Below are 72089 nucleotides of genomic sequence, written 5' to 3' on the forward strand. Positions count from 1 at the left end.
TACTTCCATCAGCCAGTTTAGACTTTTTAAATGTTAAAAAACAAAGTGTAGGAATTTGCACTATTATTTGTCCTTGGGACAATACCAAGGACAAATAATTGATTGCTATGTCTTTTACAGACCAAAAGTAAAAGCCCTGGCCCTACCTCTCACTGAAAGTTTCAACCCAAGTATTCTAAATCAAACAGTCTCCTTTCCCAAGTTGTAAAAGCATAACCGCTTCTTCCTGTGAAAAATTTTCAGCGTATTTGTTCAACATATATACTTATGGCTTACATATTTATTCATCCTGCTGCAATTCCATTAATCAAAAAAGTTACATAAAACCCAGAATACTGATTTAGGCAGTATTAGGTAAAACATGCTAGAAAACTTAAAAGATATGGCAACCCCATTCCTTCAGAGAATGAACACATGTGAGGGGGGAAAATCAGTGGCAGGGAAAATTATCCTATATCACAGTATTCTAACTTGCTATCATGGTTATGTCTTGATATTACAATAGCAGTGAGGACCAAAACCAATTTCATTTGTAACGTCCCTACCCAGGAATCTGAACATGTAGCAGGCAATCAAATATTTATTTATGGTCAGTAACATCTTAAACCTTGAGTCCCTTAAAAAAAGGAAAATAAAAACATTCAGTAGGGGGCTTCCCTGGTGGCGCAGTGGTTGGGAGTCCGCCCGCCGATGCAGGGGACGCGGGTTTATGCCCCGGTCTGGGAGGATCCCACATGCCACCCGTGGGCCGTGGCCGCTGGGCCTGCGTGTCCAGAGCCTGTGCTCCGCGGCTGGAGAGGCCACAGCGGTGAGAGGCCCGTGTACCGCAAAAAAAAAAAAAAAAAAAAAAAAACATTCAGTAGGGCTTCCCTGGTGGCGCAGTGGTTGAGAGTCCGCCTGCCGATGCAGGGGACACGGGTTCATGCCCTGGTCCGGGAAGATCCCACATGCCGCGGAGCGGCTAGGCCCGTGAGCCACGGCCACTGAGCCTGCGCGTCCGGAGCCTGTGCTCCGCAACGGGAGAGGCCACAACAGTGAGAGGCCCACGTACCGCAAAAAAAAAAAAAAAAATTCAGTAAAACTTTCAACATTCCATCTATGTTGTATGAGAAAAATTAAACATTTAAGAAATGTCATCAACTTCTAGTTCTCAACTTGAACAGAGCTGTTCCATCTATAATAGATTCATAACCAATACTAAAATTTTCTAATCAATTACTAATTACAATTAGAGAAGCTGCCTTACTAACTTTGATTTATGTACTAACACACAAAAGGGAAAATATAATAAAGTGTGCTGATGTTCTCATATACAAAGGCAAACATTTTGAAAGGGAGTGTTAATTTATAGAGAACGTTGAAGTACTGCTCTACTAGCCTATTTTTTTAAAAGATCAGTTATATATGCAAACACCTTTTTTTCTAACTTAAATCTACTGGGTTGTCCCTTTTAACTCAAAAATAGCTCTGGTTTAATAAACACAGCTCTAAATAACTTAAAGGAATAAAACACTTTATTTTAAAAATTCAAATACGCTTCAGATGAAAGCTGCCCCTTTACTGAACACCCACAAGTTCCAAGCATTGTACAAAACATTAAAGCGCTTGTTCATACTCTTTTAGAACAAAATTGCCTGTTCTGCCACACTTGTTTTTGCATGACGTTGACATTTTAGCTCCACTGTCATAAAATGACCAGCTCTTCAAGATTTGATCATGAAACGAGTTTCTGATCCATAGATGTAGATCATGAGGTTAATGCCGAAGTCAACTGGTGAAGTTTCTCTGTCAACTGTTACACTTAACGTCCTCTTCCTGATTAAGAGAAAATGAAAGTATTAAGGGTACAGAAAAATGAATATTTAGTAATACTATTACCCAAAACTCAAGTTTAAAATCAGCATTAGTTCTTGTAAGGTTTAGCAAAAGTATTTTACCAAATTTAACTGTCATTTGTATTACACTTTTTTGTTTTTCAAATTAATAATACAGCAAAGTAAAGTAGAAGTAGGTGAAAAAACTCAAAGGGAAAAGTGATATAAAATGAAACTATCTATTAGGCTAAAGCAAAGAACACCATGGTGTTCTATGTACTTGCTGGCAAACAGAAATAAAAGTTGGTAGACATTACCATTTCTAGAAATTCAGCCATTTAAAGTTTTTTTTCCACTCACCTCTAAAACCACCACCCCCTCTTCCTCCTCTGAAACCTCCACCTCCACTTCCTCTTCCACCTCTAAAACCACCTAAAAATAAAGGAAACATTCATTAACTGTAACCTATCATATTTTGATAAGCCTGTAAATATCAATATAATTCTTGCAGTTGTAATGAATATATATTCACATATTTTACCTTACAGAATTTTTTAAGATAAAAATGGAGAAACTGTCCAGCAGCAGGCTAAAATCCTAGGTTACAACTTTTTAAACAAGTTTTTTGTTTTTTGTTTTTTTTTTAAGTTTTCTGTTTTAATAAATTAGAAAAGCTTGTTACTTTAAAGGTCAACTTAGCCCTACCATTAAATGCATGAGTACCTCAACTTTTGCTTATTATATATACTTTTTAAATTGTTTTTATCCTAAGAACAAAGGGTAGCAGGTATGGGTGGTTTAGCTCTGGGGATACTACCATAAATACAATGTTTAAGGTCAATGGAGCTGCAAACAGATCAACACTGATGGTCACATGCTGATGAGCCTTGAAATTTAAAATTTTTAAAGCATTTTTTTCTATTATCCAACATGTTTGGCTTCCTATTGCAGTTTTACTCATTTTGGGGGCTAGCTTTGTAAAGAATGATGAAATATAAAAAGAAAAATTATAAAATGAGGAAACAAACACATAATTCCAAAATACTGATATAAAAAAATTAAGATTTTAAGAAAATATAGTTGTGAGTGCTTTAAAATGTCATATACGAGACTGAATATAGAATGGAAATGAGGGGATCTCCATTCATCAAATTCTTAGAGGGGTACTCCCAAAAATACTTAAAGATATATGTTAATATCTCTTAAGAGATTATCTCCAAGCTATTTGGACCCCAAAAAGGTATATTTAAGGAGTGAAGTGATAATTACATTGAGAGGCAAAAGTGAAAACAGAATTCTCTCTTTTCTGATCCTGTACCAGAAGCTGTCCAACCCCACTGTGCAGCTCCTCTTCCTCATCTCTTTGGCTCTGCCCATCACCCAGTCACCCACCCACCACACCATTTGCAGATCTAAGCATAGCCAATGCTGTATCCCACCTAATCCCCAGCCCTGCTCATTATCCAGCTGCCCAGAATGATGAATGTACCCAAGCTGTGGGGAAATACATATATCAAAATACTGAAATCAAAGCAATGAACTTATTGTAATACTCTTTGGCATGACATCAGAAGATATGGGTTTTATTTCTGAGCTGCCAATTGTTTGATTAGAGCAAATTAACTTTTGTAAGCCTGCATTTCCTCATGCATAAAAAAAGGATATCACCCACCTTCATAAGGTTTTGCTAAATATTAAAAGAATATACTTGGATGTTAAAAGAATATATGACCAGCTCTTGGCATATAATCACCACTCAATGATATTAACTAAAAATGTAAAATTCAATTAAGATAATACTATACTTTACAGAAACTAAGCATTACTACTATGGTAATGTGCCAAGATTGGAAGCAGCTTTATTAAAAAAGACAAATAACCATAAGGGAGGTCCGCCTCTATACAAAACTAAATTGTGCTATACAAGTTGGCTGCGGCTTTGAAATCTCATTAGAAATCTCCCCCACAGGTAACTTACCACCCCTAGCACCTCTGCCACCTCCGCCTCTTCCTCCTCCTCGACCTCCCCTGCCACCGCCTCTGGGAGGCCCCTTCTCACCCGGAGGTCGAGGGAGAAACCTCTGCAATGGCAGCAGCTTATATGGGTCTATATAAAACTGGAAGTATAACAGAAATAATTAGTGTGATGTGCTTCTCACTCATTATGTCCAAAACTGAATTCATTATCTTCCCCTAATTCCCTTCTTCTCCAGTAATGCCCATTTCAGTGAATAGTGACACCATCCACAAAGCTGTTGCAATCAGACATCTGAAAGATGGTGATATTTTTTACTTCAACTTCAACAGCTAACCAATTACCAAGACCTATCGATTCTACTTCCTGTATCTCTCATAAAACCATCCACTTTTCTCCATTTCCACTCTTTCAGGACTAAAGCAACAGCATCCAACCTGGCCCCTTCACACACAGTACTGACCTCTTTCCAGGGTGCTCTTTTATTTTTCTAACACTCTCTTTTAAGTATAAATTTAACCGTATATATCCTGATAGTTAAAAACAAAATGAAGACTAAAGTCTAAATTCTTTCCCATGACCTGAAGTCCTTAAGTAATCTAGCCCCTGCCTACCTTGCTAGTCATTACTTCACAACTTTCCCCACCCCTCCTAAATGTTCTGTGTCCAAGCTCTACCTCTGCCTTTTTCAGATCCTTAAGGTGGCTTTACTGTCAGACTTGCACATGCTGTTTTCCTTACTTGAAATGCACTTCCTCCTCCTCTGTGACTAGAGCAGTGGTTCCCAAGTGCTAGCCTAAACTTCATCAAAGTCATCCAGAAGTTTCCTTTTAAAACCTGAATCCTCGTCCCTACCTAACACCTACTCAGTCAAACTTCTAGGAGTGGGACCTAGAAATACATCTTCTTAAAAGCTCCCCGAGGTAATTCTCACGTGCAACCAGGTTTGGGAGTCACCTGTGGTCAACTTTCAGGTCTCCGCTTCAAACTCACATTCTCAGAAAGCCAATGCACTAAATTTGGTCTCACTACTAACATTCTCATACCAAAATGTATTACTCCTTTACAGCATATATCAAAATGTTATTGAAATATCTGTGAAATCATTTAATATCTGATTTCTCCCAAATAATATAAGCTTTATAATTTAATATTATACTTAGAATGAAAGCTTTTCAATAGGATTTGTACATAAAATAAAAAATGTACTCCAGCAGTTACAGAATTGCTAATACGACCACAGATTACTTTCTGAAAACCTGAATTAAACACATTACTTTTAAAGATTAGTAAGTTCAATGTCTAAAGTACAGAACATCTCAGTTTAAGAGCCTCACTAGTGATACACTGGGGAAGTCTCAAGTGCCTTAAGTAAAACTGTCCTAAGGTAGGTCATTCGTTTACAAAACCAAGGATCTGGGTATCATAAACTTGACTCACCTTCTGCAGTTTTTTAAAGGAAGATGCCTTCATGTTCTCTGACAATTTAACTGAAAAATACTATTAATTTTATTAAGGAATAAGCAATTAATATCAAAGATAATCTTCTGAATTCACATGTAATTTTTTAAATAACAAGGTTAGAATATACAGAAATATTTAGGAAAAGTAAGAAATGAGTTTCCAAACAGAAGTGAAATTTTAATTTTTGTTTTAAAACTTCCAATTCCACCATCCTATTGCAGTGGCATCATCATATCCATAGCAAAGTACCTCCACCCTGTGGCACTGATCCAAGTGGCAATCATTTCTAAAACCTTCCAAAAAGGAAGTCACATTTATAAGGGCTATCTTTTCAATATATGTGAAAATACATCCCCCCTCTTGATTCTCCTTATGGTCCAATCTTAGCAATACTCCAACCACTTTAATGAAGCAGCAAGTTTAGTTTAATCAATACTTAACCCCAGAAAAAACAAACAGTAACCTTTTAATGAGATAGCTACATTTTCCAATTAAAAAGGATACAAAATCTCTAAGTTGTCCAAATATTTCATCTACTTTTCCAATTTGTTCTTTGTTTTCTAAATAAACTGGAGCATTGAAATAAGGCACCTTATTTTCATCTGTGGTACATTTACAAACTATGTCATCCTCACAGGGGTGCAGGAACTCTCCTAATACTGAAATAGGACATGAAAATGTTAAAATATAAAACAATTTCAAATGATATTGACCAACTTCTTCTGGAAGCTTTCCTCTTGGCTGCCTGGGATTTCACCATATCTGTTCTGAGGCAGAAAAGCTTTCCTGGGTTAGTGTACCAACTCCACAAAATACTAGCTATGTGACCTGGGGTACGGGTCTCAGCTTCTCTGTGCTTCAGTGTCTTCATCTTTAATGTAGGGCTAACAACAGTACTGACACCTAACATATAGTATTGTGAAGATTAAGTGCAATAATAAATGTCAAGTGCTTAGAAAATGCCTGGCATACTGAGACCACTCAATCTACAATAACAGTTATTTTACATAATAACTATTATTATTTGATTAAACAACACTATGCCTCATTCTATTGTCTCTTCCTTCTCCCCATCCCTAAGTCTAAGTCAGTCTTTGTTGTTCTCTGGTCCTTTCTTTTTTTCTCCCCTTTCCTAAGTTCCTACTACCACCTCTTCACCAATGACTCTTTGATCTTTTCCAAGGAAGTCTGGAATCTCAAAATAACTACCTATATATCACAGTCACCCCAAACTAAAATACTCAGCATATTCCTGCAAAACCGACTCTCAATTCCTATCACCCAAGCTCAAAACCTGGAGCCTTTTATACCTAGTATTAGCCAAGTTCTACTGAGTCTGTTTCCACTGAAATATCTCTCCCATTGAGCCCTTCTTTTTTTCCTCACTTTCACCATGCTCTGATGTGTCATGCATGGACCATTATGGGGCTAGGACCTTTGACTCTAGCCGTTGGCCTCTTCAAACCATTTTGCATACTGATCCATCCTACTCTTTATAGTAGACTCTGTTCATCCTTTATCTTCTTTGATGTAGACTTCTACTGTCAAATCTCTGTCTCACTTTCCATGACTTCCATCTTACTTCTTTGGTAATTACTCCAAAACTCCTCTAATTAGGTCTTTTTCTTGACTCCCCCTCCCCCGTAGTTTCCCTTCTGAGCAAGTTTTTTTTACTCACTTCACTTAGTTATGAGTAGCAATTAAAAGCATGGGCTTTGGAGTCAGGAAACTTGGCTTTGTATCTCAAATACATCACTTACTGATCACTTCTCACTATGACCCTAGCAAAGAAACTTAACGCTGAATCAGTTTTCTTATCTGTAAAATGGGGACAGTAGGGGTAAATGCACAATATTACGCAGTTGTATCTCCCTTTCAGCCCAAACCCAAGTTCCATCTCCACGATGCATTCTGACTGTCCTTCAGCTTTTCTTATATCCCCCTTACTTCTACAGCACGATTATACGTCACTTTACAGCCTCTCCGGAGGCTTGACTCCCCAATCAAGCAGCAACCTCCGTAGGAGAGAGAGCTGCTGGATCTATCTTTCAGCACCCGACTCCCAGTCAAACTTACTAATAACACAAACCCACAACCTCCGTCCCTCGACCCCACTCCACCCTCGATCCCCGGTGGGCCAAGCTTTGAAGCCTACTTACAAACTACTTGCTCTGGAGGTCCTTGGTCCTGGCCTTTGTTAAAACCTCCGCGGCCGCCCCCTCGTCCAAATCCTCCTCTGCCGCCGCCTCTGAAATTGCCGCCGCCTCCACCTCGGAAGTGGTGGTTGCTGCTGCCGCCACCGCCGCGACCGAAGCCGCCACCTCGACTAAAGCCTCCGCGACCTCGGCCTCGAAAAGACATGCTCGCTCCCACCTGGTTAGAAAAACAGGGAGTGCCTTTCAGTCACTGTGGCCTCTGGGGGGCACCACCGAACCCCTCTGAGCCTCAGTCAGAATCCATAAAAGTAGACAACAATAATAATAGCAACCCTGCCACCTCACCCATGGCCAGGCGGCCAGCGACGAGCCCGAAGAGTGAGCGTCCCCTCCCCATAGCCCTGTGAGCGCCGACCATCCACTGACCAGCCCCGTCACCCCCGGTGAGTACTTCCTCCCCCAGCTGGCAGCAAGGTCTTCAGCCGCATTCCCCCACTCCCTCCGCTGGGTTCCACCTCCAGCATCCTCAGACCGCCCGGCCCCCTCCCGCCACTCACCGGCGCCACGTGCACCTCAGGCCCGGAGGCTCACACCCTCCCGTCCGGTACTTCCGCCGCACACGAGCCTCTTCGGCCACCGTACCGGCACAAAACGGAGGTGGGGAAGGAACCAACTAGGAACTCGAATAACTGGTTCAGAAAGCCAGCCAGTCACCCGCGGAATCAGGGACGCTGGCACCTGCCCGAAAAAGCCTTCAGCGATGGAAGGGTATCAATAATATCTAACGTCAACCGCTACTTTACGACAGTTACGACTATTTGCCTACGGAGAGCGGAGGAAGTGACGTACAATAGCGGCGTCCTTTGCAGCGTGACGTTGCAGGAAGTGCCGCCCCGCGGCGTTGCCCTTGGCGATGGCTGGCGTCAGGGACCGCCCATCTCCTAGCGGATCGGCTTGTTCCTGGTGGCAGCTGAGTGGCCGTGCACCCTGTTCTCTCAGGCTGCGCTGCAGTCCCCTCTCTCGTCAGTTGGTTGCGGCTCCAGCAACTGTGCTGCCCGCGGCTCTGAGGACGTTTGAGCCGCGCTCTGCCGGGAGATGGATCTGGCCGCGTCGGCACTTAGTGGAAGGGCTTGTCTGCGTTCTTTTGAGTCGCTTGTTTCTTCCGGATCTTTCGAAGTACGCGAGATTGTGGGCAGTACTGCGCCCGTCGTTTTGTACTATGGTTTCACGAAAGGAAGAAAAAAAAGTGTGTGTGTGCGTGTGTGTGTGTCCTTTTAAAGAAACTGTTACCTGACAGAAGGCCAGACCATGTTTTTGTCTTTTGTACCAGATAGTTTATTCCTTTGTCAAGTACGTTTTCAGCCCCTCACGACACTGTCTATACCATAAGCCCCTCTCCCCTTCTGTCTTTAAGTCCTTGATATTTGACTTCAACTTCCGCTAAAACTTCTCTCCCAAAGAAGGCTAGCAACCCTCTACTTGTTAAATTTGGTTGGTCTCTTTTCACTCGAATCTTCTGAGACCTTACCTTGATATTTAACGCAGTCAACCGCCTCTTTGAAAGAGGGTGGGGATTGGTACCTTTTTTAGAGGGTTATTTTCATATTGGAAGAACTTCGTAAACTTAACGATGGAAATATTAGGAATCACAGTATGTCTTCTACACTAAAGTGTAAGCTTCTTGAAAAAGCATCAGTCATATAGATTAAAAAATTTTGGTAAATGAACTTTTATTCAGATTTGATAAATGTACTTTAAATTCTATACATCATACAGAGGTAGAATTATTCATAACTCTATTTTACTCTGTTTACGTTCAATGTTTTATCTCCATTTGGTGTCCCAGTATTATCCTCAACTCAGTGTGATGAAACCATTGAACTTTTATGGGACCTTCAAGATTACGTGGTGCCCCTTTATCTTACATGTAAGGAACTGACACAGAGAAGTGAAGTAACTTCCCCAGCTAGTTAGAGGGACAAAGTGGAACCATGGATTCTCACAGCCCTCAGTCCTTTTCTGTACCACCACCCCCAGTCTCACTCCTTGCTCTCTCCAAATTATTCATCATTCCAGTTCCCTGTTTGTCCTCATGGTAGCATCATACTCTTGGTTTCTGCATCTTTGGACTCAAGCCTTTGAGCACTCTCCATCATCTTTGTCACCATCCCTACCCAACCTTGGCTGCAGTCTCTTTTATCTAAAGTGCTCAATTTCTGTTCATTCCATCTAAAGCTTGTATTGTTGTTACAGGCCTTCTGTTGCCACTACCACACTTTCCTCTGTTATTCCTAACCGAAATCACCCAGTATAATCTACGGCAACTCAAAAGTTGAGAAATAATTACAGTGAACTATAACATCCTCACGTTCTGAGCATCTTTGTTGTCTCAAATTAAATGCTTCCAGGCTTTTCTTCCTCCCATTTGTACTGCATGTGATGACATACTGAACTTATTAAAAGTTTCCTCGTACCATAGCCATCCTCAGGATCACAAATAGTTCTCCATTTCCTTTAACAACAAGTCTAAAGTAAAATCTCTACATTGACTAGGCCTTCTATATAATTAATTTTATTTCCCTCCAGTGCTGTTCACCATTTCTCTGCCCCATCAGGCCAGCATCATTGCCTTGCTTCTTTTTTCCTGCCATTGGCAATCACTTCCTTCTTGGAAAAGCTCCGTTTGCCATCCATTAGACCAGGCCTTTTTCTATCTTTTTACCCTGGAAGAACCATTGAAGTAATTTTTATGTCTCAGAAAACCCTGCATAATATAAATATGTAGGTAATATAAACATATATATATATCCATACATATATATATATCCATCCTAGTACATTAACATGATCAGCAGCTTATAGACACGTAGACATGGTAGTCCAATAATAATTGTCAATGCTCTTTTTTTCAATTGTAGTAAAATACACATAACATAAACTACCACATTAATCATTTTGAAGTGTATAGTTCAGTGGTTCACATGGTGTAACTTGGTACTCTTTTGAGTAGAGAATGGTGTTTTTCTATGAATCTGTTTATTTTTGTCCAACTTACTAGCCTACTCTGTGTAGTTTCCCCCCTCTCACAAAGGATCTCAATTCTTTTTTTAAATTTTCTTATCGAAGTAGAGTTGCTGTACAATATTATATAAGTTACAGGTGTACAATATAGTTATTCATAATTTTTAAAGGTTACACTCCATTTATAGTTATTTTAAAATAGGATATCAATTCTGATGCAAATTAAATGGGAGAGGAAACTTCAATTTTTCATTTAATTTATTAGATTGCAAAAATTGATTTTAATGAATATTAATCATTTTATAGGCCTATATGTGCATAAAAGTGTTATTTTTGAAACTAAAGAAAATAATGTGAAATCTTTGCTTGTCTCTTGCTACGTATATGGTCAATTCTGAGTCGATTTTGAGACTCACATACACAGATCTCATTTTCAGCTGAAATAAGATTATTTCAGTCACTGTTTTTAAGCTCAAAGAAAAAGCTTGCTCACACAAGTAAGAAGTTTGAAAGTACAGTGAAATGTTTATTTCGTATGAATGGCAGGATACTCTTTCACAAAAATCCAGAACTTGTAGAAAGGCAAATCAGTTAAGTTTCATCTTCTGTTTATAATCATAATTTTACAAACTCTCCCTCTTCTCTCAAAGTCAGGTGCACAGGTTGAGGAGCAGATTCAGAGAAAGGAGCCCTCATTCAGTCATTTACTTGTGTTAGGGGAGGGAAAATACGGTTCAGTTTTGTTCTGCAGTTCCCTCAGGTGGTTTGGTCTTAACTTGAGACTTCCTCACTCTAAAGTGCAAGCAACAGTAGAAACATTTCAAGATTTTTTTTTGCCGTATGATTTTTCCAGAGTTTCAGTTTCCATTTAAAACCAAGAATCTTGTCACTTGAAATCAAGATATTTTCTCCAGACCCTAGTATTCCCACAGTTCACTTTTCAGCTGAAGCATCCTGTTAAGAACCAAAATCAATATTAGTTTCTCTTACTGTATAACAAATTACCCCAAAACTTAATGGCTCAATGTAATAAACATTATCTTGAATAATCTCCGTAAGTCAGAAATTCAGGAGCAGCTTAGCTAGGTGGTCTGGCTCTGGGTCTCATGACGTAGCAGTCATGGTTGACTGGGGCTGCAGTCATCTGAAGGCATGACTGGGAGTGGAGGATCAATCTCTCTGAGGTGCCCTCAGTTCCTTGCCACGTGGGCTTCTTTACAGAGGGCTTAAGCATTCTCATGACATGGCAGCTGTCTTCCCCCAGAACAAATCTGATCCCCCAGAACAAATATGATCTCTTAAGTCATAAGATTTTATGCATGTGGCAGATTTATGCGGCCTCTGTCCAGATTTTTACACAGTTTTTTAAATGTTCTCAGGTAAACTGGTCTTTGATAAGGTTAATCATTTTTGTATCATCCAGAATTTTTTTCATTTCAGCTCCAAAAGTTTCTGACACCAGCAACTCTCCTGGAGGAAAGAAAGGTGTTGTGAATTCATTAGAATTTTCTCTTTTATGAAAGTGAAACATCTCAGGGAACAATGCTCAAATCATTGACAGGGCACCATCAGTCAGTTGCCAACACATTTCTTCCAATATGTACCTTTTGTTTCCAATATGAAGACAAAACAGTAAATGTATCTTGGCCTTTTCTTGTTTTGGGCAGCATTTTATAGCAGAAAAATTTTCTCAAATTTCACCACAATTTACATCTTACAAGTGCTATCATATGACATTTGTTGTTGAAATCTGTTGATCCATCAATCTGGATAAAAGGTTGTTTTTTGGTTTATTATACAAAATCTCTTTCGCATCATGTGACATGTCATCAATTTATCAAACTTTGAGAGTGAAACCTTTCTAGTTTCTCATATAATGTCTTATCCTGACATTTTGCTCTCTCTAAATTTATGTACTAAAATTGTGAGGTCCTTCCCAACTGTGGGGTTTTTTTTCCTTTTTTAGTCAAAAAGTTCTGCCACTTGATAACTGCCTTTCTAAAAAGTGACTTTTTTTAAACAAGTTTTTTACTCTGGGATTCCAAAGGCCATTTGAAATTATTTGCTCTCTTACTGTGATTTGAGTGTCTTTTCAATTTTTCTGGAGCCATTGCTGCACTTATAAGTTGTGATTCTTTATTACTATCAGAATTACCTAGGCCTAGAATTCTCTTTCATCTCCCACTTTGTTTTCAAAAATCACCACATTGAACTCTAAGTCATGTTTGTAAAACAGGTGTTAATAAAGTGTAAAACAATCAAACTAAAAAAGGAAATCAGAAAAGAAAAATGAAATCTTTATAACAACAATTCACTATTAACATGCAAGCTCTATCCACGCGTTACATTTGATTGATATGTCTCTTAAGTCTCTTTTATTCTTTATCAGTTTTCTCTCCTTATTTTCTTTCATGGCATCTACTTGTTGTAGAAACTGAGTTTTTTATCTTGTAGAATTTCCCATCTTCTTGGTCATATAAACCATGGTTCTCTGTCCTCTGTGTTTCCTGGAAACTGGTAGTTGCCTGGTAGTGAGATCTGGAGCATTGATTATGTTCAGGTTCAATTTTTTTTTTCCAAGAACACTTCTTACAGCATCACACGAGGAGGCACATGACATCTGGTTGTTTCTCTTTTGATGTTGTTAAGATTGATCAGTGGGATCAGTATACCACCCTGATCCATCTGTGAGACAGTTCCCTGCCAGCTCTTCACCTGACGGCTTTAGCAGCTATCAATGATCCTCATCTAGATTCGTCTATTCATGAGGGATTGCAAAATGGTGATATGCTAATTTTATCATTCCTTTAGCAATTATTAGCTGAAATAAAGAACTTTTCTTCATTATTTTTTAATATTTATTTTTACTTAAATCCTTTGTTATCATTGTCCTTTTTAATGTTTAAATTGTTTCATGTTCGGCTGTGAGAAACCCTTCAAGTTTGGTCCTCTGTCTGTTAATACCACTTACTAGCCTCTGATAGCTTCCTTGCTCTCACCAGATGTCTCTATCTAACATATCTTATACATTTCCTGCCCCAGCCCTTTCTTTAGGGAGCCCTTGTTCCTTTTAGTAGGAAAAGGTATGCAAAGAACACAATCTGGCACTAAGGGGTGGTCATTGCTTCTGGATTTTCACGACTTCTATGCCTTATCATTGGACAGAGATAGGAGATATCTTTAGTACATATTTTTAGAAAGAAAGAAAAAAGAAAACATGGTTTGTACTGACATGTCCAAAGTTAAGACTAAAGGGTTTTTGCTTCTTTTGAATTTAAACGTGTGCCTCTCCTACCCTGAAATTATGACATTAACATAATTACTTATTTACTTGAGCCTATATACATATGTATGTGTGTGTGCATAAAAAGTTGTCAAGTGTTAATGTTATTATTAACAGACTGCTGAATCCTATTTAAGATTTTGTTTGTACCAGTTTGCTGATATTTTGTTTAGGATTTTTGCACCTATAGTCATAGATGAGGTTGGTCTTCCTTTTCATTGTGCCATACATACTGGTTGTGTAGCTTCTGACTACAGAGCACTGTGTGGATGATTGTGTAGGAGAAGGTGGGGTGGGATGTGAGGCCTTGGGAGATTGCCTATAACTTGCTTTTTAAGTGCAGAGATACCCTGAACCCCATGAAGTTGTACCTGGAATGGTTCTCTGCTTCTCCTGCCCCACTGTTCACTCCAGGGAAACTAGGTTAGAACATGCACTGCAGAGAGCCTTTTGTAGGCTTTATCCTGGAGCAAATGCTGAAGTAAGTTTCCTGAAGAATGGAGTACTGGCTCAACTGTTTTGCTCTTTATTTAATTGATTACCTAGTCTATCACTTCTCACAGATTCCACTGTCTTTATTTACTTTGTGGTCTCCCTTATTCTGGATACAATTGTTGTCACTTACATCCGTTTAACATTTCAAAACCTCCTTTAAGTTTTGCAGTTAATCTCTTCCTCTCTGTTTTATGTCTTCCAGTAAATCTTCACTGTTTGTATCCTGTTGATGGACTCCCTCTTCATTTTTCAATGGTGCAATGGAATTATTTTTATATTTATTTTTACCGAGATGTTGGAAGGGAAGAGATGTAAACTATATAGAATGTCAGTCATTGTGAGCCATTTATTACATTTTCTAATTGTTAATTGCTGACAAATAGGAAAAGTCATTTTCTTATGTTGATTGTGTATCCAGTTGCTTTAATAAACTTTGACTTTAGGTCTAATAGTTTTCAATTAATTTTATCTAAGTAGACAGTCATTTCATCTACAAATAATGGCAATTTTGTCTCTTCTACTCCAATATTTATAAATTTTTTCATGTTTATTCCCTCCAATAACAGCAATATTGAAATATTGCATCCTTGCTTTTATTCCCAATTCTAATGGGTTTGGCTCTAGTGTTTCACCAGTGTATATGGTGTTTACTGTTTGTTTCTACCCTTTATCAGTTTAATGATATTTGTTCTTTTCCTAGATTGCTCACTTTTTTTAAAATTAAGAATTGGTGTTAAACTCATATCAAATACCTTTTCCATATCATGTGATATAATTATACAGACTCTCTTATTTAATCTATTATTTTAATTAAAGATTTTAATATACTGAATTACTCTGATATCCTAATGTTGAACACCCCCGTATTTCTGAAATGGTCCCCACTTGGTCATGGTATGTTATTCTTTTACTATATTGTGGTTTATGGTATATGGTTTGCTAACATTTTATTTAGAGTCCTTGCATGTATATTAATAATTAAGAGTAGCTTATAGATTTCTTTCAGAGGCTTGTCTTATCCAGTTTTGGATAAGTATATTAGAGTATTGTTAATAAGTTGGAGAGCTTTTTATCTTTTTTCATGTTCTGGAAAAGTTTAAATAACAGAAGAAGGATCTTTCCTAAAAGAGTTGGTAAAACTTAGTATCTTTGGGGGTTTAAAATCTTTAACTTTTCCATGTCTTCTTAGCTATTAATTTATTTGAATTTTCTATGTCTTCCTGAGTCAATTCCAATAATTCTATTTTCCTGGAAATTTTCTTCCAGATCTTCAGATTATTTCATAAATTGCACATGATTTTATCACTTAAGGTTCTAAGTGACAAGGCACCAAACCAACTCTGGCTAACTTTAGTAAAAGAAAATTCACTTGGAAGATAATAGGATGTTTACAGTACTGACAGGTGACTAAGCACCTAGGCTTAAGAACTAAAGATACTTAACGAGGCCAAAAGGAATCAAAAGAAGCTTATCTTATAGCTGAAGCAGTCTAACTAGTGTGCTGCTGCTGCTGCTGCTGCCTCAATAAATAATCCACAACTGTTTCTTTGTTCTCTTATCACTTAACTCAAGACTCAAACACCAGAGAGAGAGACTCTTTGATCAGTCCCTGGGCTATAAAAAGGAATGGAAAGAGGCTGGATATGGATTTCTCAACTTCCATTTGGAAAGCAGGTGGCTGGAATTACTCTCCCACCAAAACAACTCATAATAGAAGAAAGATAATTCCACACAGAAAATTGGGAACCTATTATAAAGGATAATGGATGTTGGCAGCCCCCTAAAAATGTCCACTTAAATAGCTTTCCTCTAAAATTGTTTTACTCTCTCTTTTCAAAAATTATTTCTCAAAATGACTCGTGTTATTTATCAAGTCCACTGCTTTTTTACTTTTTGGTTTATTTACTATTGCTTATGTCTTTATTAGTTCCTTTCTATCATTTTGATTCTTTTTGTTATTTTTTTAATGGTATCCTGAGTTGCATGCTTAGTTCATTTTTTTCAGTGCTTTTTTTGTTATAAAATTTTTAACATAACTTGGATATATAGATGTATTTTTGTTTTCTTCTTTCTAAGCTTAGAAATTTCACCCCCTACCTAAGGTTTAATATTTGTTTCAATAAAATTTCTTTTAGAGATAAGAACCTTGATTCTAGTTTTAGCAATATTATAAAGTATATCAATAAGAATTTGGTCAGGAAAACCAAAACCACTATAAGTATTTTAAGCAGAAAAGAATATTGGAAACAGTTTGCATTCTTGTGGGATGAACAACAGTACACATTTAGAATTTTTTCATAGGTCTTATATCCCAACTTCTGCCATAATAAAGTCTGAAGAAATCTGGGTACCACCTGGACTTCTTATAAAACATTACATTGTTTTATTACATTAATGGCATTACCTTAATCAGAGCAGATAAGCAAGAGGTGGCTAACATACTGAATGCCTTGATTAGACACACATGCTCCAGAGGTGATAAATCCTGGTACATCAGTAAAATTTTAGGAAAACAGTGCTCAGAAACCTTCCAGAACATCTTCTCTAAATTAAAAGATAAATTATTATGTCTTGTACTTCTTTTCACAAAGAAGGAAACACAAAATTTAATGAGCCTTTTTGGGGATATTCCCTTTGGGGAATATTTGACTTCTGGGCAAATATTTCACACTGAAGAATAGTTCATTGGCTACCAGAACAGGAAAGAGTTTTGCACTAATCCAGAAGACCCTGCAGTGTTGGAGGTATCAATGGTGGGAGAAAACATTGTGGAGTGTTTGAGGAAGACTCTGGGAGAACTACAATACAGGACCCTGGGGTTCTGGAGCAAGGCCATGCCATTTGTAGCAGAGAATTATATTCTTTTTGAGAAACAACCTAGGCACTACTGAACCCTGGTAAATGTGGAACAACCGAACATGACACTGTGTCACCTTGTGGCAGAGATGCCCATTATGAGCTGGGTCCTAACAGACCCATGAAGTACAAAGCTGAGGAGGCCTAGCAAAAACGTAAGATGAAAATGTTATATCTGGAACCAAATATAAACAGCAAAAAAGGGCACAAGCAAAGTACATGAGCAGGTGGCCCCAATTCCCCCCTTTCCCCCAAATCTAAACTGTTGCACCTGTGTTCCTCCCTCAGCTCACACCTGTGGCTCTGCGGAGACTCTGGTAATGACCAGCTAAAGGAGGAGGGAAAAATTTGGGTTTGGTTCACAGATGGGCTCAGTATGAAGGTACAACCTGAAAATAGCAGCTGCATTACAGCCATACTTAGTAATGGTTCTGAAAGACAGTGGTGAAAGAAAGTCGTCCCCATGGGCAGGGCTTCAGGTGGCACACCTGGCTCTCCACTTTGTGTGGAAAAATAAGTGGCCTAAGGTTAGACTATATACGGAATCACAGTTTCTAGAAGGGGAGAAATGTGGATGTACATATAGGAGTAGGGCTGAAGTGTAAAAGTCTTTTCATCACATGTTAACGCCCACCAGAGAACATCCACCAAAGAAAAGTAATAAATAATCAACAAAATGACTCAGCCAATTGATAATCAGCCAATCTCAGTCATCAACCACCTCAGTACTAGCACAATGGGCACAAGAATAAAGTAGCCATGGTGGCAGAGATGGAAGATACCCATGAGGCCAATAGCATGGACCCTGAAGGTTTCTTTAGCTACTGCCATCAACAAATGTCCAATCTGACAGCAACAGAGACCAATGCTGAGCCCCCAAGATGGCACAACTCATCAAGGATACCAAGCCCCCAAGATGGCACAACTGAGCTCCCAAGACGGCACAATTCATCAAGGATACCAGCTAGCTACTTGCTGGTAAATTGACACATTCGGTTCTTTCAATTTTAAAAGGGCCAGTGGTACATTCTCACAGGAGTAGACATAAATTGTGGGTAAGGATGTACCTTTTCTGTCTGCAGGGCCTCAGGATCATGAGCCAAAGGATTACAGAGTATTTAATCCTCCAACAGGGGATCCCGTATAACATCCTGCCAGACAAGGGAATTCCCCACTTTATAGCAAAGGAGATGTGAGCGTGGGCCTATGACCATGCAATCCACTGGTCATATCACATACTATAACACTGTGAAGCTGGCAGCCTTATGGAGCATTAGAGTAGCCTGGTGAATGCCAAGCTGAGGTGCTACTTAAAGGCAATACTCTGTGAGCACTGGGTGCTATCCTCCAGGAAGCAGTATATGCATTGTTTCCCCAACAGAGAGAAGACAGGTCTGGGAGCCATGGAACAGAAGCAGGAATAACCACACTTACCATCACTTCTGATGACCACCTGGAGGCCGTGTGCTCTTGTCACCACACTTTGTACTCTGAGGTCTGTTCCTCACAGGAAGCACACTTTTGTCCTTTGGCACAACAGGAATCCCACTGAATTATAAGGTGAGCCTTCTGCCTGGTGCACACTGAGCTGCTTGTGTCTGGGGACCAACAGGAAAGAGGAGGCGTCACCATCTTGACAGGAGTAACTGACCCTGATCCTTCAGAGGAAGTTAGGCTGCTATTATACAATGAGGGTAGAGAGAAATGTGTATGGAACCATATGAGCTGCTCAGGTGTCTCTTGTGACAGTAAAGGGATAGAAACAGCAACTATGGTCTGAGAAGTGAATGGTAATCAGGGGCTGGATAACTCCTGGAAGAGGTTGTGGGTCATCCCACCAGGTAAGTCACTGAGGTCAGCAGAGGTGGAAACTCAGGGTGAAGGGAATCTAGAATGGATAGGAAGGAGGCAGGGGGTGAGTATCAACTGCAGCCCCAAGGTCAACTGCAAGGGCAGGGGCTACAGTTCCCTCCCCTCCACCTCTCCGCAACCTCCCTCTCCTAAATAATCTCTCAGGAAGAAAGGTCCACTGCAGTTTTGAAGGAGCTGCCCTTGAAGCATATATGGAAAGTAGGTCTAAAAGGTGCAAATGGTAGACTCTGAAAGACAGGGAGATGAGTTTCCCAGATCCGCCTTCAAGGAAGGTCTGGCTGCCTGGCCATGAAGTGTGTGGTCAGCGGACACTTCCTTCTGACAGTAACTAACTGTCAGATCCTTCAAGGTCTGCCTCAGTGACAGAGACCTGCCTCAGCTAAGGGCAAGCATTTCCTGGGCAACCCTCACCAGGTGACTGAGCAAGGCAGGCAGGATCCAGCCATTTCTGCACGACCCAGGGCCACTGTGACTGGCCACTCTTGCTCCAGAGGCCCCCATGAGCTGGGCAAGGCTTTGTCGAACCTGCATTGCAGTCTGATTTCTCTTTCTGCTCATTCCTGCTTCTCATCCCTTCCTCTCCCAGGAGCTGATTCCTGATAAGTATCTCACACCCCAAACTCTGTCTCACATCTGCTTCAGGAGAATCCCAACTGTTGACAGCATTTCTGCTTAGAGAAAATAATTTGATCACAGAACAACTTGTGAACGAAAGGAAGTGTTTTGGTGAGGATTTTTAATGTATTCAGCATAACCTTCAATATGATGGACTTTTACTTCTTAGCATTTCCTAGTTTTTGTCCTTAAAGAAAAATATATAATTCTATTTTACCAAAATATAAGAAATTTCTTCTAGTGATTTCTGTCTTCTCTAGAAAACAGAATGAGGCATTGTTCAGTATCAAGGTGGGGCATCAGTTTCCTCTTCAGGAAACAGTCCCTCAGCTATTTACTGAGGCCTTTTTTGGTTTCAGTTACGGTAAAACTCTGAAATTTTGCCAAAATCTACATGAGTTCAAAAGTACAAAGCTCTTTAGGAGGATTGCTCTTTTTAAATATTTTTTCAGAGGTTAAAAATTAAATTTCAAAAGAATATCTGAGGTGCAGAAGAGTCCACAGTAGAGATACAGACCCTGATTGTCTCCAACATGAAGCTTGCTCATGCTGTTCTGTTACTTTTGTGCTTCTGCTTAAGTTTTTGTGAGGTAAGTAATTCAATATTTATGCAAACTATTTTAAGTAGATATTTCAAATACTATAAAAATACAGAAAACATCTTAAGGATACTATTTTGACTTAAGGATTACATAGTTCAGGTGCCAACAATGAGAGTATCTAGTCAGTAACAAAGATTTTATGTTAACATCTTGATGAAAGAGCTTTAAGAAATTGCTTTTTCCATATGCTATTCTCTGTGCATAGAAATTGAACTGAATGAGAATTTTACTAATATAGATCTATATTTACAGTAATTATTAAATCAGTAAACATTTATCAAGCTCCCTCTATCTGTGTGCAAGGTAGAGTGCTGGGCAAATGGCAAGACTGATCTCTTCCTTCAGTAACCATTTGGTACAGTTGTAGAAAGACGATACAAGTATGCCAATGAGGAAATAAGCAAAATTTAAATAATATATGAAAACACAAGAGAAGGAACTTTTAAAAGACATATATATTTAATTGCCAAAAAATGGTACAAATACTATCTGCCAAGGGACATTAACGAGAGGAAAAGTCCCTTCCTGCTAAGAAGTCAGGGAGAGTTTATGGCAAATAGGATTTGAGCTAGGCCTATAATTCTGGATTAGATTTGATCAGTGGAGAGCAAGAGGAAGTGATTTTTCAGCCTGAAAAAGCAGCAAGTGTTATGGCAGAAAGATAACACAGTACTGGGCTCTTCCAGATGAATAAACCCATTTGATCAGAGTAGAGACTTTGTAGGCAACTCAAGGAGTTAAAACCGAAATGACAGGTTGTAGGCAGTCTGAAAGCTGATCTATTAAAGTTAGAAATGTTTAAGACATTTTAGATACTTATTGATGGTTGCCTGCTTTTGTGATCAAAGAGTTTTGAAACAATTCCAAAATTTGTTTTAATGCCTGTTTATAGCAGCAAATATTTAGAGAAAACTACCTAAGAAATCAGAATTATATACTTTGTTTCTTGTAACTTCTAAAATATATATTCAATGTTTATAGTATAGAACAAATGGAAGTAAAGTAAGTGCTTGTTGATTAAAATCGATTAAATTATTGTAGTCCATAAATGAACTATCATGTAGCCATTAAAATTGTGCTTTTATATTTATTGAAATAAAAAAACCCTCACTAAAAATCTTATTTTTGTTAAAGAGAAAAATACACACACACACACACACACACAAATACACACATATAACTGCTTATATAAATGGCAATTTAAAAGTTCATGAGGAATGTATATCAAATAAATAACAGTTGGTATCTCTAAGTAATGGGATTGCTGGTGATTTTTATTTTATGTTTTATGCATTTATGAATTTTCAGAGTTCAGAAATTCTGTTTTATTCACTTTATTTTTCTTTTTTAAATACCAAATAAATATGTTGCATTATAACAAGAAAAATTTGTTTTTTGAAAAATAGATATTTCAGCCACATTTTGGATTCCTGGACAAAAAACAGGAAAAAAAAAACAAAAACAGGGCTTCCCTGGTGGCGCAGTGGTTGAGAGTCCGCCTGCCGATGCAGGGGACACGGGTTCATGCCCCGGTCCAGGAGGATCCCACATGCCGCAGAGTGGCTGGGCCCGTGAGCCATGGCCGCTGAGCCTGCGCGTCCGGAGCCTGTGCTCCACAACGGGAGAGGCCACAACAGTGAGAGGCCCGCGTACCGCAAAAAAAAAAAAAAAAAAAAAAAAACTTGAATATAGTACTTTTCACTTACACAAAGGAAAAGAGCCTCTTTCTTTTACTGAAAAATCATCCAACAATAAAGTTGTCTTCATTCTTTTAAGAAACAGCATTCTGAAAAGAGTTAATATCACATTTGTGAAAATTCCAGAACTTCTTAAAATATTAGTTTATAAAATAAAATGGAATGATTTTTTATCCCACCTGCTGAGAAATAACCATTTTAAAATGGAGGTTACCATAGAGACAACATAAATGTGTTCAAAGAAGTTTTAAAATATATCTACATTTTCAACATGAAATAAAATATGTACAGCTAGGAGAAACGTTTGTTATTTTGAAAGCTGGGAGCAGATTTCCTTCTAGGGAATAAAAAGCCCTACTCCCTTTTTATATCAAAACATTCTGATGGACTGATTTGGAGTCCATTTTGATGGACTGATAATCCACCCATCATATATCAATGATGGGTGGATTACGTCACTGAATCAATGATGTCAGTGATGGGGTGGGCTGGCAGTGGGTTAGACTTAAGTTGTTCTGAATAGTGAAATGAGAATTCTGGTTTTACTGAACCTACCCAGACAAAGAGGTAAGGGAACTTAGGAAAGGATGGGAGAGAAACTCAGAGCACAGAGGGAGTGGCTGCTGCATCAATAACCAAGGGATATTAAAGAACAGGGAAGCCAGATATTTCAGTCAATATGGTTACCTACAGTGATAGTACTGTGCTGTGACATAATCCCTGACTGAAACCTTACATTTTTACTTTACCCTACAAGCATATTGAAAACCTTGGTTTATATGGGTAGTATTGTGGGAGGAAAGAAGTAGGGTGATGTTCAGCAGAGTGACAAAATGCTGGAAAGAGAATATGCACAGGAGGCAACACACAATGCAGAGAGTGATGTCAGCAACCGTGGCAGAGTAGGAAAATCCAAACACTTGTCCCTCCACAAAAAAAATAGAAAAATCAAGCAAACTTTCAGAACCACCTTCGTCAGAACTCCAGTTATCAGAGGTCTACAGCACCCAAGTGAATGCTGAATGAAGGAAAAAGGCAATTTAAAAATGGTAGGAAAACTGTAGCATTTCTACTTGCCCTTACCCCACCCTGTTCCCAACTCAGTGGCAGTCCTGAAGATGGCAGTCCACATTCCCAGCATGGAACTCTAGTCCCTAGCTCTAAAAGGAGGAGAGCAGAATTTATTTTAAAAGAACTGTGTTTGTTCTAACCTACCCGGGGGCTACTTGAAAGACTGACACAATGTACTTGTCTTTGTTTCATCTAACTTGGAACTCAGAGTGGAAAGCCAGCAGACGTTTCTCAAGAACATTAGAAAGCAAGCAAAAAAACAACCTACAGCCACCCGGGCAAAAGATTACATTTGAGACATACAATAGCGTGCCAAAGCTTGGAAGGAAAAGTTAGAGTTTCAATGGGAAATTGGTGCATTCAAAAGTCCCTGTGTATACTGGGGAATTTAGAAAGCAGCACACATACCCAGGGCAGGATGCAGCTCAGAAAACACCTAAGACTCTAAGCCTATACCTCCAGGCTCAGTGCAAGCATGAAGTAAAGGCTAAGACATAATTGTAAATGGCCTGGTTAAGCATTGAAGGAGTGCCCCAGCACAGAGCCAATTTGCAAATCTGGGGGAGTTTTTGTTGTTGTTGTTGTTTTCAATTTAAGAGGTTCCTTTTTCTTTCTTTCCTTTCTTTCTTTCTTTCTTTCTCTTTCCCCCCACTCCCTTTCCCTTTCTCTTTCTCTCTTTCTGGTTCCTTGTTTTCAAGGAAATCTTTGTCTAAACCCTAGCTGAATGCAAGGTAAAGGAACCAAGACTTCAGGGACCACACAAGACAAAAAAACAAACTTTACAAAAACAGTTTAGAAAAGTTAGTAAACAAACAGCTACAATCTACAGAAAGCAAGGGATGCAAACCCTGAGGAGAAGAAAGAATTTGATTTCAAGAATTACTACATTATAATATTCAAAATATACAGTCTTCAACCCAAAATTATGAAGCATGTAATGAAGCAAGAAAATATGTCCCATTCACAAGAAAAATTAACAGAAATTATTTCTGATGAAGAACAGACTTTGAACTTACCAGACAAAGACTTTAAGTCAACCATCTTAAATATGTTCAAAGAGCTAAAGAAAACAAGGAGGATGATGTATGAACAAATAGAGAATATCTGTGAAGAGACAGAAATCATAAAAGGAATTAGACTGAAAAGTATAACAAAGAACTCACTAGAGGGTTTTAATAGCAGATTTGAGCAGGCAGAAGAGTAAATGAACTTGAAGATTGTTCAATTAAATTATCTAATCAGGGCTTCCCTGGTGGCACAGTGGTTGAGAGTCCACCTGCCGATGCAGGGGACACAGGTTCGTGCCCCAGTCCGGGAGGATCCCTCATGCCGCGGAGCGGCTGGGCCCATGAGCCATGGCCACTGGGCCTGCGCATCCGGAGGCTGTGCTCCACAATGGGAGAGGCCACAACAGTGAGAGGCTGGCGTACCACAAAAAAAAAAAAAAAATTATCCAATCTGAGGAACAGAAAGAAAAAAGAATAAGACCCTAAGAGACCTGTATGATACCATCAATATATACAAAATAGGAATCTCAGAAGGAGAAGAGAGAAAGGATCAGAGAATATTTGAAGATATAATAGCCAAAAACTTCTTAAATTTGATAACAGATAATGAATCTACAGATTCAGGGTGCTTACTGGTCCCCAAAAATATAACACTAAGAAATCCACACCAAGACGCAAAATAATGAAGTTATTAAAAGCCGAGAAACAAAACAGAAGATCTTGAAAGCAGCAAGAGAAAAGCATCTCATCACGGACAAAGGATCCTCAATAAGATTAGCAGCATCTTTCTCAGCAATAACCATAAAGGCCAGAAGACAATGGGATGACATTTTTTAAGTGCTGAAAGAAAAGAACTATCAGCCAGGAATTCTATATCCAGCAAAGCTATCCTTTAAGAATGAAGGAGAAATTAAAACATTCTCAGGTAAACAAAAGCTGATGAAGGTGCTAGTATACCTGCTCTATAAGAAACACACTACAAGAAGAAAAAGGAAAGATGGAAGGAAGGAAGGAAGGAAGGAAAGAAGAAGGAAAGAAAGACACTACAAGAAAGGAAGTCCTTCAGGCTAAATGAAAGGACACTAGACAGTAACTTGAAGCCATATGAACAAATAAAGAATTCCAGTAAAGGTAACTACATAGATAAATACAAAAGCCAATGTAATTTTATTTTTGGCTTGTAACTCCTTTTTATTTCCTACACTGTTTAAAAGACAAATGTATTTAAAAATTATAAATTAACAGGCACACAATGTATAAAGATGTAACATATAACAGTAACAACATAAAAGGGGATGGAACTGTACAGGAGCAGAGTATGTATATGCTCTTGAAGCTAGGTTGGTATGAATTCAAACTAAACTGATATAAATTTAAGATATTAAGTATAATCCCCATGGTAACCACAAAGAAAATATTTTTTAAATAATCAAAAAGAAAAGAAAATGAGAAAAAAATCAAAATTGTTCACTACAAAAAAATCAACTAAACATGAAAGAAGGCAGTATGGAGGAAATGACAATAAAGGTATAAGCCATACAGAAAACAAATAGCAAAATGTCAAAAGTGAGGCATTCTTATCAGTAATTAATTTAAATGTAAAAGGATTAAGTTCTCTAATAAACAGGCATAGATTGGTAGAATTTATTTTTTAAAAGAAAGATGTAATTATATGCTATCTGTAAGACAAATCTGTGATCCAAAGACACAAATGGGTTGAAAGTGAAAGGATGGAAAACAATATTCCATACATATAGTAACCAAAAGAGACCTGGACTGCCACACTAATATCAGACAAAATTGACCTTAATTATCTCTTGTTACAAGAGACAAAGAAGACATTAGATATTGATAACGGAGTCAGTTTGTTAAAAATATATATTTATAAACATATACACACCAAAAAATAGAGCCCCAAAGTCATGATGCAAATATTGACAATTAAAGGGAGGAAGAGACAATTCTACAATAATTGTTGGAGACTTCAATACCCACTTTTCAAAATGGAGAGAAAACCTAGACAGAAGATCAGTAAGGAAATAGAGGACTTTAACAGTACTGTAAGCCAACCTGACTTGACAACTAGACATATAGAAGCACTCCTCACAGCAACAGCAGAATACACTCTTTTCTCAAGTGCACGTGGAACTTCTCCAGTATAGACCATATGTTAGACTACAAAATATATCTCATTAATTTAAAAATATTGAAATCAGATGAAGTACCTTCTCTAAAGACAATGGAATAAAGCTAGAAATCAGTAACAGAAGGGAAACTGGAAAATTCACAAATATGTGGAACATAAACAGCATACTCTTAACCAGTAGTCAAAGAAGAAATAATAAAGGAAATTGGAAAATACTTAGAGATGAGTGAAAACGAAATACAACATTCCAAAACATATGGGATTGGCAAAAGCAGTACTTAGGGGGAAAATTGTAGCAGTAAATACCTACATTACAAAGGAACAAAAATCTCAAATCAATAACCTACCTTTACACCTTAAAGAACTAGAAAAGAAGAGCAAATTAAATCCAAAGCTAGGAGAAGGAAGGAAATAATAAATATTTGACTAGAAACAGAAAAAATTCTAAAAATAGTAAGACAATAAAACCAATTAAACCAAAATTTTGTTCTTTGAAAAGATCAACCAAATTGACAAACCTTAGCTAGACTGACAAAAAACAGAGAAGATTCAAATAAATAAAATCAGAAAGTGGAGACATTATTACTGACCTTACATAAATCAAAAGAATGATAAGAGAATACTGTGAACAATTATATGCCAACAAATTAGATAACCTAGATTAATGGACAAATTCCTAGAAATATACAAATTATCAAAACCAACTCAAGAAGAAATAGGAAATCTGAACAGACATGTAACAAGAGATTAAATCAGTGATTTAAAAAGAAAGGAAGAAAGAAAGAAAGAAGGGAAGAAAGAAAGAAAAGAAAGGAAGGAAGGAAGGGAGGAGGAAAAGAAAGAAAGAAAAAACTTCTATCAAAGAAATGTCCAAAACCAGATGGCTTCACTGGCGAATTCTACCAAATAACAACACCAAATCTTCTCAAACTCTTTTGCCCACCCCCACCCCCAAAAAGGAGAGAATACTTACTTCCTAAATCATTCCATGAGGTCAGTGTTACTCTGATACCAAAGTCAAAGATACTACAAGAAAAGGTACAAGGCAGAGATAACGGCTACCTCCTCCCCACCCCCATATAAAAAATTCCAGATATTTCCAGTATTCTTCATTCCTGCATATAGCTACAGATTTTCATCTAGGATAATTTCCCTTCTGCTTGAAGGACTTTTTTTTTTTTTTACATTTCTTGTAGTGCAGATACACTGGTGATTAGTTCTTTCAACTCTTGTATGTCTAAAAAGGTTGTTATTTTGCCTTAATTTTCAAGTGATATTTTTGCTGGATATAGAATTATAGGTTGACAGGGGGTTTTTTTCTGGTATTTTTAAAATGTTGCTTCACTGTCTTCTCACTTGCATGAGACCTCTGTTGTCACCCTTACCTTTGTGGCTTTACACATAGGTCTTTTTCTTTGGCTGTTTTAAAGATTTTCTCACTGTTGTTATTTGAGCAATTTGAGATGATATGCCTTGGTGGAGTTTCCTTCATGTTTCTTCTGCTTGGGATTCATTAAGTTATTGAATCTGTGGATTTATCATTTTTATCAAATTTGGAAAAGTTTCAGCCATTATTTCTTCAAATAACTTTTTTGTTCCCATCTCATTCTCATCTCCTGTGGAACTCCAATTACACATATACTACGTATACTACACCAGTTGAACCTGTCCCACAGCTCACTCATACCCCGTTCTTTTAAAAAAAATCTCTATTACTTCCACATTTCATTCTGGATAGTTTCTATTAATAAATCTTTAGGTTTGTTAATCTTCTGCAGTGTCCTATCTGTTGTTAGTTCCATCCAGTGTATTTTTATCTCAGATATTGTCATTTTCATCCCTAGAAGTTCAATTTGGATCTCTTATATATTTTTCTTATCTCTACTTTTTAAACATATGGAATACAGTTATAATAAATATAATATACTTGCCTGCAAATTCTGACATCTATATTAGGGATTCTGGGTAAATTTCAATCAATTTAATTTTTCTCCTCACTGTGGGTCATATTTTCCTGTATTTTTGCATGCCTGTATTTTTTTTATTGGATGCCAGCTATTAGGAATATTATCCTGTTAGATGCTGGGTATTTTTGTATTCCTATACATATTCTTGAGCTTTGTTCTGAGATGCAGTTAAGTTACTTGAAAACAGTTTGATCCTTTTAGGTCTTGCTTTTGAGCATTCATAGGTAGGACCAGAACAATGCTCAGTCTAGGACTAATTGTTCCATACTACTGCGGCAAGATCCTTCTTTGTACTCCTTCCAATGCCCCAAGAATAATGGAATTTTCCAGTCTGAATGTTGAGAACAAGCACTATTCATGGCACCATTTGAGCGTGGGCCCTGTTACCTTGATTTCTATTGGGTGGTTCTTTCCCCAGTCTCTGGTAGTTTCTTCACATTTGGGTGCTGATAAATACTCAGCTGAACAATTAAAAGGGGATCTTCTACAGAGTTACAAAGTTCTCTCTCTATGCCACTTACTTGTTTCCAGTACTTTATTCTGTGAAGTATAGCTGCCTTGGTCTCCCAAGACTCTCAGCTTTGTCTCCTCAACTCAAGAAGTCCCTTGGGCTCAGCTCAAGTTCCTCCTCTCCACACCACAGTCTGGAAACTCTCTGAAGAAAATCACATGGAACAGCTGTAGGGCTCAATTACCTCATTTGTTTCTTTAGTTTCAGGGATCTCTACCTTTCATTGCCTGATGTCCAGTGTCTTGAAAATCATTGTCGTCTGTATTTTGTCCATTTCTTGATTGGTTTAGGCTGAATAAGAACTAGGGTAGCTTTAGTACCCTTATAAGTCTATCTTGACTAGAAACAGAAGAATTCCCATTTAATTTTAATAATTTTAATTTAAGTATCCACTTTTGGTTAGTGGCTATTTTATTAGATGGCACTATTAAAAATTGCTGGGGTTGCTGAGGTTGAGTTTTTAAAATACAAATGTAAACTTCAAATGAGCACTTTTTAAAACTTATTCTTTAATAGACATTGTATTAAAAATGGAAGTTAATTCAGCCAACTTTCAGTTCTACCCTGACATAGGCAGTCTCATATGCATTGGAATTGTTCAAATTCACTTCAAGTATAGTTCATCTTCAAACTCTATGTTCTTACGTTTTCCTGAATTTATAATAGATTCAAAATAAAGTGTTGTCACAGTGATTATAAGAATGAAGAAACAAAAAAAGTTGAGTTTTTCAGTTTTGTCATTCTAATGGCCATTTGGAATTTTTGTTTTCAAAATATAAAATAGTAAAAACAATGCAGCCTGAAAGGTGTAATATTTTTGTTTGCTAAGTGCAAAGAGTAGTTCATACAGGAAATATTTTACCTAATATTAGGTAAAATATCAGATTAGGTAAAGATACTGAAAGATACTATTCAGTATCTTTAAAATGAAATTTATTATTTTTATTAATATATTTAATTATTCTTAAACTGTAATATTATTATTCATTACTGCAACAGGCCTATATATAGGTATAGTTTTTCCTTTTTCATTAAGTATATGAATGAAATTTAAAATATTTGTCTAGTACTTTTTTCCTTATTTGTACCATACTATGAAATTTACTTTTTACTTTTTTGTGTGTTTTTTTTTTGCGGTATGCGGGTCTCTCACCGTTGTTCCCTCTCCCGTTGAGGAGCACAGGCTCCGGATGCGCAGGCTCAGCGGCCATGGCTCACGGGCCCAGCTGCTCCGCGGCATGTGGGGTCTTCCCGGATCGGGGCACGAACCCGTGTCCCCTGCATCAGCAGGTGGACTCTCAACCACTGCGCCACCAGGGAAGCCCTACTTTTTACTTTTTTATTTTTCACAAGCATGATTGATTTTGTATATATTTATATATGAAATTTCAATAAAAGAAAATATTTGCTGTTTAAATTTTTCTATATAATTTATTATTCATTTCTTTCATGATTTTTACTGAAAATAATTTTGTTCTATAGGGGGGTTGTTTAAAAAGTACCTGTTGTTTAAAAATATACTAGGCTTGGGACTTACCTGGTGGTGCAGTGGTTAAGAATCCGCCTGCCAATGCAGGTGACATGGAGGGTTTGAGTCCTGCTCTGGGAAGATCCCACATGCCACAGAGCAACTAAGTCCACGTGCCACAACTACTGAGCCTGTGCTCTAGAGCCCGCGAGCCACAACTACTGAGCCGACATACCACAACTACTGAAGCCCACGTGCCTAGAGCCCATGCTCCTAAAATCTTCAGCTTCTAAAATTTAAAATTCTCCTCAGTGTTCTCTTTTTGTTTTTGTTTTTGTTTTTGTTTTTCACCATTCATTCAATGAATACCAGGCCCACCATGCCCCTGAAGAAAGTCTGAGCTAGGAGAAAGGACCTTTCAACTGAAATGAAGGTCAGAGTCTAAATGATTACCCAGAACTGGACATTGTAATATATGACTGTTCCTGGGACCAAAAGTCTTTTAATCTTTCATTTTTGCTCTAATCTAAGAGTGACTGAAAAGTTGATAGCACTTGCCCAAGTTTCTTTCTAAAGATCAAGGAAAAATGACACCTCAGAAAGGGATAAATTTGGGGAAAAAAATCAAGTTTTTTCTGCTTGCACCCAATTAGAGTATTGCTCTTTCAGTAGAAAGGTGATACGTAAAAGCTGACAGTCCCAGCTGTCAGGGCACTTAAATTTTGTCAGTGGGAGACACAGGAGCTATGTAATTACAAAACTGTCAACTCTAATAAGTGCTACAAAAGAGGTACATGGAATCATGAAAGGTATGTAATTACTAGATTTTATTCTAGATCAGTGTGTCAAAAACCAGTGTAGTTAATGACAAATTTGTCAAATTTCCTGGCTATTTGATAAAGTTTACTGAAAAGCATGTTGGATAGAATGACTTTCACAGCTTTTGCAAATTTTTGTGTGGTTTTTAAATGACTGGTTTTTATTTATCTTCATCATAGCCCTTAAAGATCGTTCAATTTGTTTCTGCCCCAGCTTGCTGTTACTGCAGCTGGAGGGCACTGAGCAAGGTTGGGGGGGTGTTATGGTTGGAGGCTGGGGAGACTGGAATAAAGGATGTCCATCCTCCAAAGGGGGTGTCTAGGGGACAGAGAGAGAGCGTTGACTTTCCACAACTGGCTTTTGACCCCGTTGACCTATTCCCAGCCTTCATTGTATTTCCTCTGGATTCCTGCAGGTCTAATTGGCCTCCTGCCTGTTTGTCTGATCTGATCTCCAGAAAGATCTTCCTCAAATGCAAATTTGCTCCACTGTTTAGTCTCTCAGTGGCTCCCTGTTCTTGCTGTTCTTGTTCTCACAATCCTGCCCCGAGCACCTCCCACCACCCTTGCCAGCTGACTCCTCAGTGCTCACAGTGCTCATCCCAGACATCAGCTCTTCTTGGAGATGTTCTCAAGCCTCCTAGTCAGGCCATGGGACCACTGTCCTAATAGCATCCCCGGCCCACGTCTACCAGGGAAACTGTCAGTCAGGCTTGCCTGCCTCTCTTCTGGTTGGTGTACTCCTTAGACAGGGATTTTTATCCCTCTGATCCTGGCCTCAGGCTGTTCTCTGGCACAGAGTGGTGCTTACTAAATCATTCAGTGAGTTAATTGATGAATGAGCTAATCGTCTGTTTTCCAAGCTTCGGACACACATTTCCCTTTTCTACAAAATATCTCCAAATGCACATCCTTCAGGCATATCAGAATTAACAAGTCCCAAGCCAAACTCATAATTCTCTACCTTAACTTAATATCTATATTGATTAATGGCACTATACATCCTTACTAACACTCAGCCTCAAAACCTAGTTCTACTGTCAACCCCTACATGCATTAAATTGTCCAGACCTCTTGCTTTTGCTTGTTCAAGTGTCTTTCCAAATCATTTTCTTGCTCCACTCCTGCTGCCTCTTCCTCCCCAGTTTCCTAACCAATGACCATCCTAGTTGAAGCACACACAAGCCCATCACTTGGGACTGCTCACGATTCCCTAAATACATTGTGCACCATTCCTCCTGTGTTTTACCAGCACCTACCCTCTGCTAACACCTGACCTTCCTCACCTTGCTCAGATGCCCCATGAGGCTGTTTAAAATGCCCCTGGGGGGAATTCCCTGGCGGTCCAGTGGTTAAGACTCTGTGCTTCCACTGCAGGGAACATGGGTTCAATCCCTAGTTGGGATCCCTGATCCTGCATGCCACAGGGAGCAGCCAAAAGAAAAAAAAAATGCCCCCGGAAAGACTTGTTCTCTCCCACTCTGGATCTCCAAGAATACTGTATCTTATTTGTATGACTGTTATATCACTTACCCCAGTTATTATGCATGTTTCTATCTTATTGTCTAGATATCAAGCCCTTGGAAGACAGAGCCCATGTCATGTTCATCTTAGCAGGATTTTGCACAAAGTAGGAGTTTAGCAAATGGTTTTACATTTATTAATAGAATTAATCAATTTCATTCCTCAATTCATTCCATGAGACTATAATTACCACCAAATTTTCTACTCCTTAACGTAACTGTCGAGATTCATTGATTTCTTCAAAGGCAGAATTTTATGTTGGCTTTTGAATAATAACAGCTCCCACTGATTTCTTGCCTAGTACCTGCCAACCATTATACACATTTTATTTCTAATGCTTACAATAACCTTGCAAAATAGAAGGAAACATTTTACAGATGAGGAAACATGTTTCATGAGGGTAAGTAACTTGCTCAAGGCCATGTAAGGGCCCAAGTTGAGACTAGAAGCCAGGGTTGTTTGATTCTAAAAACCACCAGACCACATTACCCTCATATATACTGTGGGGTATATGAGTCTGTTTTGTTCCTTTCCTTCATGTATTCATCTTTTCTTTTTTAATGTGCCATAATATACTTAAATGATGCCCTGATAACATATGTTTAGACTATTTTTCTATTTTTAATAAATTCTAGGACAGGGAAGATCTTGATACACAGCATCTGAAGAAGGTTATATCAACATTGATTTCCATGATTTGAGTTTAAAAATTATCTGTCACACTTCCCTTATCAGCACAGAGAATTATCACTGATGAAACATGTCTTATACCGTATGCATTTCTTTGGGACAGTGATACTGATTAATCTGAATATCCATGTATCACTGGTCATTTGTAGCTCATGTATTCATCTTTAAAAAGATTTTAGTTTGTTGCTAAGCTAATGTTTATTTTGTGCTTTATAGTCTACTTCAACATCAGACACATCTCAAGAGGATCTCGTGGAGAAAAAGTGCTTAACTGAAAAATACACACGTCTCTCCTGCAATAAAGTCTTCTGCCAACCATGGCAGAAATGCATCGATGGGACCTGTATTTGTAAACTTCCTTATCAGTGCCCAAAGAATGGTACCAGGGTATGTTCAGTTAATGGGAAAAGCTACCCAACTTACTGTCAGCAAAAGAGTTTGGAATGTCTTCGTCCAGAGGCAAAGTTTTTAAAAACAGGAACATGCACAGGTGAAGGTAGGAAAAGCCTAGTTTATTTTGTAAGAAGAAAATTGTCTACTATATTTTCTATTAAAAAATACTTTTCCTATGAAATGTTATGACGACAACTCAAAATTCTTCTCTAGACCCTCACTAGTAACTGGGATGATAACTAAAGAAATTAGGGGATCATCAGAATCTAGCCAGCCCTTGAGCCTATAGCATGAGGCCCTGAGGCTGGTCCTTCCCCTCAGTGCCTATGCCACTCTCTGCTGCCCAGCCCTTCAGAATTATCCCCACTCTCACTTCTACTTGGCTAAAGGAATTATTCCCAGAACTGTTGAGTTGGTTCAGAACCCAGTGAAAAGGGCTTTACATGAGACTGGTACTGATATGGAACCCCTTTGGACCCCAGCCCCAATAATTTCTTCCAGCATCCATCCCACCAGTCCCTACCCCTTTCCCTAGCCCCAACCCATCAGCCCTGATCCAAGGTTTAGCTCAGGCCATTGCTGGCCTAGGATATACTCCAACCTAGCAAACTTGGCACATCAGCTCAGAGAGCTTGTCAAGACTTCATCCAGGTGCCTAATGTAGTGAGGAGGGCTGGGACCCTAATATGTAGATTAGCAGAGTGCTTAAGGTTTAAGGGTCTCACTGTCAGTCAGATTTAGTTGTAAACCCCTCCAAACCCCACCTCACTTATTGCAAACTATGTGGCCTCTCTGGAGTACAGTTTTCATATCTGTAAGATGTGAGTAACAGTAGTTCCTAATTCATAAGACTCTCGTGAAAATTAAATAACATGATGTATGTAAAGCTCTGTGAATAGTACACAGAGAGCGCTCATGAAATTTTAGCTATGACAGCAAACCTTAAGCTCGTTGTCTTCTGATATGAATTATCACAGACATTTCATGAATTTACAGAAGAATGCTTAAAATGTTCTTTTTAAAGTTACCATGACGTATGCCAGCACACAGTACCCTAAATATTTTTGTATTGCTGAGTTAAGCTGTTAAGGTACTGTGGAACAGGAAGAAGAAAGATCCATAATTGAGTCCATCTCTCTTACTTGTTGGAGAGGACGAAAGCAACCGTGGAGATTATTTTGTCAGGGTCAGACTTTTGTTCTCTTGAGGCATGAAATGCCTTAAATATATGAGAATACATAAACCTTTCTTACATTTTCATTATTCGCTTGGCTAACTTTTAAGAGCATGGATTTTGGAGTCAGATCAATATAGCAGGTTCAGATTCCTGGCTTCAGTCCTTGAGCAAGTAACTTAATCTCATGTATAAAAATGGATAAATTTAGATTCCTCGTGTAAAAATAGGGATAAATATCACCCTAATCTTCATAGGGTTGATATGAAGATTTTATGGTACTTTTTTTTACAATTGGGTAGCACAGCCACTGACATATAATAAGCCCTCATAAAATGATTGTTTACCATTTGTTAAAATCTTCATGGTGGGTCTTCCCTGGTGGCGTAGTGGTTAAGAATCCGCCTGCCAATGCAGGGGACACGGGTTCAATCCCTGGTCTGGGAAGATCCCACATGCTGCGGAGCAACTAAGACCGTGAGCCACAACTACTGAAGCCCGCGCGCCTAGAGCCCGTGCTTTGCAACAAGAGAAGCCACCGCAATGAGAAGCCTGTGCACCGCAACGAAGAGAAGTCCCCGCTCACCACAACTAGAGAAGGCCCATGCCCAGCAACGAAGGCCCAACGCAGCCAAAAAAAGAAAAAAAGCTTCATGGTGTTCAAAGTTAATTAGAAATTATGTATTTTATTACTTTAGAGAATTAATCAAGAGGGGAAAGAGTGCCTGAATATTGCTCATTCTTTTTTTTTAATTTTAGAACAATTTAGTGTTTCCTTGGAGAATGAAAAAGGACATTCAGAAGGAATTGTTGAAGTAAAACTTGTAGACCAAGATAAAAAAATGTTTGTGTGTGGGAAAAGCTGGAGCATTACACAGGCCAATGTGGCCTGCCTTGACCTTGGATTTCAACTGTGAGTGCTTCGTGTCACTGAATTTTCCCAGGGCTGATTTTATTATTCCAACTTTTTTTTTTTGATTACCCTATCTTTCTGTGCCTCAACTTCCTCAACTGTAACCTGAGCATATTAACTGCCTGTCATGAGGATAAAGCGCATTTATGCTCAACTAACACTTAGAACACTGCTGAGCACCCAAAGTTTGCTCAGGTATCTGGATGCAATCCTTTGCCCATCTGTAGACTTGCAAATACATTCATCATTATCTCTATTCACCTATGATTATGTCCACTCCTTCATACCTAAAGTTGTTTATATAGGCCTTCTCTCTTTTTTTTCTCAACCTTGCAGAGATTTGTCTATTTGATTAGTGTTTTTGATTTTTGTATTTGTAAATTTTCTCTTGTTTCTTTATTTTCATTGACTTTTATCTTTGGCTCTCTCTCTTCTTTTCCCTATTGTATTTTTTCTAATTCTGTTAGTTAAAATGCTTAGCTCATCAATTTTCAGTTTTTCTTATTTTCTAATATAAGCATTTAAGGTACAAATTTCCCTCTAGGTAATGCTTCATCTGCATGCCATAACCCTCTATAAGTGGATATTTTATTTATTGTTCAGTTCAAAATATTTTCTAATTTTCAATATAATTTCTTCTTTGACTCATACATAATTTAGAAGTTTCTTTTTTTACATTCCTAATGAGTATATTAGTTCACTTTTGGTTAACTTTTTTATATAGATTTCCCATTTAATTTTATTGTCGAGAGAGAACGTCTCCATATGATGACAATTGTTTAAATATTTTTTTGAGACTTGCTTTGTACTGAGTATATTTTAAATGCTTCATGTGCAGGGTTCTGCATAATAGATGTTTTATCCATTAGAATAAGCAAGCTTGTTGATTGCTTTATTCAAATATTTTCCCATTTATTTACTTACAAGTTTTCTATGCTTTTATCTTTTAAGTGTGTCCCTTATAAACAACACATATCTAAATTTTTTTAAAAAAAATACAGTATGACAATAACTGTCTGAAGAGTTTAGTCCATTTACATTATTGTGATTATTTACACTGTTGAATTTATTTTTCCTATCTTGTTTTGGGCTTATTAGTTAACTTGCTTCCTCTGTCCTCTTGTTTCTTCCTTTTTAAATTTTATTAGGTTAAAAAAGTCGTTGTTGTTGTTTCTTAATCTTCTCCTTTTTCTCCCTCTAATTTGCTTGAAAATTATATACATCCTATTTCTATTCCTTTAGCAGTTATCTTTACATTTATACCATGAACCGTTAACTTAGAAAGTCCTTGGCCTCTTCAGGAATAATATCAATACAAAGAATGGCATTATCGTGTCAAGTTTCCAGTATTTTGTTCAATCTTATTTTTATATATTCCTGAAGTTAATTGCTATCATTATATACTAAGCAATTATCATTACTTTTGTTCAGTCAGTGCTTACTCAGATGTACTTCATGTTTACCAACTTCCTGGTTTATTGCTGCTTCTTTCACCTCACTTCTTTGTTCTGGCTTCAATTTTCTTCTTCCTAAACCACATCTGCTAGTAGTTCATTAGTGAGAGTCTCTTATCATTAAATTGAGCCATAGAGTATTTCTTATTTTTGACAGTTTGTGACCTACAACCTATGATTCAACCTAATGGCAAACTCTCTCACTCTTTGATCTCCCAATTTTTGTTCTTGTATTTTGTATAAGCTCATGAACAGACTTCTCTGATTTTAGACAGTAGGTATTTCCCTTAATTCCTTAAGAGCTCACTGAGGGCATTTATCTAGTACTTTTAGATATTTATAGGTTGAGAGGTTTTTCAGATTATTCACCTGTCAGATTGCCCCAAATGGCTCCCATCTGTTCTCATATTTCGATGTGGTTTGGCACAGTTTCATGACCACTATATCTTCATTATGGATCTGAACCTCTTTGTTCCCTTTAATTGCTCTCTTTTCCCCTTTCATTGTAATTTATCTGATATTTATATTGCCATTACTGCTTAATTTTTGTTTACATTTGCCTGATGCATCTTTGCTCAACCTTTTATTTTTAACCCATTTTCCCCATTAACTTCTAGAGAAAAGCAGGGAGCAATTGAATGTTCTGGAAGAATAGCTCACTGTAACTCATCATCTCTAAGATATCGGGTCACTGAGGTAGCCTGTTAGCTACACAAATTCTGAACAAACTGAGAAGTCCAAGCAATGGCACATAGATGTCAAAATATCACTTAATACTGTCAAGACTGAATTGAGGATAGAGCTTAGCATAAAAGCAAAATGGACCTGCTAGAATCAAACTAACTGAACCTCCCTGATCCCAGGCAACAATGGGGCCAACCAGGTAAGACTTACAGTATTCGGCAGGTGAAGAGGACCCAAAAGGAAAAAATGGAAGAGCTGGGCTGACCTTTCCTGGTTTACACTTCCAAAATTCCCTGATAAAATTAATCCACTCCCTTCCTGGAGAGAAAAGGAGTTAAGCCGTAGAGAGAGGCCAAGAATGACACATCTCAGGTTGGAAAGAAAGCAGTGTGGATGAAGAGGCATTCCTCCTTAATGAGAAACAGAGGAGAGGAAACCAATATTTGTGGGTTCTTGCCATGTTTTGAACTTTGGCCAGTCAGTTTAAACTGATTGTTTTAGTTGATCTTTGCAAAACTCAGGTAGTTATATTCCCTGTTATAGGTGAAGATATTGAAGCTCAGAGAATTTAAGCATATTGCCCAATCTATCACCCATATGTAGAAAATAAGAGGAAATAGTCCTTTACCTCCTACAGTAAAGTTATAAATACAAAGTACTAATTATTCTACCTTACTGTTTCATTTATTTGATTTGCAGAGGTGCTGTTGATACTCAAAGCAGAGATCCTCATATAAATTCCACTGAATGTCTACATGTACATTGTCGAGGATTTGAGACCAGTTTGGCTGAATGTACTTTTACTAAGGGACTCACTAGCAGTTCCGAGGGTTTGGCTGGTGTGGTGTGTTACACGGGGAGTGCAGGTTAGTGGAGTACTGGCCTGATATTTTCCCTTCCTTCAAGGTTATTTATTTCACGTCAAGTCTGTAGTAAACAAACAAATTACAGATACCCTCTTGCCAGTCAAACACAATGGCAAAATCATATTTTGGGTTTTAGAGCCGAAATGGGTGCTTTTCCCCATTGTACCTTTTTTGCCATTCAAATATTACTTCTATCGAGGTTCCTATATGGGAAGTAAAGTTGCTTGACTCCCCTTTAATTCCTTGAACACATGGATTAAAGTTGATGTAGCAAACACAAGTTAATAAAACATTAGAAGAAACTCATCATCACCCTCGAGAGGTCCAACCGATTACACATTTCTTTAAAATGGTTAAGTGACCACATCTGTGCCTCAGGCAATCATTGCCACTTTTCTCCTTCATCTTGACCTTGGAATATTTTAGCCATATATACAGTATTAAAGACCAAAGCCTTTTTTGGTGCTAAAAAATAAGTACCATCAAAATGTAAACAGCACTGCCAAGTAAGCCTCAGGATGGGGGTGGGGGATAAAGTAGTAGCGTGAAAGGAATGGATGAGCACCAGAGTTCGCCAGTGTCAGCAAGGGCTCCTGATTCCCGAAACCCCTGCCCCATCTCAGCGAGCAGAGACCTCCACAATAAATGCTGGTTTTCAGAGATTATAAAAGGGCGTCCACAAGCCAGCTTTGGCATTTAGTTTCCTTATTAATCATATATACCATGTCAATACTACCACCCATACATTTTATATCATTTTTTATTTGTGCCTGGCTTTATCTTCAGGTCCCCATTGTTCCAAACATGTGATAAAGATGTCACCCACAACTCCATAGGTAAATTTCACAAAGATAATTCCTACTTTACAGTTTCTCCAGCAAACGACTCCTTTCAGTGTGTGAATGGGAAACACATTCCTCAGAAGAAGGCCTGTGATGGTGTCAATGATTGTGGAGACCAGAGTGATGAGTTGTGCTGTAAAGGTAGAAATGAATCTAGCCTTTAAGCCCTCAAAAGCATTCTTTTGACTAAGAAAGTAGAAGCAACTTTACCATTGAATTAAGATTCCATCTCATTCCATTTTAAGAATGAAAAAAAATACCCCTCTTGTATTTATGTTTGCACAGAGTGCCGAGGTGAAAGTTTTTTCTGTAAATCGGGTGTTTGTATTCCAAAGCAGTATAAGTGCAATGGTGAGGTGGACTGCATTACTGGAGAAGATGAAATTGGTTGTGAAGGTAATTTAAAGTTTCATGGTTACTTTTTTTCATTATTTGACCCAGGGGTTTTAGCAGGCTTTGTAATTATTTCCTAGAGCCAATTTGTCAATAGGGACTATAAAATGGCAATTTCATTTTTTAAAATTTTTATTGAAGTATAGTTAATTTACAATGCTGTGTTAGTTTCAGGTGTACAACACAGTGACATATATATATATATATATATATATATATATATATATATATATATTCTTTTTCAGATTCTTTTCCCTTATAGGTTATTACAAAATATTGAGTAGAGTTCCCTGTGCTATACAGTAGGTCCTTGTTAGTTATCCATTTTATATATAGTAGTGTGTATATGTTAACTCCTAATTTATCTCTCCCCCCTTCTCTTTAAAAATGGCAATTTCTAACTCAACATTCCTTCTGCGTTTATTAACTGGAATTCTATAGAGAAGAACTATTTTGTTTCCACGAAATTCAGTTCATCGTAGAAAGGCAGAATGATATTTAATTCTTTCCCTTTACTTACCAAGTTTCAAAGCAGTGAGTAGGTGCTCTTTGCTTTTTGGTGCTCATTGGAAAACCTCCAAAGGTGGAAAATATTTACTAGGTACCTACTCTGTCCCACACAGACTGACTTCTTGCTCCCGTTGATGCTTTCTGGAGGAAAAATCTCCCTAAGTTAATATATTCATTCATCTACTCAACGGATGTTTATTAAGTTCTTAATATGTGTGCCAGGTCCTGTTCCAGATGCTGGGGTTACAATAGTGAATAATATTTCAAAATCCCTGCCCCCTCATGGATCTTATATTCTAGTGGAGGAAGAGAAACAATAAAGAGAAATAAGTAAAAATATCTAGTAAAATAATAAGTACTAAGAAAAAATAAAGCAAGCAAGGAAGATATCAAATGCCCCGGGGAGGGGGGTAGCAGTAAGTTCTGAAATTTTAGGTGAGGCGGCTTGGGAAGGCTCACTCACTATATTACTTTTAGGCAAAGCGCCGAAGAAAAAGATGGAGCCAGCCATGCAGACATCTGCGGAAGAGTATTCTAGGCAGAGGCAACAGCCAGTGCAGTGTTCCTAAGACAGGACCATTCCAGTATGTTTGAGAGGCAATCAGCAAGGAGGCTAGTGTGGCGGGTGTTCCAAGTGGGGTTAGTGGGTTAAAAGACAAGCAGTGGGAGAGGTTGGAGCGGTGCTTGGGTGAAAGATCAGGGCAGATCCAGTGAGGCCTGTTAGTGAGTGAAATTGGGTCTCTAAGCAGAGGAACGGCATGATCTGACTTACATTTTAAATCAAGATTACCCTGGCTGCTGGGTGGAGAATAGGCTGTATGAGGGCGAGGGGCGAAGCAGGGCAACCAGTGAGGAAGCTACTGCAGTAATCCAGGGAAGAGATGATAGTGACTAGGATAAGTTGGTAGGAATGGAAATGATGAGAAGCAGTCAGATTCTGGATATGTTTTGAAACTAGAGCCAAAAAGATTTGCTGATAGATTGGATGGGGGTGTGAGAACAAATGAGCAGTCAAGGGCGGCTCCAGGGGCTTTGGCCTGAGAATGGAAAGGATGGAGCTGCTTTCTTCAAAGATGGGAAGGCTGCAGGAGGAGTGTGGGTCCTTGAATCCACCTCACTTATGGAATGAATCCAGTGGTGCTCTGGTAAATGTTTAACAGTTGGCTTTGAAGAGGGACAGGGACTCCCTGATCTGTAGCTTTTGCTAATTTCTGGGGAGTAAATTACTCCCACTGTGGGTGATTTCAAGCCATTGACATGATGTCACAGAACACAAACTGGGAAGTGACACAACAGCCTCTTGTGTAGTGGTAAAGTCCGTGTCAGGACACCACTGAATTACTGTTAATGGTTTATTGTAGTTTTTTGTACTCATCTTACCTTTCCTTCTCAACAGCAAACACCTTTAAAACAGGATCAAATTATTTTTACGTTCCAAATGTCCCAGGTAAAGTGCCTTACACATAAGCATTAAATGAATGTTGAAGATATGTATGGATAAGTTAATTGATATTAATTATATCATGTATAGTTGCTTGATATGCCAAGTATTTAACTTTAAAGAAATTTTGTTTAATTTTCCATTGATATCAGTTCTTAAAAGACACACATTTTAGGATTTCAAATCACGTTAATTTTTTTGAAGGGTATAAAGCAGTTGAGCAAAGTACTTTAATGTTGGTTAAATGTAGTGAAATCCTTAGTGAAGAGAGGAGAGAAAGAAATTTCAAAATATTTTTCAGGAAAGAAGACAGTGCCCTGACTTTTGCCAGTGCAGCTTGATAGCTTCCCTCACCCTCAGTTTTATTGAGATATAATTGACATACAACACTGTAGAAGTTTAAGGTGTACAGCATGAGCTTGACTCATATATTGCAAAATTATTACCAAAATAAGTTTAGTTGATATCCATCACCTCATATAGTTACAACTCTTTTTCCTTGTGATGAGAACTTTCAGGATTTACTCAAAGCAACTTTCAAGTATACCATACAGCAGTGTTAACTACCATCACCATGCTGGTGACGTCACTAGCCCCAGTGCTTATTTACCTTATAACTGCAAGTTTGTACCTTTTGACCACCTTCACCCAGTTCCCCACCTTCACCCAATCCCCTAGCCCCCAACCCCTGCCTCTGGTAGCCACAAATCTGACCTCTTTTTCTATGAGTTTGGATTTTTTAGATGCCATATATAAGTGAAACCATACAGTATTTGTCTCTCTCTGAAGCTCTACAGTTTGATTTCACCGCTTCAGTATAATAATATTTTGGGTTTCCTCTCCACCTCCTCCTCTTCTTCCCCTCTCCCTCCCTCTCCTCCTCCTCAGAATTTGTTAGTTTATCAGAAAAAAAAAAAAGAATCCTACTGCAAGGGAATAACTACAACATAAAGCTTACTCTTAGTATTAATTTCTTGAATCCGTATCAAAAATACATTTTGTCAACTGTCATTGTTACTTCAGTTTATCCATCTTTAGAGTGAGCTCTCTTTATATTTCAATAAGGATTCTAATTTTTCCCTCTCTGAGAAACAGCAAGTGAGAGCAGAGATGTGATATAAATATTTTAATATATCCATTGATCTCTCCTTTCAGGGAACAGATCAGAATCACTAAACCAAGGGAATTTTGGAGTACGCTTTAATTTCATTTATCCTTTATGAACCCACTTTTTATTAATATAACTTAAAAAGAGTAAATAAATTTTGTTTAACTATATAATAAGTCTGCTATTGGGTATGTATTCAAATATATCTAAAATACGAATCTTTTTTTAAAACTGAAGTTAAAATGATTTCCTTGTTGTGGTGAAACTGGTGTGTGTTTAAGTGTAAGATGAAACATTTGTTAAGCAGTATTAAAAATCAAAGTATTTGGTTGTGCCCACAAAAAATGGCATACTGTGGTTCCCTTTTATCTTTTTGTAAATATTAAAGTTGTTATACTATTACTGAAATATTAATGATTAGTGTATATTTAATTCAAGTGAAAATGATCTCTTTGCTACAGTGAGATTTTTGTTTTGTTTTTAGGAACTGGACATCCTGAAATTAAAGGTAAATCTATTTTTACAATAGATTTAAATAAATAAATTTTGTAAATTTATATTACAAAATTGAGAAGAAGAATAAGGTGTTCTAGCTTGAAATGGTATGCATTTTGTTTTCCAAATAAAAATTATCCTTTGCTGTGGTAATTTTTTTGTTTTTGTTCTTTTTTCAGGCACTTTACATATGGCTCAAGGTAAAAAAATTTATTAAATTCTCGAGGTATTGCAGAATTGAAACAAAATACAAGCAAGCACTGCTGTTACCTTATATTTTAAGGTAACTATTAACTGAGGATGACATAACCAGTTTTAACATTTGTTTAGGCACAGTGGCCTTTTCCCCGCAGTGTAGTAAACTTTCATTCTCACACTCCCCGTTCACAGCCTGCTAGCCAAAAACCACCCGAGGCGCATCCCCTGCACATTTCATCTCTGCCAAATACCCTTCTCTTCCTTTGCTTTTTCCCCAAAACCAAGGCAGCTCCTGAAGAAATTGTCACCAGAGAAAAGATAACATCTTTTTATGACAGGTATTTTCTTATTTACTTTTGTAATAGATATCCTGAAATCTTCCAGCTCTTTAGGGTCATCCCTTTCTTCATTATTCATATAAAATGACTACTAAAAGTTTACGGTCCTCCTTAGGGTTCCTGAGTGACTTTTATATGCTCAAGATCAGCCCTGTTCTAAATGGCAGTTTCAACTATTTCTTTGTATTCCCTCCCTCTTGTCATTTTGCCCTCCAAGGCTGCTGTCCTTTTTGTTTTGTTTTGTTTTTGTTTGTTTGTTTCCTCTTCTTCATTCCTTTTTGCCTTCCCTCCTTCTTGTCCTTCCTTCCTAGTTTCAGAACTCAGGGGCAAAGAGAAGACTTAATGATATTCCCTAGCTCATTGCACACGATCATCTCTGTCCAGGCAAGCCCCCTCTCTTGCTTTATTTATTCTCCTTTATTTCTATACCTGACTCCCATTCCCCATAAGCAACCATTTTAATGTGATTTAATGTGTATGTCTTTTTGTTTGTATACATTCTTATCCAGTGTGTACTGTCATCTTGTGAGCATACATTTGTAATTCACATAGTATTGTGTTCTAGATCTTATATTTCCTTTTTATCTTTTCACAAAGCGTTACGTTTTTAAGATCTGTCCATGTTGTGATGTTCCCATCTAATCTGTTGCTTCTAACTGCCACATGATAAAACACTGTGGTGTTCATCTTTCACAAGTGACTCTCTACCTTCTCAGTAATGGACTCTCAGCCTGCACTCACAGTGCAGTGAGTATCCTCTCCTTAAGGATGTGTGGGAGGATTTCTTTGAGACATCTAGCTGGGCCAAGAATTGTTGGGTCTTGGGGTATGCCTCTCCTTAATCTGACAAACTAGTGCCTGCTCGTTCTCTGGCAGAGTGGTCCTCACCTCCACCGACAACACCCAAGGGCTTGCCTCAAACCCACTAACGTTTAGTACTATGCAGCTTTCTAATTTTGCTTGTCTCATACTCTCAAGTGATATGGCATTGTTTATTAATTTGAATTTTTGTCGTAACCAATGATTTTGGGTTTCTCTTCATATGCATACTGGCTTTTTGAGTTTCCTCTTCCTTTTCTTTCTTCTGTCCTTTTTCCAGTTCACATCTTTTGCCTCATTTCATATTGGGGCTGCAGTCTTCTTTCTTGTTGCATTCTAGATATTAATCCATGTTCAGTTTTAGACATGCAAATACCTTCTTCCATTCTGTCACCCATCTATTAACTTTAGCCAAGATTAAAGATTAAATTTAATCTTTAAATGTTTAAATCTTTATTTAATCAAAGTCATTGATTGTTTTTCTTACGGTCTGTGCTTTTGGAGTTTTATGCTGCTCTTCTGATATCCAGTATATCTCAGCTACACTGGACTTTCCCCATCTTCCTTTGTTGAGCATTTAATATGAAGTCTTCTCTTTGGTTCATGTTGTTGCTTTTGTGAAAGCTCTGAGCAGAAAATAACCTAGATGTGTAGCATAACAGATACATGTATGTCTCTCCCAAAAAGAAATTGGGAAATCCAGTGATAAAACACAGGATTGCTGTAGCAAAGTAACATTGTCCCTCTGGGCTGCAACCTCATCCAAGACAGAACAACACGTTGTGGGAATTCACCTTTGGATCCTCAGGTCAAAGAACTGATGATCCTGTCCATGACTGAAATGTTCTAGGACAGTAGAGTGAAGATGGAATCATCCCATATAACTTCAAGCAAAGGTCTCAGAGAAAAAAAGGAAGAAGAGAGAATGTGTTTCTGTTTTTCTTTTTGTTTAACTTTTGACTTCTGCATCCCAGATGATTAATAATAACTATGCCTAACACTGAAACCAATTAAACATTGCATGACCCCTGTTAAGAGGTGCCTTATTATATATAGAAAATGAGAAGACCCTTTTTAATGTCAGCTCAGGACTATTTCGGTCAGTGTCTATAACTGCTCCCTACCTTATATAAAGACCTGGCAGGGCTTCCCTGATGGCGCAGTCATTGAGAATCTGCCTGCTAATGCAGGGGACACGGGTTCGAGCCCTGGTCTGGCAAGATCCCACATGCCGCGGAGCAACTGGGCCCGTGAGCCACAACTACTGAGCCTGCGCGTCTGGAGCCTGTGCTCCACAACAAGAGAGGCCGCGATAGTGAGAGGCCTGCGCACCGCAATGAAGAGTGGCCCCCGTTTGCCTCAACTAAAGAAAGCCCTCGCACAGAAGCAAAGACCCAACACAGCCAAAAATAAATTAATAAATTAATAAATTTTAAAAAAAGACCTTGCAAATGCAGAGTTGAAAGAGATGCTTTTCTTCTCTGAACCAGGCATTTCGCCTGCTCTAAATGCAGAACTCTGCAGCACCATAGTCTAACCATTCACTTGTGCCAACAGACACCTGTAGTTTGTGCCTGAAAATTTTCTTACGTAGTTCATCTTGAGCCTTCACAATTACCTAGCTATAGAAAGGAAATAAGATTTTGTACTGTCCTTTTTAAAGGTAGGACAAGGTTTAGACAGATAATTATTATCAAAGTTTAAATGATTTTAATGATTTAATTCTTACTATAAACACAATATTAAACATTGGCACTTTTGTTTGATTATAGAAGAAACAGAAATGTTGACTGCTGATATGGATGCAGGTAAGTTAGCATTATTCTTTTTTACTGGTGCTTCACTGGTTAAATTTGCATTTTTTTTTTTTTTTTTTTTTTCTTTTTGCGGTATGCGGGCCTCTCACTGCTGTGGACTCTCCCGTTGCGGAGCACAGGCTCCGGATGCGCAGGCCCAGCGGCCATGGCTCACGGGCCCAGCCGCTCCGCGGCACATGGGATCCTCCCAGACCGGGGCACGAACCCGCATCCCCTGCATCGGCAGGCGGACTCTCAACCACTGCGCCACCAGGGAGGCCCTAAATTTGCATTTTAATGTCATTTGCGTGTGTGTATGTATGCATATATGTAATATAATTTATTCAAGCAGCAATTACCTTTGATATCAACTTAAATAGAAAAAAATAACATTACTACTTTCCTTATCATTTTTAAGAAAAACAAGCATAAATGCTTCTTGAGAACTGCTTTTAAAATGGGTTAATTCATATGGCTAGTTTTGAAATGAAAACAACACTCTAGTCCTACAAAATATTTTTCTATTTGTTATGAGATTTGTTAGGTCAGTTTTGTCAAAAACAACCAGATTTCAAGTGTGACCCAGGGCATACATTTTGAAATAGAAAAATAATAGATTTTAATTGAATAAACCTGCTCTTTTGCAATATTTTAAACCATGATAGCAGGAGGTCTGTGAAGATCTGTATCTTGGCCAGTTCTGCACTGAGGGCCAAATTCAATTAAAGTATTAAGTTTCTGGGAAGACAGTAATTGATAAGAGCTTTTGAGTCAGACTGACTTGTATTAAATCCTGACTCAGTTATCTGTTAGTTGTGTGACCTTAGGTGAGTAACAATCTCAAATGCAAATTAGGAATGAAGTATCTCCCTATTTTAGGAGGTTTAAAAACTGAAGTTCATGTAAGACTCCCTTCCAATTGCCAGGCCCAAAAACTATCAACAATTTTTTAAAAATCAGGCAATGAGTGAAAGATTTAGATCTCAAAGCTACAGATATCAGTTAGAGGGATTTCCAACAAAGGCCCTTTATTTTCTACTCAAGGTAACATTAATTTTCAGGTACTACCCAAGCTGGTTTCATAGTCCTCAAATGATGGGGTCCCTCTTCTTTCAAAGGTCCAAGCAGAAATTTAAAATTTATCATCACACTCTTCCCCCAACACAGTTCTTAGGATGGATGGGACTCCCCCCAAAATCTTTTATCCACATTTGTTCACAACTTCTCTCCCTTGAGGACCTACCTCCTTCTTATATGTTCAAAGTAGTTGAGAGTGATATTAATTTTTCTTTCTCATTTGGGATTGCAGAAATTTTTGTGACATGATAAAATAGAGCGAGAGAATAAGAAGAGCATCTTATACTTTTACTTTCTTCCTTTGTCATGAATTATCTTGCAAATTCATGTCTTAAGCCTTGCTCTACCATGTCTCGCAGTGACAAACGTGCCTTGTCTGAGTGCTCACAGAGGAAGGAAATATCATCACATGTCAAGTGGCTAAAAACACAGCCCCCCTCCCAGCCCACTGCTCCTGGATTGTCGAGGGGTTCCTGGCACATTACCTCTCAGGGTTAATATGATGATTAAGTGATATAAACTATATACAAAGTACTTAGCATGGGGCCTGACAGAAAGTACTCAACATTAACATCATTAATGTTAATATTATTGAAAAGAGTCCCATATAAACAGCCTCTAGAAAGTAAAAACTATGAAAGTAAGAAGCTGGAGTTCTGCATGTGACCCCCATCCTGAACTGTCATGGTAGTAATGCCTGGGCATGTGGCTTCTCTTATCTTCCAGAGGCTGGTAAATGTTTAACCCCTCAGGCAGCCTCTTTCTGCCACTAGTCCACCTTGGGCAGAACTTCAGAGAATCAAGCCAATTTTAATATTAAGCCAGAATTTTTAAACAAGGTGAATAGCACAGTTTAGCATCCAAAATAATTTACTAATGAATCTGGCCTGTTTCATATTAATTGTGACTCTGCTGTTTTTATGGCATAGATAATCAAGAAGTTTGCCCAGAAGGTAATGGTTTCAAAATCATAATGATACAATCTCTTCCTTTCTTAAAGAAAGAAAATGGATAAAATCGTTTTTCCCTAAACTGTCCTGTGGAGTTAAAAACAGCGTGCACATTCGAAGGAAACGAGTCGTAGGAGGAAAGCCAGCAAAAGTGGTAAACCCGCACAAAAAGTTATAATGTCACTTCCCAGGAACAGCCCAAGTTTGAAAAAATAAAGGTGGAGGTGGAATGTGGTAATTACAAGAGACTGAGAGTCTTGCAATGGAAATATCTTTGAGCCATCTGTCTGGGAGGATGGCAGTGACCACACAAATGTCTTTACAGGGAGACTTCCCATGGCAGGTGGCAATTAAGGAAGGTGAGAAAATCAACTGTGGAGGAATTTATATCGGTGGCTGTTGGATTCTGACTGCTGCACATTGTGTCAGGTAAAAAAACATCTCCAGTAGATGTTGGATTTCCTGAAACAATGAAGTTAGGTAATAGAGATTGTGGCAGGTGATAAATAAAAACATATATAAGAAAAATAATTGACAAGTTCCACTCTATTATCTGCTAAACGCCCTCTGGTATTCATGATTGGGATCCCAGAGGCAAATTCCCCAGAACCCACTGTGTTCCCCTCACACCAAACTGTTGATCCCAGCTGGCAAGGGCAGATCAAACCTGTATGTACCAAGTTATTTCACTTGGATCATTTGCATGGATCAAGGTCAGCTTGGAGAACAGGTTCAGAATTCTGCCCTCAGTCATGACCTTTAGAATGAATGAAACACCATTTATTGAGCACCTCTTACAGACCAGATACTGTGTCCAGCACTTTCATATATGTTATTTTGTTTTAATAGTCTTAACAGTCCTAAGAGGTAAATATTATTCCTCCCATTTTCTAGATATGCAGACTGAGACTAGAAGTTATATAAGTTGGCTAAAGCAACACTACAAGTCAGTTGCAGAGCCAGGGTAAAATCAAGTTCAATGTATCTGACAGTAACTTAGATGAAGGCCTGCTTAGAAAATCTGCAGATGACCCAAAGTTGAGAGAGATAGGAAATCTGTTGAATGACACCCATAAAAATCCTCATGGATTGGAGCAATGCACCAACTCTAATTTCGTCCTTCTGAATGACCCTTTTCTCTTGGCTTCTGTTACAGAACACTCTCCTGGTTTTCTACCTACCTCTTTGGTCACACCTTCTCTGCCTTCTTTGCAGCTTCCTCCTCCAGTGACTGAACATTATTGCTTACGTGAAATACCTGAGTTCCTCAAGGTGTATCCTGGCTTTCTCTTCTCTTCTTACTTCTTTTTCCTAAAATTATCTGTACTTTAAAATACCACCGTATGCTGACACAACGATATTTCCAGCCTAGACCTCTTCTCCAACCCTGACCCTACAGTATACTGACTATCTTGGCTCTATCAGAAGTAAATCAAACTCAAAAGGTCTAAGACCGAGCTCATGATATGCCCCTTCCCCCAGGTATGGTCCTGACCCAGTGTTCCCTGTCTTAGCAAATGACAGCACCATTCATCTAGCTACACGGGGCAGAAATCTAAAAATCTTCACACTTCACTCCCTCAACCCTACCATAGCTCAGCCAGTATGTCACCAACTCCAGATGACATCTTTAATTTCCAATTATTTAATTCTCGAAACTTCTTTCCGTCTCCACTATTACCCTGCTCCCACCTGTCTCCTGGATTATACCAACCATTTCTGAATTGGCTTACCCACAGTCACTCTGCCCAGCACTGCCCTCATCTATCCATTGCCTACTGTGCAGCAAGAGTAGTAGTTCCATACCTGGTTTTGACCACTTCCCACTTAAAATCCAACAGCTTTGCATTCCCCTTGGGATAAAAAACTAAACAAAATGTTTAACACAGTTCATTAGGCCCCAAGCGATGTGACCCCTATTTACCTTTGCCGATCTCGTCTTGCCCCACAGCGTCACTTCTTGCCCCTATTCCACCTGCTCTGGCCTTCTTTCCATTATTCAAGTGTACCTTGCTCCCTGCTGCAAAGAGACCTTCACATATGGTTTCCCATGCCTGAAAGCATCTTTCCTACCTTGTTTCCCTAGTTAGTGCTGCTCATTATTCAGATCTCAGCTCAATCCTCACGTCCTCAGAGAACCTTCCCCCACTCCCTAAAGTCTAAGCCCTCCTGATATGTTCTCAGAACCCATGTGCTGTGAGTTCCTCGAATACATATCTTCACTGGTGTGATTATCCATTTAATGCTGCATCCTTTCCTAGACCCTGGGTTCCATGAAAGCAGGAACTATTTCCGATTTGCTCATTTCTGCATCCCAGTGGCTAACACCGTGCCTGGTAATAGTAGGTACACACTAAATATTTGTTAAGTAAATTGAATGGATCAACAGTTAAACGTTAAACAATATTCAGGACCTCTGATCCTGAAAAACAACCAAAAGTAATATGAAACACAGCATTCTTGGAATTCTCAGTTTAAATAAAAGCATCCTGAACACTCATTAGTTCCTAGGAGATCACTGTTTAACTGTAAGGTGATTCCCTGAGAAAGTGATGGTAGACACCCAATTTGCTGGAAACCACGAGGTGAAAACTGATATGAAAATAGAGTGAGGCATTGGGACAGGCAATATTTAGCCCATTCACCATTTCAACCAAATTCTAAAACAGCTGCTGTGTTCCAGGTATAATACTCAACACAGGCATCTATCTATAGATGATAAGACCCTATCTTTGACTTCAGGTAGCAGAAACAGGAAGAAAGTCTTGTGAGCAAATAAATACAATGCAAAGTTAGGATGAAGTCAGTTTTAAAGGTCAGAATGATGACTGTTGTGGTCTTCACCCTGGGAATCTCTGGGGTTCTGTGCTCTGACTCCCTATTTCCTCAAGCATATTTCTTGCTAGATGCTCTCTGGTCTCTGCTTAAACACCTTCAGTGCCGGTGCTCTTACTTCAGAGGCAGCCAACTCATTCTACTTCTGGCATATCTGGTAGTTAGTAAGATCTTTATGTCCCTAATATTGAGCAGTTAGATGATATTCCTCTCTTCATTTACCCACGGACTTTAATTCTGTCCTAAGAAAATTTAATTGCACTGCTACATGACAGCAAAGATAAAAAAAAAATCTGGGAAAATGAAAAACTTCCTTAAAAAGGGAGAATTTAAGATGAAGCATCAGAAGTCCAATTTATATTGTTGTTTTTTGTTCTCAATATATTTATTTCCCTTTTCCTTTCTGTTACAGAATCAGCAAAATTCGTCGTTACCAAATATGGACATCATTTACAGACTTGTTAAAACCTGACTCTCAGATAGCTGTTCAGTTGGTAAATCAAATTATTATCCACGATAAGTACAGTGGAGCCACCTACCAAAATGACATAGCTTTGATTGAAATGAAAAAACACCCACGCCGAAAAGAATGTGTGTTGCCTCATTCCGTCCCTGCCTGTGTCCCCTGGTCTCCCTATCTATTTCAACCTAATGATAAATGCATCATTTCTGGCTGGGGACGAGAAAAAGGTATGTTTTACAGTTTGTTAATCAGAATCCAGGGGCTGAAAAATGAATAGGAATAGAAATGCATAGGAGCTAATCTCCTAGTGTTCAGAAAGAAACATTGCATCAAATCCAGAAAAGTGAATGTCCAGCCAAGGCCAGCTCATGGGCATAGGACCTGTGTGGCTGCCCATGGGCTCTGGGCACCAAAGAGCCTTGTGCTTGGTGTACTGCTCTATTGTCACCATCAAGAAATTCTTAATAATTTTTGCAGGGGCCCCACCTCACATTTTCAATTTTCATTTGGTTCTGCAAATTATGTAATTGATCCTGACCTCGAGTTTCAAAGGATACCTATACTCTGTGATATAGAATGTACATTGAGGGGTAACCATTCACCAAGAAAAAAATAGAGTGATGGGGGATATACAGCATGGACTTTCTGGATTTTTTGGAATGATATGGATGAAAGATAGAAAGGTTTTCAAAGGGATAGTCATAGTATATGCTGAGTCAGTGATCTCACAACCCTTCAGCTCTCTCCGCTGCCCTCCCCTATTCTCCATGCCTCACACCTCCACATCCCACAAAGAGAAAGAGAACATAAAGAATTCATTCTTTGAGCTTCTAAGAAGACCTGAGGTGAAAATTCATATGAATACGAGATGTAGACTCTTAGGGACAAATTATTAGCAAGACATGCTAAATTGGAGATAGATTAGAATTAATTTAGGCAATGCTTTTCCCTTCGTCTCAAAGTCAGCCTAGAAATTTAGCTTCCTTTTGACCTCTTAAACTCTCTTTATAAATAACTTCACTGCATTGGTCTAATAGACTCCTATTCCAACACATTCTTTATAATTGCCATATTGAAAAGTATAAAATATGCATGTAAATGAACCTGGATTTGTGGTATGTTTGAATACCCAAGATTTACAAAATACTAAAATTTTATTAGTAATTAATTCATCCAGAAAGTATTATGTCCTTATATTCGTTCTTTTTTTTTTGAATTAAATTTTTTATTGGAGTATAGTTGATTTACAATATTGTGTGAATTTCTGCCATACAGCAAAGTGAATCAGTTATACATATACATATATCCACTCTTTTTTTAGATTCTATTCCTGTATGGGTCATTACAGAGTATTGAATAGAATTTTCTGTGTTATACATTAGGTTCTTGCTAGATATCTATTTTATATATAGTAGACTTTATATGTCTACTATGTCATATGTCAATCCCAATCCCCCGATTTATCCCTCCCCCCCCTTTTCCCCTTGGTATCCATAAATTATGGTTATATGTCAATCCCAATCTCCCAGTTTATCCACCCCCTCCCCTTTCCCCTTGGTAACCATAAGTTTGTTTTCTACATCTGTGACTCAATTTCTGTTTTGTAAATAGGTTCATTTGTACCATTTTTTTAGATTCCACATATAAGCAATATCATGTGACATTTGTCTTTGTCTCACTTACTTCACTCAGTATGACAATCTCTAGGTCCATCCATGTTGTTGCAAATGACATTATTTCATTCTTTTTATGGCTGAGTAATATTCCATTGTATATATGTACCACATCTTCTTTATCCATTCCTCTGTCTATGGACATTTAGGTTGCTTCCATGTCCTGGCTATTGTAAATAATGCTACAATGAACACCTCCTGCATGTATTCTTTCGAATTATGGTTTTCATTGGATATGCCTAGGAGTGGGATTGCTGGATCATATGGTAGCTCTATTTTTCACATTTTTAAGCGATCTCCATACTGTTCTCCATAGTGGCTGTACCAATTTTTATTCTCACCAACAGTACAAGAGGTTTCCCTTTTCTCCACACCCTCTCCAGCATTTGTTGTTTGTAGATTCTTTGATGATGGCCATTCTAACTGGTGTGAGGTGATACCTCATTGTAGTTTCAATTTGCATTTCTCTAATAATTAGTGATATGGAGCATCTTCTCATGTGCCTCTTGGCTGTTTGTTTTTTTAATATCAACATTTTAATATTTTATGTTCTTTTATTTTGGCTGCACCTTGTGGCTTGTGGGATCTTAGTTCCCCAACCAGTGATTGAACCCCGGCCTTTGGCAGTGACAGAGCAGAGTCCTAACCACTGGCCAGCCAGGGAATTCCATGTTCTGTTTTTTAAAAACCTTTATTATGTACATTCACATGTACTCACAAAAGTAGAGATAAAAGTAAAATAAACCTACCTTTCCTCACGCAGTTTTCACAGTTATCAATATTCCACCATTCTTGTGTTAGCTCCCTGAATTGATCACAGTCACACTAGGATAATTAGGAAAGTTTATTCATAAAGGAGTTAATAACAAAGATGTAGGTGGGAGGTTGGGGAACCGCAAGGGCTATGCAGGAACCCAGGACTAACAATACCAGAACTGAGACCTTTCCTGGATCTGAAGGTATAAGGTGAAGGAGAAATTACCAGAAGGGGAAAGAGTCTTAAGTAAAGCAGGCTACCTTGAGAGAAGTAATGGCCTTGGGTTGAAGGTTATAGCCAGCTCCAATCTCACTATCCTCTCTCCTTCCCTCCTTCCCTCCTTCCCTTCTGCTGGAGTCCTCTGCTGGAAAGCAGCTGGAAACCAGAGGTGAAGGCATTCCTATCGAGGCAATCCCTCCAGCTCAGGCTCTCAGGGCAGAGGGCAGGGCACTGAAGGGTGGAGAAAGGATCCAAAAGACAAATCAGGAGCTTTTCAACATATTCCCCCACATGCACTTACTTTTTCCTGCAGCATATCAAATCAAATCCCAGCTATCATGTAATTTTACCCATGAATACTCCAGTATACATCTTTACCAGGTAAGGACTTAAAAAACAAAAACAAAACCACAACACCCTTCATACCCAACAAAATAAAAATGATTCCATAATATCATCTAATAACCAGCTGTGTTGAATGTGCCTTAATTATTGACAAAAAATTTTTACAATCAGATTATTTCCATTGGGATCAAAACAAAGTCCACACATTGCATTCAGTGGCTATTTTTCTTAAATCTCTTTGAATCTAGAACAGTTACCTCTTCCTTTCATTTAAAACGTATTTATTTTAAATGAAACTGAGTCATTCTTATTTTAGAATTTCCACACCTTGAGTTTGGATGATCGTATCCTTGATGTGGCATTTAACATGTGCTTCTATTCCATGTATTTTCTATAAACTAGTAGATATACTCTTATGCACTGATTTATTTATTAATCAAATGTGATTCTACACATTTATTGAGCCCTTTCTGTGAGTGCAAGATAGTAAGGCTAAAGTGCTAAGATCTCACTGATGAAAAATATGAACCCAGCCAACAAACAAGAGGTGCTGAGGCTACAAAGTGGGATGGCAAAGGCCAGCTCTCAAGGGACTTACAGTACAGAGGCACCATCAGACGTGAATGCCATCTCCAGACAGCAGAACGTGACAGAGGCTTCAAGAAGCATACAAAACAAGAGTTCAGGGGAGGAAGCAACCTCCTGAGTCTTAAAAATCTCTCACATGTTACAAGAGCTCCCAGTTTTTGGAGGTTTATCCTGAGTTAGGGGAAATAATAAATTACTAATTTTTTTTTTTTTTTTTTTTTTTTTTTTTGCGGTACACGGGCCTCTCACTGTGGTGGCCTCTCCCGTTGCGGAGCACAGGCTCCAGACGCGCAGGCCCAGCGGCCATGGCTCACGGGCCCAGCCGCTCCGCGGCATGTGGGATCCTCCCGGACCGGGGCACGAACCCGTGTCCCCTGCATCGGCAGGCGGACTCTCAACCACTGCGCCACCAGGGAAACCCAATTACTAATTTTTGAAAAGCTGTTATCCTGAATAAGGTAGTCATCTTAAGACTAACTTGAAGTAGGACTTGACGGAGAGAAAAACTCTTTCCTGATTTGCTACATACATTGGTGGATTTGTTTCTTCCTCTGCTTCCCAGAAGAGAAGAATATTAGTCCTACAGTTAACTACTACGTGCTCAATACACTGCTAGGGTCTGTGGCGGTGTCCTCTCAGGATAAGCAAGAGGTGTCTGTCCCCAGGTAGTTTAGAGATTAATTGAGGAGCCATGTCATTTGGCATAAAATATTTAGTGTATAATAGAATTACTGAGTTCCTGCATTAATTACATAAATATTTATTAAGTAACTGCTTTGTGCTAGCATGAGGCTGGGTGCTGGTGCAGCAGTGAATTTATCAGGCCTAGCCCCTGCCCTCTTAGAGCACATAAAAATTGCTGCAACCTGGGAGAGAGGAAGAGGGGAGACAGGGCAAAAATTCACTCCTTGTACCTGAGACATCTCACCCTGTGTTCTTAGGTTTTTCTCATCTTCCCTGGACTGTCAATCAGCAACAGCACCTGGTCTTTCTCTTTCCCTGGACCAAGTTCAAGTCGCAAATCTGTGACTTAAAAGGAAAGGAAATCCTAAATCCTCTTTCAATCACTTTCAGATCATTTAGGAGATAGAGCTCCTCACAGAAACAAAAACACATAGATACTGGTAACTTCATATGTATTTCCTTCATCTTAAATTCTTATATTAAAAAGTTGTTTGCACTCTAACCAGCACTTTCAAGGAAATAAGGGACTATAAGAAGACAGGAGCTATTTACGTAAGCTGATAACAGATTCCTAGCCATCCCCCAGCCCTGCCACTGGACTCAGTGATCAGAGTGGAATAGTCTATCCTATTCATCTCACAGTACCCAGGCCAGACGTTCAATAATGCCCCTTGACTATTTTTAGAAAGACAATTCTAGAAACTGGGGATACCATCAGTTGTATGACTAAGTTTGCTAATCAATTATCCTCAAAAGTTTGCATATGTATTAAAGAAAATATATATTCTTATATGTTCCTAATGGTTTACTAAATTATGAAAGTAAATACTTAGAGTTCTCATTTGTAACTTCAAAATGTCTACTTGCTTTCTCTCTTTGTTTAGATAACCAAAAAGTCTATTCACTTAAGTGGGGTGAAGTTCGCCTAATAGCAAACTGCTCTAAGTTCTACCCAGATCGCTACTTTGAAAAAGAAATGGAGTGTGCAGGTAAGCACTGAGTGGCTTCTCAGAGATGTCTCTCTATACGCACTAACCAAACATGTGTTTCCTCCCCACTGAGTCACCCCCTTTATCTGGGCCTCCAACTCTTAACTTTGGCCTCTGGCTATTGCATCATCAAACTTTTTCAGTCCCTTTCCCTCAGCTCAAGTTCCACCATCTGATACCAAGAGGAAAAATCTTCCTTAAGCCATTATGCAGCAGTCTAGCAAGGTGATTAAGAGCACAGCCTCTGGAACCAGACTGCCTGGGTTTACATTTCGGTTTTTACCAATTACTACATGTGTGACCTTGAGCAAGTTTCCTCACCTGCAACCTTGGTGATCTTAATAGATGAGGAAAGTGAGATGCAGAGCAGTTATATAAGTTGCCCAAGTCTTACACACAAGAAGTGGTATATTCGGAATCAAAACCCAGATTTCTAAGTAAAAATCCAGACAATCTCATTTCAAATGCGTCCAGTTGGAAGTAAATTCTCCCTCCTCAGAAATCCCTTTATGCTTCCCACAATATCTTCCACTCTCTCCTTTAAGATCACAGAGATGTTACTGCCACTACCTAACACAACTACAGCAGTCCCGACTTTTGTTGGTGACCCAAAGGCAGGGTACCAGCCAGGGTAGTGCATTTAGGACACTTTATTGAAACCATTTATAAATAGTGGGTTATAGAAAAAGGCAGTTATTGACCTCCTATAACTTCTTGGATACAGTGATTTAAAATTTTAGAAAGTCATAAGAAGAAAGTATACAGGCCATTTCCTGTGCCCTCCCATCTTAAAATGGAGTTCAGGATTACAGAGGACAAAAGGAGAGAATAGCACAAAATCTACCAAAGGGCAATAGCACCGTTAAGAGGACAAGGTCTGGCTGCCTGGGTTCAAGTCCAGGCTCTGCCACTTATTAGCTGTATGACCTGAGACAAGTTAATTAACCTCTTTGTGTCTTGTCTCATCTTAAAATAGGGATAATAATGATACTTCTCTCATAGGGTTGTGCTGAGGATTAAAACAATGAATGACGAATACATATTAAGCACTCAATGATCACTAGGTACTTCTATTATTTTCCCACTCAGCCTTTGGTGCTACTTTCAGGTTGCTATCTCATCATAGTATATGCTTCCACAAAGTAGAGGAAGCAGGGGGAGACTTTGCTAAACTTGGAGAATGAGTAGAAGACACAGCATTTCCCAACCTGCACCTCTACAAGTCCGTGGGCCCCGCTCTGTAAGGGAGCGCACGTGTTATTGCCTGTTAGGAAAGTGTAAGAAAGTCAGTGTCAGTACAGGCATTGGTGGAAGAGGCAGGAAATCTGCATGGCAGCCTTGACAAATGGAAGTAAATGTGTGATTTTCTTTTTCCTTGGTCTTTCTCAGGTACAGATGATGGTTCTATTGATGCCTGTAAAGGGGACTCTGGAGGCCCCTTAGTCTGTAAGGACGCCAACAATGTGACTTATGTTTGGGGTGTTGTGAGTTGGGGTGAAAACTGCGGGAATTCAGAGTTCCCAGGCGTTTACACAAAAGTGGCCAATTATTTTGACTGGATTAGTCTTCATGTAGGAAGGTCTCTTATTTCTCAGCACAATGTATAAAAAACTGTGCTCTCTCTCTTCTTTCTACACTTTTTCTCTCAGGAGTTACATTTTAATTGAAATGATACTGCATAAGTAGTATCTCTTCATGGAAAAAAATAAAGGCAATTTTATTGGACATTTTTTAAAGGTCTCTACAAAGTTTATGCCATTTTGGAATTCTGTACAATTCTCAAATAAAAATTCTAGTCAAGCATACATATTTTATTTATTACAAAATGTGATTAAATGATCTCTTCATACAGGAGTGCTGTATTGACTGTATTAAAGGTTTAGCTAGTTGGATTGGCTTCACATAAGCCTGGTTCAAACCCCAACCCTACCACCTACTCCTTGCTTGGCCCTGGTCAATTTATTCTCTTTTTTGTGTCTCATTTTGCACTTTTAAAGTGGAAACTGGAATTTTGAGAAAATGAAACTGCATACTAAAGGAAAATATTTGACATAATACCCATCACAGGGAAATAACAGACCTCACAACTCTTGTCCCATTTTTCTGCTTCTTTAAGCATTCAGAGCTCTTGAAAATTTTGAGTTACTCGTTTCACAAGTTCTCCTTGACCCTTTCTTTAAACGTCCCCACAGATACCACGACACAACCACGGACCTCCTTGGTGCCAAACCTCACAGTCAGGAAGCCATGTGCGCCTCCCCCCAGCCCCGCAGCAGCAGCAGTCAAGCCCCTCAGGGCGCCACACTCTGAGGCCTTCTGCCTCCCCAGCTGCTGGTCTCAGCTTCCTTCCCAGCCTCTTCCTTCTGGTCGCCTCTCTCATTCTGTGTCATCTAGATTCAGCTTTAAATACCACCACAGTCCAGTGGCACGCAAATCCATGTCTCCAACCCTGACTTTGCTAGAACTCCAGACTGTATCTCCTGAGCATTTAACATCTCCTTCTGGATATCTTCTGGATATTTTCAAAGAAAGAAGGCCAACCCCAAACTCTGCCCCTTCTTAAACCCCTTCCTCCCTCCTTAGTAAATCCCCCATGGCCTCAGCGTAGAGTGGGCACCCAGTCTCTTTCTATCACGTGAGCCTGCCTTAATCCCAGTGTAGCACTTGTCATCACCCAACATATTCTGCTTTCATTGTCTACCTCTTCGCCCACAATCCCACTGGCCCCACTACACTGTAAGACACAGGAGAAGAAAGATTTTGGCTTCCTTTCATCAGCATCCCTAGCACTTTGTTCATAAAAGGTGCTCACTGCTTTTATTATTATTATTATTTTTTAAAGCACAGCTGTCATCATCCTGAAGGCAGAGGTATATTTTTCATATATATATTACCTTTAAAACCTGAGGTAAAAAAAAAAAAGCAAAAACACCTGGGGGCCAGCTCTGGATACAGCCTAATTGCTTTAATAATACAAATGCCCATTTCTACATATATTCCAAAATCAGTTACTGCCCAGATTTTTTTTCCTTTTTAAAATTTTAGTAAAATATACATAAAATTTTTTTAAACCATTTTAACCATTTTGAACTGTACCGTTCAGTGGCATTAAGTACATTCACTTTTTTTTTTTTTTTTTTTTTTTTGCGGTACGCGGGCCTCTCACTGTTGTGGCCTCTCCCGTTGCGGAGCCCAGGCTCCGGACGTGCAGGCTCAGCGGCCATGGCTCACAGGCCCAGCCGCTCCACGGCATATGGGATCCTCCCGGACCGGGGCATGAACCCGTGTCCCCCGCATCGGCAGGCAGACTCTCAACCACTGCGCCACCAGGGAAGCCACATTCACATTTTTATGCAGCCATCTCCAGAAATCTTTTATCTTCCCAAACTGAAACTCCTGAAACACTAAGCAGTAACTCCTCCTCCCCTCCCATGCTGCCCATTTTTAATTCCTTTTGTCATTGAAGGCAGGAGAGTGTTTGGTTACTTATAGCTGTGAAAGAAAGAACCCCAAAGTAGTGATTTACATAACAATTCTTTATGATTTTGCTCTTGCACATGGGGATTAACTGGGCTGGCTGGACAGTTCTTCCATCCTCTCATGCAGCTGCCATCAGACGGGGCTGGAACAAGGGTCATCTCCAAGGCTTCTTCATGGCTCGGGTCTAGTGCCTGGGCTGTGAGACTCAACAGCTGGGGTTCTCAGTCATCTCTATCTATGTGGTCTTTCCACATGGGCTCTCAACATGGTGACTTGGGGTTGCCAGACTTCTTATATAGCAGCTGACAAGTGTCCCAGGAAAACCTGCAGAACCTGCACTGGCTTTTTATACCTAGCCTGCCTGGAAAGTCATTTAGCCTCACTTCCATCACAAAGACCTGACCAGGTTCAAGGGGAAGAAATATAATCCATCTCTTGATGGGAAGGGTGTCAAAGAATGTGTGGCATACTTCAAAACCACCACCTTGTCCTGACCCAGCAAACCTGGAGCATGTGGCACTTTAGCAGGTGTCTGTTTATGAGCAAAAAAAGAAGAGTACTAAGGGCTGCAAGCCGGGAAACCCAGCATATGGGCACCCTCAGCTGATCTTAGGAGGAAGTAGCATCGTGGCCCTTTGAAGGACCAGTCTGCACAATGACTCGAGACCTGGAGGATTCACAACAGAGTGTATCACGGTGGGGCATGAAGTGTGAAGAGCCTGCTTCTCCACAGTGACCCTGTGTGGCAGAGACCAGGAGCAGCAAAAGTGGGATGACCTGACTTCCGGGCTCTCCCAATTTAGAGGTTTGTGTGAGGGCTCCTGGATGCACACCACAGAAGCCAATAGAATTGGTTTAATGGAAAAAAATAGATTTATTCAAATATATCATGCAGTTCACAGAATCTCCAGAAAAGCCAGAAAGATGGAGGCTACAAAGACCACTGTAGGAACACTCATCAGAGATTCCCACTGCCACTAGCTTGGGTCCAAGGATCTATGCACAGCTTGTACTGCAGAGGCTGGGCATTGGACACTACTGCTTGACCCTTTGCCATCACTGCTTCTGTGAGTTAGCATGGTCTTCCCTGAAGGTGGTCAACAAACAGAGGTCACTAAATGTGGAGCTCTGCCATCATCTCACTTAACCCTGGTCTCAGAACTCACCATCTTATGAGGGAGATGGGAAAAATAAATTATAAAGCATCACTTTGCCAGGTACAATGGTAAGGAAACCTCACAGGAGAATCATAAATCATCCTTAAGGGTCCAAGAAGGCTTCCCCAGAGGTGAGCTTAATCTGAATTATGGAAGAACTTTCCAGGCAGGTGCAAATGTAAAGGCCCTGTGGCTTGAGGAGCCAAACTCAACATAAAGGGGACAGAGAGCAATTCAGCATGACTGGAGCCCAGGGCGCAGCTGAGGAGCTGGAGAGGGAGGAAAGGCCAGATCACAGAGGGCCTCATGCCAAAGATCTGGCACCAGTGAAACATCTGGAAAGTTCATGCTGGAGGCATTGAGGAAGATATACTGGAGAAAGTGAGATGAGTTAGGGAAGAGAGTTGAGATTATAAGAGTAATCCAAATGAAAAATGATGAATGTAGAAACCAAAGCAGGGAACTTATAAAAAGAATGGGACTAATTCTAGATATGTTAAGGAGTGAAACAGATGACATCTGGGGACAGAATAGGTAGGGCAGTAGGCAGAGGGATAGAAGTCTAGGATGATTCCCAGGTTTTCTCTTCGATAATGGGGTGATTGGTGTTGCCACTGATTGCAGAAATAAAGGGAAGAAAGGAATAGAAGTAGGTTTAGTTAGGGATATTTTGAAGCTGTGCTATCTATAGGATCCCAGGGAAGACAAATAGTAGGAAATATAAAGCTCAAAATCAACCAGAGGTTTGAAAGTAGCCAGAAACCCTACCGAGAGAAACCACGCACCTGAATTTATCCTGATGGTCTAAAACCTGCGATTTCACCTAAGCAGGTTCCTTCCATCTTCTCCAGTGTTTCCTCTTTGTGTGCCAAGTAATCATACATTCTAACCACAAACGTCACTTGAAAATCTCTCTCCCTGATTGTTATGGTCTGAATGTTTGCATCCTCCTGTGAAAATTAGCAAAGGGAAACCTCACTAAAATGGGAGTTGAGAGGCTAGAAGGGCGAGCTCTCATGCACATACCAGTCCATATATCAATCAATAGTACAGATCCCAATAGGAAGAGACTACTTTGCCTTTCCAGCAGGAATTGACACCACTACTTTACTACCACCAGCAGAAGGAAAAAAGATTTTCTCCTTGCCTGGCAACAGCTCAGCCAATGAGAGACTGTCACAAATCAGCCAATGAAAAGCTACTATACTTCAAGCTCCTAGTTTTCTCCAATGGACTTTTTGTTTATAACAGCCCCTGCCAACTTCCCCTTCTCCTTTATAAAAGTTTCCTCTCCTTTGCTTGCATGTGGACTTGCATGCGGTTCACCATAGTTGCATGTCTTGAAATGTAATTCTTTGCTGCTCCAGAATAAACCTGGCTTGCTGGTAAGATAACTGGGTGTTTTATTGTTTTAGGTTAAGCCCCCAAATTTATATGTTGAAATCCTAATACCCAGTGTGATGGTATTAGGAAGTGGCGTCTTTGGGAGGTGTCTAGGTCATGAGGTTTGAACCCTCACGAATGAGATTAGTATTTTTATAAAAGAGACATCAGAGATCCCACATCGTTTCCACCATGTGAGGACACAGTGAAAAGTCAGCAGTCACGACCCTGAAGAGGACTTTCTCCAGAACCCCACCATGCTGGCACCCTGATCTTGAACTTCCAGCCTCCAGAACTGTGAGAAATAAACTTCTGTTGTTTATAAGCCACCCAGTCTGTGGTATTTTATTACAGCAGCCCAGAGAGATTTGTCTGATGGTAGACCTCCCCAAGCAAAGAGCCATTACCTTCAACATATCACGGAACCAGCTCTTGTTCACAGATCTGATACAGCCTTTTCTTGTCCTTCACTTCATTCCCAGCTTGAAAGCTACTCAGCCATTGAGGGATTTTTGTTTGTTTTTTGAGTTTGGTTTTTTTTTCTTCCTTCCTTCTTTCCTTCCTTCCTTCCTTCCTTCCTTCCTTCCTTCCTTTCTTCTTTCTTTCTTTCTTTCTGGCAGGGGCTGGAACCTAGCACTTATTTAGCCTTAATTTGAGCCTCTTTTAGAAACTAACCTTCCAGCCTTAGCACTGGGTAAAGATTGATCATTATAGCTGGAATTGTTTCACCATGTGGCATTTATTTTCATCACGATAACACTGCTGAGGCCATTTAATGAGACGCTGGAAAAGACTAAAAACAGAAACTGCCCTTGATCGTTTGTATTTTGTTGATTTTGCATTATTTCACACAACACAAAGGATTGCATAATATCCTAGTTTCCAAGCATTCTGAGTTAATATGTTACATTAAACCCAATAAATTTTGCATTCTTACTTCATTAATACCATCATGTTTCATGATGTCCATGTCCAGTGAAGAGACCATTAGGGGTTTTTAGAAGGGTATCTGACTGATCATGCTTATAACTGTACTGGGAAGCTCTCCATAAAGAACACAGCCTATTTCCCTGGTGGTGCAGTGGTTGAGAGTCCACCTGCCGATGCAGGGGACACGGGTTCGTGCCCCGGTCCGGGAGGATCGCACATGCCGCGGAGCGGCTGGGCCCGTGAGCCATGGCCGCTGGGCCTGCGCGTCCGGAGCCTGTGCTCTGCAACGGGAAGAGGCCACAGCAGTGAGAGGCCCGCGTACTGCAAAAAACAAACAAACAAACAAACAAACAAAAAACAGCCTAGGGACTTCCCTGGTGGCACAGTGGTTAAGAATCCGCCTGCCAATGCATGGGACACGGGTTTGAGCCCTGGCCCAGGAAGATCCCACATGCTGCGGAGCAACTAAGCCCGTGCGCCACAACTACTGAGCCTGCACTCTAAAGCCCGCGAGTCACAACTACTGAAGGCTGCGTGCCTAGAACCTGTGCTCTGCAACAAGAGAAGCCACCGCAATGAGAAGCCCGAGCACCTCAACAAAGAGTAGCCCTGCTCACCACAGTTAGAGAAAGCCCACGTGCAGCAACTAAGACCCAACACAGCCAAAAATAAATAAATAAATAAATAAATAAATAAATTTTAAAAAACAGAAAAAACACAGCCTAGTTGCAGCCACCCAGAAGTTCCAATTCCAAGGCATTTAATCATTCAGACAAGAATCAGCACAGGGACTTCCGGGTAAGATGGCGGAAGAGTAAGACGCGGAGATCACCTTCCTCCCCACGGATACACCAGAAATACAGCTACACGTGGAACAACTCCTACAGAACACCTACTGAACGCTGGCAGAAGACCCCAGACCTCCCAAAAGGCAAGAAACTCCCCACATACCTGGGTAGGGCAAAGCGGAGAGATCCCCACACAGAGGATCGGTGCCGAGCGGCACTCACCAGCCCGAGAGGCTTGTCTGCTCGCCCGCCGGGGCGCGCAGCGCTGGAAGCTGAGGCTCGGGCTTCGGTCAGAGCGCAGGGAGAGGACTGGGGCTGGCGGCGAGAACTCAGCCTGAAGGGGGCTAATGTGCCACAGCTAGCCGGGAGGGAGTCCGGGAAAACTCTGGAGCTGCCGAAGAGGCAAGAGACTTTTTCTTCCCTCTTGGTTTCCTGGTGCGCGAGGAGAGGGGATTAAGAGCGCTGCTTAAAGGGGCTCCACAGACGGGCGCGAGTCGCGACTGAAAGCGCGGAGCCCAGTGACGGGCGTGGGACGCTGGGGCTGCTGCTGCCGCCGCCAAGAAGCCTGTGTGCGAGCACAGGTCACTGCCCACACCGCCCTTCCGGGAGCCTGTGCAGCCCGCCACTGCCGGGGTCCCGGGATCCAGGGGCGGCTTCCCTGGGAGAACGCACGGCGCGCCTCGGGCTGGTGCAACGTCACGCCGACCTCTGCCGTTGCAGGCTCGCCTCGCACTCCGTGCCCCTCCCTCCCGCCCGGCCTGAGTGAGCCAGAGTCCCCGAAGAGGCTGCTCCTTTAACCCTGTCCTGTCTGAGCGAAGAACAGATGCCCTCCGGCGACCTACACGCAGAGGCGGGGCCAAATCCAAAGCTGAGACCCAGGAGCTGTGAGAACAAAGAAGAGAAAGGGAAACCTCTCCCAGCAGCCTCAGAAGCAGCGGATTAAAGCTCCACAATCAACTTGATGTACCCTGCATCTGTGGAATACATGAATAGACAACACATCATCCCAAATTGAGGAGCCCGGAGTCAGTGCTGTGCCTCTGAGGTGGGAGAGCCAACTTCAGGACACTGGTCCACAAGAGACCTCCCAGCTCCACATAATATCAAATGGCAAAAATCTTCCAGAGATCTCCATCTCAACACCAGCACCCAGCTTCACTCAACGACCAGCAAGCTACAGTGCTGGACACCCTAAGCCAAACAACTAGCAAGACAGGAACACAACGCCACCCATTAGCAGAGAGGTGGCCTAAAATCATAAAAAGTCCGCAGACACCCCAAAACACACCACCAGACGTGGACCTGCCCACCAGAAAGACAAGATCCAGCCTCATCCACCAGAACACAGGCACTAGTCCCCTCCACCAGGAAGCCTACACAACCCACTAAACCAACCTTAGCCACTGGGGACAGACACCAAAAACAACGGGAACTACGAACCTGCAGCCTGCAAAAAGGAGACCCCAAACACAGTAAGATAAGCAAAATGAGAAGACAGAAAAACACAGAGCAGGAGAAGGAGCAAGATAAAAACCCACCAGATCTAACAAATGAAGAGGTAATAGGCAGTCTACCTGAAAAAGAATTCAGAATAATGATGGTAAAGATGATCCAAGATTCTATTTCCCAGATCCAAAATCTTGGAAATAGGATAGACAAAATGCAAGAAACAGTTAACAAGGACCTAGAAGAACTAAAGATGAATCAAGCATCGATTAAAAACACAATACATGAAATAAAAAATACTCTAGATGGGATGAATAGCAGAATAACTGAGGCAGAAGAACGGATAAGTGAGGTGGAAGATAAAATAGTGGAAATAACTGCTGCAGAGCAAAATAAAAAAGAATGAAAAGAACAGAGGACAGTCTCAGAGACCTCTGGGACAACATTAAATGCACCAACATTCGAATTATAGGGGTTCCAGAAGAAGAAGAGAAAAAGAAAGGGACTGAGAAAATATTTGAAGAGATTATAGTTGAAAACTTCCCTAATATGGGAAAGGAAATAGTTAATCAAGTCCAGGAGGCACAGAGAGTCCCATACAGAATAAATCCAAGGAGAAATACGCCAAGACACATATTAATCAAACTGTCAAAAATTAAACACAAAGAAATCATATTAAAAGCAGCAAGGCAAAAACAACAAATAACACACAAGGGAATCCCCATCAGGATAACAGCTGATCTCTCAGCAGAAACTCTACAAGCCAGAAGGGAGTGGCAGGACATAATTAAAGTGATGAAGCAGAAAAACCTGCAACCAAGATTACTCTACCCAGCAAGGATCTCATTCAGATTTGATGGAGAAATTAAAACGTTTACAGACAAGCAAAAGCTGAGAGAGTTCAGCACCACCAAACCAGCTTTGCAACAAATGCTAAAGGAACTTCTCTAGGCAAGAAACACAACAGAAGGAAAAGACCTACAATAACGAACCCAAAACAATTAAGAAAATGGGAATAGGAACATACATATCGATAATTACATTAAATGTAAATGGACTAAATGCTCCCACCAAAAGATACAGATTGGCTGAATGGATACAAAAACAAGACCCATATATATGCTGTCTACAAGAGACCCACTTCAGACCTAGAGACACATACAGACTGAAAGTAAGGGGATGGAAAAAGATATTCCATGCAAATGGAAACCAAAAGAAAGCTGGAGTAGCAATTCTCATATCAGACAAAATAGACTTTAAAATAAAGACTACTAGAAGAGACAAAGAAGGACACTACATTATGATCAAGGGATCGATCCAAGAAGAAGATATAACAATTGTAAATATTTATGCACCCAACATAGGAGCACCTCAATACATAAGGCAAATACTAACAGCCATAAAAGGGGAAATTGACAGTAACACACTCATAGTAGGGGACTTTAACACCCCACTTTCACCAATGGACAGATCATCCAAAATGAAAATAAATAAGGAAACACAAGCTTTAAATGATACATTAAACAAGATGGACTTAATTGATATTTATAGGACATTCCATCCAAAAACAACAGAATACACATTTTTCTCAAGTGCTCATGGAACATTCTCCAGGATAGATCATATCTTGGGTCACAAATCAAGCCTTGGTAAATTTAAGAAAATTGAAATTGTATCAAGTATCTTTTCCGACCACAATGCTATGAGACTAGATATCAATTACAGGAAAAGAGCTGTAAAAAATACAAACACATGGAGGCTAAACAATACACTACTTAATAACGAAGTGATCACTGAAGAAATCAAAGAGGAAATTAAAAAATACCTAGAAACAAATGACAATGGAGACACGACGACCCAAAACCTATGGGATGCAGCAAAAGCAGTTCTAAGAGGGAAGTTTATAGCAATACAATCCCACCTTAAGAAACAGGAAACATCTCGAATAAACAACCTAACCTTGCACCTAAAGCAATTAGAGAAAGAAGAACAAAAACATCCCAAAGTTAGCAGAAGGAAAGAAATCATAAAAATCAGATCAGAAATAAATGAAAAAGAAATGAAGGAAACGATAGCAAAGATCAATAAATCTAAAAGCTGGTTCTTTGAGAAGAAAAACAAAATTGATAAACCATTAGCCAGACTCATCAAGAAAAAAAGGGAGAAGACTCAAATCAATAGAATTAGAAATGAAAAAGGAGAAGTAACAACTGACACTGCAGAAATACAAAAGATCATGAGAGATGACTATAAGCAACTCTATGCCAATAAAATGGACAACCTGGAAGAAATGGACAAATTCTTAGAAATGCACAACCTGCCAAGACTGAATCAGGAAGAAATAGAAAATATGAACAGACCAATCACAAGCACTGAAATTGAAACTGTTATAAAAAATCTTCCAACAAACAAAAGCCCAGGACCAGATGGCTTCACAGGCGAATTCTATCAAGCATTTAGAGAAGAGCTAACACCTATCCTTCTGAAACTCTTCCAAAATATAGCAGAGGGAGGAACACTCCCAAACTCATTCTACGAGGCCACCATCACCTTGATACCAAAACCAGACAAGGATGTCACAAAGAAAGAAAACTACAGGCCAATATCACTGATGAACATAGATGCAAAAATCCTCAACAAAATACTAGCAAACAGAATCCAACAGCACATTAAAAGGATCATACACCATGATCAAGTGGGGTTTATTCCAGGAATGCAAGGATTCTTCAATATACGCAAATCAATCAACGTGATACACCATATTAACAAAGGAGAAAAACCATATGATCATCTCAATAGATGCAGAGAAAGCTTTCGACAAAATTCAACACCCATTTATGATAAAAACCCTGCAGAAAGTAGGCATAGAGGGAACTTTCCTCAACATAATAAAGGCCATATATGACAAACCCACAGCCAGCATCGTCCTCAATGGTGAAAAGCTGAAACCATTTCCACTAAGATCAGGAACAAGACAAGGTTGCCCACTCTCACCACTCTTATTCAACCTAGTTTTGGAAGTTTTAGCCACAGCAATCAGAGAAGAAAAGGAAATAAAAGGAATCCAAATGGGAAAAGAAGAAGTAAAGCTGTCACTGTTTGCAGATGACATGATACTATATATAGAGAATCCTAAAGATGCTACCAGAAAACTACTAGAGTTAATCAATGAATTTGGTAAAGTTGCAGGATACAAAATTAATGCACAGAAATCTCTGGCATTCCTATATACTGATGATGAAAAATCTGAAAGTGAAATCAAGGAAACACTCCCATTTACCATTGCAACAAAAAGAAAAAAATATCTAGGAATAAACCTACCTAAGGAGACAAAAGACCTGTATGCAGAAAATTATAAGACACTGATGAAAGAAATTAAAGATGATACAAATAGATGGAGAGATGTACCATGTTCTTGGATTGGAAGAATCAACATTGTGAAAATGACTCTACTACCCAAAGCAATCTACAGATTCAATGCAATCCCTATCAAACTACCACTGGCATTTTTCACAGAACTAGAACAAAAAATTTCACAATTTGTATGGAAACACAAAAGAGCCCGAATAGCCAAAGCAATCTTGAGAACGAAAAATGGAGCTGGAGGAATCAGGCTCCCTGACTTCAGACTATACTACAAAGCTACAGTAATCAAGACAGTATGGTACTGGCACAAAAACAGAAAGATAGATCAATGGAACAGGATAGAAAGCCCAGAGTTAAACCCACGGACATATGGTCACCTTATCTTTGATAAAGGAGGCAGGAATGTACAGTGGAGAAAGGACAGTCTCTTCAATAAGTGGTGCTGGGAAAACTGGACAGGGACATGTAAAAGTTTGAGATTAGATCATTCCCTAACACCATACACAAAAATAAGCTCAAAATGGATTAAAGACCTAAATGTAAGGCCAGACACTATCAAACTCTTAGAGGAAAACATAGGCAGAACACTCTATGACATAAATCACAGCAAGATCCTTTTTGACCCACCTCCTAGAGAAATGGAAATAAAGACAAAAATAAACACATGGGACCTAATGAAACTTAAAAGCTTTTGCACAGCAAAGGAAACCATAAACAAGACCAAAAGACAACCCTCAGAATGGGAGAAAATATTTGCAAATGAAGCAACTGACAAAGGATTAATCTCCAAAATTTATAAGCAGCTCATGCAGCTCAATAACAAAAAAACAAACAACCCAATCCAAAAATGGGCAGAAGACCTAAATAGACATTTCTCCACAGAAGATATACAGACTGCCAACAAACACATGAAAGGATGCTCAACATCTTTACTCATTAGAGAAATGCAAATCAAAACTACAATGAGATATCATCTCACACCAGTCAGAATGGCCATCATCAAAAAATCTAGAAACAATAAATGCTGGAGAGGGTGTGGAGAAAAGGGAACACTCTTGCACTGCTGGTGGGAATGTGAATTGGTACAGCCGCTATGGAGAACGGTATGGAGGTTCCTTAAAAAACTACAAATAGAACTACCATATGACCCAGCAATCCCACTACTGGGCATATACCCTGAGAAAACCATAATTCAAAAAGAGACATGTACCAAAATGTTCATAGCAGCCCTATTTACAATAGCCCGGAGATGGAAACAACCTAAGTGTCCATCATCGGATGAATGGATAAAGAAGATGTGGCACATATATACAATGGAATATTACTCAGCCATAAAAAGAAATGAAATTGAGCTATTTGTAATGAGGTGGATAGACCTAGAGTCTGTCATACAGAGTGAAGTAAGTCAGAAAGAGAAAGACAAATACTGTATGCTAACACATATATATGGAATTTAAGAAAAAAAAATGTCATGAAGAACATAGGGGTAAGACAGGAATAAAGACACAGACCTACTAGAGAATGGACTTGAGGATATGGGGAGGGGGAAGGGTAAGCTGTGACAAAGTGAAAGAGCGGCATGGACATATATACACTACCAAACGTAAGGTAGATAGCTAGTGGGAAGCAGCCGCATAGCACAGGGAGATCAGCTCGGTGCTTTGTGACCGCCTGGAGGGGTGGGATAGGGAGGGTGGGAGGGAGACGCAAAAGGGAGGGGATATGGAAACACGTATATGTATAACTGATTAAATTTGTTATAAAGCAAAAAATTTAAAAAGAATAAAAATAAAAAAATAAAAGAATCAGCACAAAACAGCATATTTTATATTTTCATAATTTGTTTTGATAGTTTTGACCATAATTTCTTTCCCTAGTTCCTCTTTCTATGTTTTCTTCCTGCACTACAATTGTGTTTCTTCCCCAGTACTCCATGGACACGTCTCTTGTGAAGTTCACCAATAACCTACATGTTATTAAATCCAGTGATCAATATCCTGTCCTCACCTTCTTGCACACCCGCTGAAGTGATGGTTCTATCTTCATTAGACACACTGGAATGTAGCACTGTCCTGCTGCACTTGCCTGTTCCTTCTTAGTCTCCTTTGCTGCTGCTTAGTTACCTGACCTCCTACGACTTAGACCCTGTTTGCTCCTCTTTACATGCTCACTTTTTAGAGGATCTTATCTAGTCCCATGGCTTAAAAGCCATTTCTATGCTGACGACTTCCAACTTTATTTCCAGCTCTTATCTTGCTTCTGAACTACAAATTCAGTGTCAGCTTCTCAAACATGGTATGTCTGAAATTAATTTTCTAAATTTTCCCTGAAATCTGCTTCTTTTGGAATCCTCCCCATTTTAGCTGGTAAGAACTCTCTATCTTCCCATCCGTTTAAGCCAAAACCTCAATGTTATCCTTGAGTCTTCTTTCCCTTTACAGCACATTCAATCTATCAGTAAATCCTGTTGGATCTACCATGAA

The 72089-nt window shown here is 39.3% G+C and overlaps 2 protein-coding genes across 4 annotated transcripts; one reads left to right on the forward strand and one right to left on the reverse strand.

The window, feature by feature from the left end:
* Positions 1-1496: 1496 nt before the first annotated feature.
* GAR1 (GAR1 ribonucleoprotein) lies at positions 1497-8229 on the reverse strand. Of its 2 annotated transcripts, XM_082611756.1 has the most exons (7): positions 7967-8229; positions 7413-7626; positions 5758-5912; positions 5230-5289; positions 3793-3931; positions 2175-2246; positions 1497-1815 (listed from the first exon to the last, which is right to left on the reverse strand). In XM_082611756.1, exons 2-7 carry the CDS (start codon positions 7612-7614, stop codon positions 1802-1804), a joined length of 642 nt encoding a protein of 213 aa, XP_082467882.1. In that variant the 5' UTR covers positions 7615-7626; positions 7967-8229; the 3' UTR covers positions 1497-1801. The 2 variants fall into 2 exon arrangements, with proteins under 2 accessions (XP_082467882.1, XP_082467883.1); XM_082611757.1 differs by lacking the exon at positions 3793-3931.
* An 11795-nt stretch (positions 8230-20024) lies between these two features.
* CFI (complement factor I) lies at positions 20025-58859 on the forward strand. 2 transcript variants are annotated; one of them, XM_082637548.1, is made up of 15 exons: positions 20025-20141; positions 33269-33548; positions 35379-35532; positions 38370-38536; positions 39406-39519; positions 39664-39774; positions 41678-41728; positions 43315-43338; positions 43505-43525; positions 46453-46488; positions 48554-48657; positions 48829-48932; positions 51751-52028; positions 56952-57056; positions 58446-58859. In XM_082637548.1, the coding sequence occupies exons 1-15, from the start codon at positions 20085-20087 to the stop codon at positions 58661-58663; spliced, it is 1824 nt and encodes a 607-aa protein (XP_082493674.1). In that variant the 5' UTR covers positions 20025-20084; the 3' UTR covers positions 58664-58859. The 2 variants fall into 2 exon arrangements, with proteins under 2 accessions (XP_082493674.1, XP_082493673.1); XM_082637547.1 differs by lacking the exon at positions 41678-41728 and having other exon boundaries at positions 20049-20141.
* Positions 58860-72089: the final 13230 nt, after the last annotated feature.

Source organism: Mesoplodon mirus, assembly GCF_964341445.2.
Source record: "Mesoplodon mirus genome assembly, chromosome: 2".
NCBI classification, from domain to species: Eukaryota; Metazoa; Chordata; class Mammalia; order Artiodactyla; family Ziphiidae; genus Mesoplodon; species Mesoplodon mirus.

What these genes read in the sequence shown, in the direction of transcription:
- CFI (XM_082637548.1), top strand. Translation starts at nt 20,085, where the DNA reads ATGAAGCTTGCTCATGCTGTTCTGTTACTTTTGTGCTTCTGCTTAAGT. An exon ending in TGGACATCCTGAAATTAAAG is followed by an intron (nt 43,339 to 43,504) that starts GTAAATCTATTT and finishes TTCTTTTTTCAG; the next exon opens with GCACTTTACATATGGCTCAA. An exon ending in CACTTTACATATGGCTCAAG is followed by an intron (nt 43,526 to 46,452) that starts GTAAAAAAATTT and finishes GTTTGATTATAG; the next exon opens with AAGAAACAGAAATGTTGACT.
- GAR1 (XM_082611756.1), bottom strand. Translation starts at nt 7,614, where the DNA reads ATGTCTTTTCGAGGCCGAGGTCGCGGAGGCTTTAGTCGAGGTGGCGGC. An exon ending in ACCTCCAGAGCAAGTAGTTT is followed by an intron (nt 5,913 to 7,412) that starts GTAAGTAGGCTT and finishes GTCCTATTTCAG; the next exon opens with TATTAGGAGAGTTCCTGCAC. An exon ending in CCTTTAAAAAACTGCAGAAG is followed by an intron (nt 3,932 to 5,229) that starts GTGAGTCAAGTT and finishes TTATACTTCCAG; the next exon opens with TTTTATATAGACCCATATAA.